This window comes from Spinacia oleracea, chromosome 4 (assembly GCF_020520425.1).
Source record: "Spinacia oleracea cultivar Varoflay chromosome 4, BTI_SOV_V1, whole genome shotgun sequence".
Lineage (NCBI taxonomy): Eukaryota > Viridiplantae > Streptophyta > Magnoliopsida > Caryophyllales > Amaranthaceae > Spinacia > Spinacia oleracea.
In genome coordinates, this window is record NC_079490.1 from 96,603,019 (window position 1) to 96,675,107 (window position 72,089).

A 72,089-nucleotide genomic window follows, 5' to 3' on the forward strand; every position below is an offset into this window, starting at 1 on the left:
GTGTTTTTGAGAAGGAACAATTGGAGTAATTTCACTTGAGTCTATGTTTGATCACAAGTCCTAAAGAAGTAAAATAATGAAGAGTCATTGTTGAATTGTTTGATTGTTCGATTGTTTGTATGTTGTGTCTTGAGTAGAGTCTTGAGTCGCCTTGAACATAATATACTAATTAACGTAAAGTGTAACCCAAAGAGCTTCAAAACTCTTGGAACGTATATACCTTGAGTATGAACAATGGGGGGAGTCTTGCCGGAACACTTGTACTCCTAGAATGATACAAGACATTGTTTCATTCTCTTTTATGCCGTTGTGCAATGGAATTCCTGTCGGTATGGCCCGACTGTCGGTAGTAGCCCGACTTATTTTGGTGTATGGTTGTCTCCCATCACCCTTTTCTTTCCTTTTGAGGATACTTTACTTTACCCGTTCGAAGCTACTTTTTTATTAATCTGTGAGTCAAGAGTCGTGTCAAGTGTCGAGTCTTGTCTCCATGTTTACCTGTTTATTATATGGCTTTTGCATGTGGATTATTCAATTCGTCGAGTGAAGCATGTTAGGATAGAATGTTATTCTAGCTTGTTCGTACTCAGCTTTTGCTGACTTCGTGCTTCATGTCTTCTGTTCATGGCCTTTGCCTTAATGACCTTATGATGATCCATCAATTGCATTTGCGTCGTTGGGGAGTAGATTTTTAATAAAGCAGGTTTGTAGAGATAACTTGCGGGAGAAGTTATCATGGGATTCGAGTGGAGAGTTTTATTCTTCCGTAATTTATAAACTCTATTTTTATTTAGTCATGACTATCGTTTTTACTAATGCTTATAGTTAATGGATTTTAAATGGTTTAATACTTTGGTTTGGGCCTCAACGGTTCCAACTTGTTTTAATAACCATTAACTACTTATTTAATATGTTTTGAAAGTTAGTTAATTCCGCTGCCTAATTCTGGTAAATAGCCTTAGCCGTTATCACGGTGGTGGTAATATCTTGGTAATTCCTGTGTTTTAAGTCGGAAAATGTTTTATAAAAAGCAAGGAATTATTAGGGTGTTACATAGTAGGATCCAATCCAAATTCTGTCAGTTGTCATCCCTATTGTACAAGTGAGTTGGTGAGAAAGTGAGCTAAAACTTTTAACTAAAAATAAGTTTTAGTGGGTCTTTTGTTAGTAAATAATACCAACGCTCCAAGTTTTATTAGGGATAGAACCAGTTCTGACGGGTATCCACTGTACCGAGCTAAGTCAAATATTTTAGAAATCGGAATTGGAACTTGTCACAACTGGTTCTTGATTTTTAGAGGTGGTACCTAGGGGTGTTAAATCGGATAAACTAATCGAGTTTGGGTCGAATTCATCGGATCGGATCAGATCAGATTTAAAACTTCATGAATCTGACCAGGTAGTATTTTTTATGCACGAGATCATGTCGGGTCGGGTTGTAAACGGGTCGGATTATAATCGGGTTGGGTTGGCTCAGATCAGATTGGAAGATGACGGATTGTTAACGGGTTTAGCTGGACTATTACGGGTTTGGCTCATATCGGGTCGGACTAATATCAGGTCGGATTCATATGAGATTGGATTAATCGGGTAGAGGACTAAAACAAGTCGAACGGAAACAGATTTCGAGTTACATCGTATTTAGGTTCATATCAATTTGGGTTATTATTGGATCGGGTTAATTAGTAGTGGGTTGGAATCCGGGTCGGTCCATTTGGTTCCAAATAATATATTAATTAGGAGACGATAACGATAACTAAGTTTTAAAAGTATTAAGAATTTTAAGATCAGTAATATAAGTTATTATGTATATTGTACGTATATAACTTAGTTTAATGCTACTAATCGATAACGATGAATTAATAACTAATAAAGTTTATTAAGTCATATTAAAGAAGCATTTATTAATGAACTTAAAGTAATAGGTAATGATTGTAATTTCTAACAAATTAAAAAGTATAACGTCCACATGTGATTACTTTAACAAACTAATAATAGCTTCTGGATAGAAGGTGAGTGACAAGTTATTTGACAATTTACTATCAGATAGTCATTTACAAATATTTACATAACAAAATACTTCAATTACAAACTTTATTTGAGCAGATTATATAAAAGGAGACATGAAGTACAAGCACAACTAGCAGTCATAAACTTAATTGGTAGTGCGACATAATTAATGTTCTCTTATGGGTCGTGAATGATTCGGGTTAAACAGATTTAGATTGAAATCGGTTCGGATTAAACGGATGACGGGTTGAAACGATTCGCATTAAACGGGTCACGGGTTGCAAACAAATTGGATCAAACGGATTTTCCTCGGGTTGGAACGGATTTGGGTTGAAACGGATCGGACCATAAAAGGGTTTCAGATCACTTAGGTTCAGATTAAACGAATTCAGATTGTCTCAGTCTGTTATCGGATTAGGATCTTAATCGGATCAATATTAACGGGTTGGATTAGATTCAGATTGTAATATAATCGGATCGTATCGGTTTTCAGATTTTAGCTCTCGAATTCTAAACGGTTCAAACTTTAAACGGTTAGGCAAACCCATCCGATTCACCGGGTCGAATGAGAATTGACACCCCCTACTCCCCTAGGCCCCGTGGTACCGGTTCCAGTTCTGAACCCGGCGAATCTTTACCAGTTCCGGGTCTGAGACCGGATAACTACTAATTTTTCTCACCCCTGGTCCAAACTACACACAAAGCACGGATCTTGTTTAGAACAGAGCTTAAACTGTGTAACCCAATTTCCATCGTCGGATCACCTTCCCCCATTCTCTAGAACAATTCCTTCAGAAGAGTAAGATCAATGTCTTTCTAAATCGAAGGCCGTGTTTGGAAGAAAGAGATCAAAGGTGTGTGAATTCGAGCGGAAATAATGATCGGAGTAGGGAAGATCAAACAATACTCTAACGTTCTCGACAAACCAGTCAGCAAAGGAAAACAAGAGGTTCGTCAATTCCCTTTCTCCAATTTGTCAATTCCTAAGTATTAATATGATCCCATTTTCTCTTAATTAAAATTAAATGCCAATCATTTTTCATTTTAATTTTGTTTGAGGGTTTTGTTGCATTAATTGAAGTTTAATTAATTGTATTCGATTGCAGGTTAGCTTAAGTGCTTTCGCCTTCTTGTTTTCGGAACTTGTACAATATAATCAGACTCAGGTGGATAATATTGCCGAACTCGAACGGAGGTGTTGTTTTTATTTGCATTTGCTTTAGCTATTCTTGTTCTATTTTAATCTTAGTTAGAAAATGCACTTTTTTGGTCGAACCCATTCTTTTGTTGTTGCTTTGACCAAGATATAAGCTACGTTACTTGGACTCTTCATTTTACTTCGAGTATTCATGTTGGATACTTGACATGGGGTATCTGGAATTGAGTACTTACACTTCAATTTAAACCTAAGATATGATTTAAAAAAATAAGTTAGTCTAGCCTGACACTTGAACACATTTTGATTGTCTAACACCAATTGTTGAGTCCGAGTAACATAACATATGAATACTGTCTTGTATTTTGTTTGGTTATATGTGTCTTTTTTGCCTAACAAAAGCTAGTATTCATCTTTGTGTAGGCTAGAGGATGCTGGCTATGCTGTAGGGGCACGAGTTCTGGAACTTCTCTGCCATAGGGATAAGGTAGAGCATGATTTCATCAGTATATTTATTGTATCCTTCAATTTTCAAGCATGTATTGTTCATACTCTACATTTTTTGTATGTTTGCAACTTTGCATTTGCAAGATCAACTATAAATCTTACTTTACTTTATTTTTTCCTTCTGTATCGTCAATTACTAATTGAGCAACAACTCCATTGGCAATTCAATGACTTTTCACCTACTTAATGTTTACGAGAAACCTTCCTGTTTTTGGATATAATTGAATTATATGGCATAATGGTTCGATAAGCTGTCTTGTCTGATCTACTTACACTTGCCTATTTGAACCACTAGTCACGGTTGGTACATTATAGATGCGACTATGTAATCATGTGCTTTGCTACAACGGAGTTGCATACTTTCCTGTACATAACTGAAAGTTTGCATTTTAAACTTGGGAAGTTCTTAAAACAGTGCACATAGTTTTGTGTTACAATTACAAATTGACACGTATCATTAACCCTTCATTTTCCTTGATATCTGGAAACTTGGCAGGGTAACAGAAGGGAGACACGCTTGCTTGGTATTCTATCTTTTGTACACAGCACTGTATGGAAAGTATTGTTTGGAAAGGTATGTCTCTCATTTTGCATTGATACTCCAAATCCTTGCAGATTCATATGCCATCGTGGTTTGCATTATTTTTTCCTTTGAGTGGCATTTTTTCCATGTTGGTTTGGTGGGGTGTGGGTGTGTGTGTGTGTGTGTGTGGGGGGGGGGGGGGGTTGCATAAAGATAACAATGGCGACTATAATATACTTCCGTTTTTATTTAGTTGCAACGTTTTTCTTTTCATGATTGCCAACGCATTATCTTTAATCACTATTATCTCTATTTATCAACAAGTAAAAATTTTAAAACTTTGACATTTTGAAAGTATACATTAAGACGAATCTAATCAGACCTTACATGACTATATATTTTTTCTTTAGAGCTTATTTGGTAGAAGGGAATTGGAAGGAAAACAAAAGAAATGAAAAGAAAAATATCATTTCCCATGTTTGGTTCTAAAATTACATGGGTTTTGTTAGGAAAGGTAGCGAAATGGAAGGATATCCTCTTTAATAATTTTTTACTTTCCTTTCCTCCCAAAAGTGGATAAATTTAGGACCAAAAAGAAAACTAAAAGCTGTCAACTAAATTTCCTTTCTTTTCCCCTCGCTTCCTTCCACCAAACCAAACAAATGAAAAATAAATTGTGTTTCCTTTCCCTTCCTTTCTTTTCTCTTCCCTTTTTTTCCCTTCCCTCCTCTTCCCTTCCGGATACTATTATTATACTCCCTCCGTCCCGAAATACTCGACCCGGTTTGACCGGCACAGAGTTTAAGGAACTTGAATTGACTTATTTAATTTAATATGTAGTAGTTGATAGTGGGGTATTATTTTAATGTAGTTAGTGGAAAATGTGTAAAGGGGTGGGGGTGGGGGTGGGGGAGAGTAGGGGTTGAATTTTTAATTATTTTTTGTATGGAGTAGGGGGTAGGTGGGTTAATAAGTGTGGAGTGAGAAATAATATAATATTGTTAGAATATTTCCATTTTTAGAAACAGGTCAAGTATTAAGGGACGGCCCGATAAGGAAAATAGGTCAAGTATTCCGGGACGGAGGGAGTACCAAACAAAGCATAAGTATAAATCACTAAAGATAGTCAAAGTAGGTTATGTCAATAGTGCAAAAGTCAAACCGTTGCAACTGAAGTATTACTCCCTCCGTCTCTTTTTGTTTTTTACGTTTTCCTTTTTGGGTATTTCAAAATGTTCTTTACATTTCCTTTTATATTATCACATAAATAACTTAGTATTCTATCAAAATTTGTGTCCAATCATTATTTCAACCAATCAAATTCATTGGATCATTTAATCTCTCACACTTTTCCATTGAGACATTAAAATTTTCTCATTTCCCAATATCAGAATTTTGATAAAAGTGAAAACATTATAAACAAACGTAATTTATCTCGTTTAAATAAAAAAATTGAGGGATTTCAATGCAAATTAATTATTCGTTAAAACGCGTGAAAAATACCAAACGTAAAAAACAAAAAGAGACGGAGGGAGTATTTTGGATAGATTGAGAAGCCTGTGAACTCATTATGCTTTTACTTTAGTAATATGACATTGTTGCTTTTCTTGAGGTGATTGGTATCATTTATCATTATTTTGGTTTCGAACCCAAAAAAACCCTTGATGATTATACTTTTGACTACCTCTTCCCTTAAATGTCCCTAGGGTTTAAAATGATTAATATGAAGTGTTAGAAATATTTTTTGATTTCGACTGACATTGGTTACAATCGCATACGTTTGGATTTACCCAAATGCAGGATCCACATTGAGTTGTGGTGGTTGTTTATGTTGTTTGTTTGGATACATTGTGTTAGTCTTCCCTGTGATACCTTTTCTGTTACAGCACACATTATATTAATTTGTTGATTTGGTGGTTATCTAACAAACCGCCTCCATTGCTGTATGGCCACCACTACCACCTGCCTCGTCGTTTCTGAGTCTAAGACTACTCTGGTGCCCTCTTTAATTGTTACTACAAGCATACAATGAAGGTGGGGATGCTTTTGTGATTTGACCAAGTGGTGGTTGACTTTGGTCACCAATATTATTTGAAGCATTAGTCGCTGACTATAACCACCAAGATTATTGGGCTGCCCTCGAGGACGTGTAAAAGAAGGTCTTTTCCCATGACCTCTCAGTAGAAGAAAAAGGCCGTGGAGACTTTGACTGAATGAATAGGCATGCTATCATGATAGAAATTTTGACTCAGGAAAATATATCGAATGTCGCTCCTTTACTTCTTATTTGAAATCTCTCTTTTTCGGTTGATTCAAATCAAATAATCCAAAAAGTAAGTTTCTTAAAAAAGGAGCTAATGGATATCTCAAATCTCCCATGCATTTGATCACCTTTTTGTTGGTAATGAACAGAAGAAAAACTTGTGAATGGGTTTCAAGTGAGTTGTGGGTTTTGGAGATTTATTGGGAGGTGGGGCGAGGGGTGGCAAATTGGGGAATGAAATGGAAATATAATCCTCTGCCTATTCTTGTACACCATTAAACACTAAAGATCAAACACTAAAGCCCATCAGGTTATGCTGGTCCTTTATGGTGGTTTAGGTGAGCGATGGGGATGGGAAGTTCCATGACTTTGAATGTGTAATACAATAATCCACCCATTTTCACTGATCCTTAGTTTCTACACCAACTTTATGTACTGTGTAACCTGTACCGCTATTGTTGTGATTGAGAGTTCTGACTGTTGAGAGGTTTCTTAACACTGTAGCACAGTGTTTATGGGAAAGGCAAAAACTTTAGTGATTTTATTTCAAAATTAATACTCCCTCCATTCCTAAATGTTCTTCCCGTTTCTATTTCGGGCGTTCCTATATGTTCTTCCCGTTTCTATTTTTGGACATGACTTTTTACCATAAATTTCCCCACCATCCCTTATTTAATTCATTCACATTTCCCCATTCACCCACCCAACCCCATTTTTATGATTTTTTATTACTTTATTAAAAATATCTTCTCTTTCCTTCATTTCTTTATTTCTTTCCTTCACTACTTTATTACTTTCTCTTATACTCAATCATTACTCTTACACCCAATCATTACAAGATTCCATTTTCTTAATTTTCACCTCAAACCTCAAATGAGAAGAACAAATAGGAACAGAGGAAGTAGTTCTTTAGATATGAATAAGACATTATGACATGTATTTTAACTAAGATATTGACAATAGAAGGTAGGTCATCTTTCCTGTATGTAGGGAAAAGTAGAAAACAATACAAGGGTTCCTTTCAATTCCATTGCAAACTAAAGGCTCGTTCGCTATCACTATAAGTTTTCATTTTTTGGTTATTTGATTAGTAAGTTATATGATTTAGATTGAATCATGAACTAAAAATAAGCATACTTATTTTGAAAACTGGCCACAAATAACTGGAAACACTTTTTGTGGTTTTTATATTTTGGTTTTTAGTTTTGTGAAAAACAGAAAAATGCAAACAAAAAAGGATACCGAACGACCCTTAGCTTCTGTAGAATACTTTGTTTTCAAGTTTCCATGGAAAAGGGTTGTCCTTATCATGAAAGGCTTTGGTGCTTTTACTAGGGAATAATTAATACTGTGTAGTTCCATATATTTTCAAATGTACCACATATTACACATTTCTAAAGGGACTTGGTAACCCTTTTTTTCCCCTCCGAAGGCGTAGCTTTGGTATTAAACATCAATGCAGCACACTATGTCTTTACCTGATGTTCCCAGAGAAAGGGCAGTCTAGATGTGTTTGCTTGTTCTCCAAAAACTGTGCACTAACATAAGCTAATGCTTGTGTCTTCTCCTTTTCTGCCATGGCTTATTTAGTTTTTCTTTAGTTCAGAAATCATGAAATAAAAAAAGATAGGGTATAGGGTTTTCTTTTCCTTTTCCCTATATATTTTTTCCTATTAAGATAAAAGGTCCATTGTTTTCAAGAAGATGCGGAAAAAATAATATGAGTAAAAGTTTATTACCACCTTGACTTCTCTAGACTCTTCGGTGAGCTTTATTAGAGTTTTGAAAAGATTAATGCTCACGACATGAATCATGCAACATAACAAGCTTTTTTCTTTCAATTCTATAATCAAAGTTCTTATCCCAAACCTGTGTTTGTGTTTGTGTTTGTGTTTGTGTTCTGCATTAATTTGCTTATTAATTGCAAATGTCATAACTGATAGGAGTGTGAAATAGAAGCTGATATATCCTTTCTGATGCTTTAGTTCGGTTCCTATCTACCATTGGTGTTAAAGGGAGAACTGCGAGGAGGGTAAAAGGGGAAAAGAGGTGTAATAATTTCTTGTAGTAGTTGATTTGTTGTTACCTCAACTTCGTGAAAAGAAAATGCTAAATTGGAGGAGATATTGTAGATAGGATTTATGTATTGTAGGTAGGATGTATGCATACGAAATCAAACTTTCTTCAATGTCTTCACAATTAGGATCATCTGGTTAGATGGGCATCAAATCTATACTATATATTAAAAAGGGTTTTTACAAACGTTTACATGCCATGTGGCGCTCTCCCTCAATCCACAAATCCATGCTATATATCCACTTTCATTTTCCACGTGGCGCTCTCTCTCATTCCACAAATTCATGCTATATATCTATTTCATTTAAAAGAGAGATGTATGGTTTGAATAAGATTCGAACCTGCAACCATTAACCAATTAAGTTACAATCTTTTATATGTTATCTACGCAAAACTAATATTAATATAATATAGAAATATTATCTTCTGGAAAAAAAAAAAAACTCAAACACAATTTCATTTAGAAAATATGAGAATATACGCCCGGGCCCAAATACTTGTTATGTTATAATAACTAGAATATCAGAATTACTTTTATACTCTGAGGGTAATGACGGTAAAAGGAGTGTGCTTGGTTGATAGTACTAGGAATTAGGAAGTAGGAACTAGAAACTAGGAAGTGAGGTGCATCATTGAATAACTTACCCTTGCCACTTCTTTTTTTACCTACTCTCCACCTCTATAAGAAACAGTTAGGTGTGGGGGTGATTGAGTGAGATGCATGTGATGCGAGCAAATTAAATTAATTTTTTCTTGGAATAAGGTGATAGTAATAAGAACGAAGTGGTTGTTTGGTTGAGCATAGGAAGCTACACTCGTCGTGGTATTGCAAATACGAAGAAGAGTCACTTTCTAGAAAGTGTGAATCCCTGTGTGATTGATGATAGGAAGTAAAGAAAGTTTTTCTTATCAAGAGGAACTCTTACTAACTTATTCTATTTCGAAGGGACTAGAATATCCTAGCAGGGTGCCTTCTGATTTTGTCGACCAAATAACTCTGGAACTTTCAATTTCTGGTTAACTTCTATTGCGTACGTGTTCCTATGTCATCCAATCATAGATTAGATATGAAATCTGGAACTCAATGAGCTCTAGATGAAGATATGAAGAAACATGTCAGTCCTTACATTGATGTTGAAAATGTTCAAATCCCCAACAACCGCCGTTTAATTTTCAATTGCAGGAAAGGTTTCTTGGGTTTTTGAAGTCTTACATTTAGTGGGTTTAAAGATCATTGGAAGTCAAGGTTTTATTGTTAAACGCAGAGGTTGATGTCTGGATATTGAAATGATATTCCGAGGTATTGAAATCCATTAAAAGGTTTTCATTCTCTTTGAAGTCAACAGTTAAATAAAATCCACATCATCATTCATCACCCAAACAAAGAAAAAAAGAAGTCATTTTAGATCAATATTAAATAAGAAGTGGAAAATCAATACAATTTATCATCACAAAATACATGCTCATGTTGGGAGTGGCGGGTATATCAGGAGTGGCCTCCCCAAGCCCAGGGAACCCAAAATAACAAACACAACATTGAATATCTTCGATCTATTTTCTATCCTGGCTAAGTTTTTTTAGGGAGAAGAGCCGAAATCCTCGTAGGCTAGTATAGACCTTTCAAGTTATCCCCGACACGACTTTATGGGGTCTCAGTATATTTTACACCATACAATATTGATACTTTGTTGTCATATCTCCATTATATAAGTGAAGAGTTGAGGTCATTTTAGTAAATCCACTTTTGGTGTCCCCCTTGGATTACTAAAATACTCTCTACACTTGTAGAATAGAGAATATAATGACAACCTACCCAATAGGAAAGCCCAAAGAAGCATTTTAATCAATCTAGCCCCTTAAATAAATTCTTACCATTTTAATCAATCTGTTTATATGTGTTCGGCTCTATCTAACTTATATGTTTCTTATACTCACACGCATCGCATTTGTATTATATTTTTTACATGTTATTTCAGGTTTAAATGTACTAACACAAATTTGTTTCTTATATTCGCACGCATCGCGTGCATATAAGACTAGTATGATCAATCAGAGCAGCCATCAGAGTCTGCACCACCTACTTCTTGAACCATCCCACTGAATATTCAGATTTTGGAAGTTAAACATAATCTTCAGTTGATCCTTCACTTCCTCACAGGATAAGCTACTGCAAGAGACACAAGCTCACTTCCACATAGCTTAGAAAGATCATCTTTGGGCATGTACACACAAAACTTCTTCGGTCTCTGCTTAGTATGCATTCTCCCTAACATTGCCATCTAGGCAAAGAAACCATGCTTTGGCACATCAAGTGTATTTCAGACCCACTTATACAACTGCCACTTTAGGAAACTCAAGAGATTACCATTTAAGACCCGACTTGCATTTCACCCTCTAGGTCTAGTATATGTAATGAACTGGTTTGCATTGTAATGAAGTGGTCTGCTAGAGATCATAATAGGCAGGGCAAGTAATAAATATGTTAGAATCCTTAAGAAGAAGACAAATTAGGTACTTAGGGTAGAGATACTTTAAATAAGGGAACCTATGTTACTCGTGTCCAACAAGGTGTCGGAGTATCTGATACTCCGATTCAAATATTTGCAGACACTCCGACACGGTCAAAGGAGTGTCTTAGACTTGTGTTTTAGACACGGCTCCCATACAAAGTGTCGGATAAAAGTTAGACACTTTTTTTTGTTTTTTTAAAGTAAACATAAAAATAAAATAAAAAAGTAATACAAGTAAGAATTAGAGTGTTTTTGTAAAAACGTATAAAAAGAAAAAAGAACATTGTGCGACAAACTCACCTAAGTATTGGCGAAAAGTAGAGTCAAAGATAGTAAATTAATACAGTAAGAATTAGAGTTTTTTTAAAAAAACATTTAAAAATAAGAGAAAAGGAAATGGTGGGACAACCAGACAAACCCATGTGAATATTGGTAAAGGGTAGGTCACGTGGCATTGTTTTCCTTTCTCAATTCCCACCCTACTTATTTAAAAAAAAAATCATAAAAAATCACACGCCCACCACCAGGACGCAGTAACAAACGCGTTAAATGGAAGGAGAAAGCAGGAGTGCAGGATTACGCAACATCCATGGCTTAGATGAAGCATTCATCAATGAAAACAAGAATTGATAAGTGTTTTCATCTCGTTTTTTCTTCTACAACAAAAGCCCCAACATATTTTTTCTTCTCTCTCTCCTCCCGGCACCTTCAATTGCTAGAACTAGGGTTTCGAATTTGCGACCTCGACACCTGATTTCGGATTCTTTTCCGACACCGGTGTCGACACCTCCCTCGATACGTGTTGACAGCGTTGTTGACCTTAAACTGAGTGCCTGGTTGATTAGTTTCACATAGTACATAAAATATCTACACGAAACTAACAACGATCATGAATTCAGGTATAATGCGCATTTAGTTTATGCTAGTCTCTAAGGTATAATAGGTGGGTGTCAAAGTGTACCAAAACTATCGCCAATCCCGTAACAGGCCCTTGTTAGAGTAGCCAGGTTCATGACGAATGTTATCAAGGCCTATCTGGTACGTGCTGGAGTGGCATATACCGTGAATGGACCTAGGAGATAAGCGGTTTGATTTTGGTGGATGTGCTACATTGCGAACGTGCCGAGTGGACAACATCCAAAGCACGTGCACCCCCGGGCTGATAGATGTCCTTATTCCAAGCTTCCGAGATGAAACATGCCAAGGAAGCCAAGATTAGTTACGCGGTTCTGTCGCGATCATTCGTCACATTGAATACTTCAGGTCGTCCCATAAAAAAATAATTGTGGCGTAGCGTTCGATTTCTGCTATACGACTTCCACACCGACGCACTACTTGCACAAATTACTTTAATATTGTCCCCAATTGAGTCGCCAGTGTGAGGGGGTCAAAAACACAACGGGGCGCCTCTAAAAGAGTATACGACCCACACGACTTCTCCCCTCTGGATGTGGCAAGCATATTAAGTAAATAAAAACTAACCGTGGGAGTTAGCCTCTTTTTTACTAATCTATACGAGTCGCCATTCAGTTTAACAAAACTGACAAAGCCCGGTTATCGTGATATGCCTGGAATGCAAATATATTTGACTCACAACGGCCTTAGGTTCCCCTGTGATCCCTGATGTGGAGATCGTTCTACATACATCCAACGGAGCAGAGATTGAGAGTTTGGGGGACGTTTACTAATACGGGGAGTGCCCAGTAAGTATGAGTTTGAGAAATATTATTATCCGAGCTATGTTATTCTAGAGCCTGAAGGCAAGCACTAGAACATTGTGGCGCATACAGGTGTGCCGGAATCATGGTGTAAAAACTCGCCCGAGTTAACTCGTATCGCCCAAGTTAACTAGGTTTTGGAGGCTGGCGATACGAGATATCCCGAGTTGTAAAGGTGTTTTTAAAAAGGGTGAGATCTCGGCCGGTTCAACCGATCTGAACGAATTTTGTCCGCATTAAACGTTATTAGCCTCACATCTCTTCGGTTTTCAGCCCAATTCCCATGTTTTCGACAAAAAGAAAGGGAAAAAGGAAAGAAATGGAGAAACTCCACTTAAATAGAGTAGAGAACTCCATTTTCATATCTAAACAAGAGAGGAGAGAGAAGGTAGACAAAGGAATTCATTTAATTATGTCACGTGTACGATTTAGGGGAGGGAGACTAGGGTAGGTAGTGACTGGGGCTGACATGGGACTTCTTTTTCAAATTCCTACGCAACAACCACGACATGGTTCGCGACTAACGCATCATTTCCGTTACTAAGACTCCGCGACCGATCCCGCGACCGTGATCGATACCGCAATTTTTATCTATGGCGGGAATACGGACAATTTTATTATATCTTTCTTTTGATGCAACTACAAATTAAGCCGTATCGGGATGTGAATGCGACTAAGTACGTGTCCAGTCTATTTTAGGAAGCTTTCTATTTATGGAAGTTACTATATTTAACAGGTTCTGCTTCGGATGGTCTCTTAAGTCAGTTGAGGGTCGTTCTTCAGCTAATCAGATTACATTGATGACAAGTGGCTTAGAGTTTCATCATCAAACTCACCACTTCGGGCCTAGAGACAAATGTAGGCGTCTACACTAGGCACTATTAATTAACTTAAATCATTATTTTGACGATCGTTAGTTAATACATGTGCATTAAAAACAACTCAGATTAGTAATGTAGTCTAACGCATGTCCCTTTCGTCGTCGCATTGAACTAGTAAGGACCACCGCGTGGGCTAATGCGGGCACTCCCTGTATTAGTAAACGTCCCCCGAACTCACAATCTCTACTCCGTTGGATGTACGTTGAGCGACCTCCATAACGGGGATCACAAGGGAAACTATGGCCGCTGTGATCAAATATGTTTTACTTTCGGGCATATCACGATAATCGGGTTTTGTCAGTTTTCTTCATTGTAGTTGTAAAACTGAATGGCGACTCCTAAACACTAGTAAAGAGAGGCTAACGCCCACAGTTAGTTCCGATTTTACTTAATATGATTGCCACATCCCGAGGGAAAAGTCGTTAGAGCCATTTTCCTAGGAAGAGTACGCTCGTCCTATTTTTCGACACCCTCACACTTACAATCTAGGAATACTAAATAGCACCTCACTTTGGCGGAAACTTACTGTCTTAAGTTTGGAGATTTCTGTAACCCAAGACAATTTTATCATTCAAAAGGAACATGTGGATGTCTTTCTGTTTATTGATTAAGGTCGTTCCAACAAAACATTATCCATGAGGATTTTCTTTATGAAAGGGCAAATCCAATTGAGAAGTTAGTGGGGAACCATAACTTGTCCAACATATAATTTAGCAGGGAACTCAAGTAATGCATCAAAAGCATTGAAAGTACTAAATAGGTACATTATTTACCCTTTCAGCTCTTATTCTTCTTATCGAATGAACAGGTTGTTGAACATCCTGATCGCTTGCGGCTACAGGACTAGTTCTTGGAGGAGTAGAATGTTGTTGCGGAATGTCTTGGTTATCTTTTGAACCCAAACTTTCCTTACCCTTTCTGCTTGTCTTGTTTCTTCTTTTACTTACATTCTAAGGTCTCCTGCTCCAACAACAATCATTCACCACGTTGACTTCTATTTATCATGCACGTCTTTAACCCAAATGTCCACATAGGTTTCCCAATCAACTCACTATCCTAGGGGAAAAAAATTCCCCAGTATCTCACAGGAATTCTTGGAAATTGAATTTCAATTAGAACAATTTCAAGCTTTACCACAGGTTATTTGCTGTTTTGTATTTGAAGAATAAAGGATTCTCATTTTCTCACATCTGACGCCATGGTAGAATGTATGAGAAAGAGGGATTACACCAAGTTTCTTGGGTCAATCACTCAAACTATAAATATGTCCGTAGAGTTTCTTGAACATCAACTTTTGGTATGTTGCTTTTTTAAACATGATGATTCATCGGTAGTTTTGTTAGCTAAGTGATACCTTTTTTTGTGCATGACATGGCATTTAACATCTACCATCAATTTAGTATTAGTGGTTAGGGTGTTTGGGACATCATCCATTTCTTATGTTCTTTGTTTGCTGATTTTATGCGTTCCATTCTATCAATGGCAGGTTGCTGACTCACTTGAGAAGGGCACTGAACATGAAGATGAATATATGATCAGCGAGAAAGAGCTCCTTGTGAACAGGTAAAATCAACTTTTGTTTTTGTGCTGGATGACGTTTTCTCCAACTTTCCTGCTAAGCCTAGATTTACCTTTTGAGCTGCGACCTCTCAGGTTTATATCAATACCAAAAGATATGGGAACTTTCAACTGTGGCGCATTTGTTGCTGGAATAGTGAGGGTATCTGTTCTATCTTTGTCTTATTTGATGACTGCTTCTTAGCAATTCGAAGGTCTTGCTGATATTTGGTACCCAATGAAGGGTGTCTTGGATGGTGCAGGTTTTCCAGCTGTTGTAACTGCTCATTTTGTTCCAGTGGAGGGGCTATTGCGGCCAAGAACAACTATATTGATAAAGTTTGCTGAAGAGGTACCTCTTATGCTTTCCACATACTTCCACTCATTTGAGTTTGACAGCCATATTTGTCAAATGTCACGTAGCTCGCATTACTATATTGGAGGATCTCTGTAGGATAGATCATTAATTGTTAATATCAAGGCTAAGTTTGAAGATGTATAATAAGTCTAACATGATATCATCTACCAATTCTATTATTCACTGGCCGATTTTCTTGCATAACTCTACAACTGATAAAAAAATTGGTCTTTCCATTCCATGGATCTTCACTTCTCTTGCTCAGCTAACTAGCTTCTTTAACTGACATGAAAAAAGCTTGCTTAGAATTTTGTATGGACAATTATACTTCCTTTGTTCTTTAATTATCGCAACAATTGGAGTTTCACGCTTCCCTATCCTCAAACATAACCATTAATATCTTCAATTATCTATAATTAAAAATTGTGAAAGTTGATATTTTGAAAGACCCCGCATGACTATATTTTCCTTTACGTAAAAATCACAATAGACCCACATGACTAGAAACAAGACCCACATGACTGTATTTTCCCTTACGTAAAAATCACAATAGATAATCAAAGTGAAGTGTGTAAATAGTACAAAAACCCAATTGTTGCAATAAATAAAGAATCGAGGGAATATATTTTATATGTCAAGTCTTGTAGAGAGGCTTCATAGAACTCCAAAGCTGTTCACTTACTTGGAACAAGTAAGGCCTTTTAGGGCCTCTAAACTGCAGTGAAATATCAATGTTTGTTGCCCTTTATCTGATATTCCCTTTCCACTTTCTAGCTCCTCTATAAAAAATTGTCACATTTATATCCTTCGGTTCTTGCATATATGTATCATATGAATGTAAAATTGAACATATGATTTAATTATGTGAAACTTTTACCGCAAGTCTAGTAGAACTTGAGCTTCCGTCAATCAATAATTATGCTTGAACACTAGGGCTAATAGAATGGTACTAAATGTGTAGCTTCCTGATTTAGTACTTCTTCTGTGAAGTAAAAATCTCGGGTTATCATTGATCTTGTTTGGTGTGTAGAGTTATTATGGGCATGATCTTTTTTATATTATACTTCTACTCTTCATTTTGTCTCACGAACTTGTGCCGGACACTCGACACTCCAACAAGGGTTTGGATTTTGGAATACTTACATGGCTTTTCAATTTTCTATTAATCTTCAATTATCTTGAACTTCGTACTTGTAGAGTAAATAGAGGGTAAGAGTATAAAACTACAAGGTCTAAGCTTACAAATGTGTCTGTCTGCCTGAGATCAGAAGTTCAACAAGAACTAGCAAACAAGTCAACTAATGTTTGCACTGTTTATGTTTGTTAAATGAATGCACTTGGTAAAAGCCTTCTTAAGTCAGGAATGTGTTCTATTACGTGTCCGAGTACCCATGTCCGATATTCGTACTGTGTCCTTGTGTCCAGAAACCCTAATGTGTCTTACACTTGGATATGTACTCGTATCTGACACTCGTAACTGTATCCGAGTCATAGAAGTTAATGTTAAGATCTCTCTTTCTCCCTCTTTCTTTCGTTTCTCTTTGAAGTGCTTCTATTCATGGCAATTATTTTGTGTATTACTCCATCCGTATTTTAATATGAGTTACAGTTTGACCGACACGAGGTTTTAGGATGGTTGGTTGATTTTATTAAAATAAGATGGAAGTGGGTATTGATTTATTATTTATCACAAGAAATTGATAGTGAGTGAATTATTTATTGTGGTAAAAAGAGGATGTGAGTAAGTGTGGGGAACCATAGGAGGGAGAGAAAGATTAATATCATTGGCAGTGGGGAACATGACTTACCAAAAATAGAAAGTGTAACCCATCTTAAAATACGACCGCTTTTAGAAAGTGTAACTTGTTGTAGGCAAAATTACCATGCCAACTTCTACCAATGGGAATGTGACATGTGATACCTTTTGTGGTCAGCAAGCTGTCCTACGTGGACTATTGACCATTACATGTCATTGCAATCAATCGTACCTAAAGAGATGCGACATGTCCAAATCACGGTCATATACGTGGTCCGGCTTCTGTCATAATATCAGCATGATTGAATGAAGCCTGTTAAACCTTTATTTTGTTAAACTTTTATATTGCACAGAGGCCCAGAAAGCCCATTTATGTCATCAAATTGTTAAACTTTTATTTTGCACAGAGGCCCAGAAAGCCCATTTATGTCATCAAATCATTATGGCTGCACAAGGCAAGGGACACATGTCCTCTCCTCCAAGCTCAACCATTCATATTGGAGGGATTCTAGGTCATTCCTTGGAAAACCTAGTACTATGTAAAGCTCCAATTCCCAAGGGACAGGGACATTGAATTCACATAACCCCCACCTAAAATATTATGCTCTACCTTCTCTCTACTCTCTCTCTCTAAAAACACCCTTACTTACTTAGGCATCGGAGGGAATATTGCGAAAGGAATATTCTTGTTTTGCAGGTCAGACCAGAGATCGTGTCGTGTCAGACCGGATACCTCCTTGTCATCAGCTCATCGGAAAAACCCCACAACTTTTGGCGCCGTTTGTGGGGAGGTACAGTAACATGGTAGATCAACGGCCTGAAAACGAAGTTCAACGACGCGAAAACAAAGTTCAACGTCCTGGACGTGAACAGATGATGGGCGAGGCCGCCCGAACTTTTGCAGCAGGACACACCCCTCGCCATCCCCCCGATGTGGAGGTGTCCAGTGAAGAGGATGATCAGGCGAACCAACCGCCCTCTGGTGGACAATTTGGATCCTCTGGTGGAAACTGTGCTAGATGAGAATCCGAACCTGCCCGTCTCTGTAGGTGATCCTGGTCGGCTTCCTGGCCGAGATAGGCAAGACTGTTAATGCGGAGGTTCGGAAGAATATGCTGATATATAATGCAAGTACAACCAACACTCGGATCGGGCGACAGACCTTCACTTACTCTGCGTCCACCGAACGTCTAGACCAGACACGCTGAGAAAGATGCAAGGCGGCGGTTACCAATCGAGTCGTCTAGGCTCAAACTCATTTGCCGCAGAGAATGCCCCAGCTGTAGATTGGCGAGACGTCATGGGCATGTGAGCCGAGCCATGTCGAGCCGGTACCTGACTCTAAATCTGAGCTCTCTGATACGGGATCTACCCAGTTATGCAGGTCTTGCAGACCATGACTCCTCTCGGCGTTTGTTACCGCCGCAGGGCCAAGACCTGTGTATCATATTTAAAGAGTTGCTCATATGGCCCTCGGCCACTCCGCTCCCTTCGCTGACAACATCATGAGGGCACCTAAGGAACCCAAAATCAAGCCGCCTAACATTGACGCCTATGATGGGACCACCGATCCGGGTGCTCTGCTAGCACACCTGCATCATATGTATGTTTAAGGAACAAACGAGTTTACTTGGTACAAGTATTTCCCAGGTACGTTGAAAGGAGTGACGTCTAAGTGGTTTGAGAGACTCCTTTGTTGAACTTGAGTTGTTGTTCTCTACCGATTTATGGCTTACAACCAGCCACATTCGAACGTCTAATTAACACTGTTTTTAGCAAACAGCTCTGACAGAGATATTGAGGCTTACATTGATGATATGATTGTAAAAAGCAAAGAAAGGGCGACACACATGGCCGATCTGAGGGAAACATTTGAGACAATCCTTGCTTACAATATAAGGCTAAATCCTAAAAAATGTGTTTTTGGGGTAACTTTCGGGAAATTTATGGGATTCTTGATTTCGTAAAAAATGTGTTCCTAAAAAATGAACGAGGAATAGAAGCAAACCTAGATAAGATACAGGCGGTGATAGGCATGAGCTCGCCAAAGACCGTCAAAGTGGTCTAGCGGCTAACCGGGTGTTTGGCGGCGTTAAGCAGATTCCTATACAGGGCCGGAGATAAATGCCATTACTTTTTCAGAACAATCAAGAAGAAATCCAAGTTAGAATGGTCGACTGAGGGTGAGACAGCCTTTTTGAGGTTAAAAGACCACTTGAATACTCTACCCCGTTTTGTCATCCCTCTGAACGGAAAAGTCCTATACATGTACTTGGCAGTGTCAGAACATTCACTGAGTGCAGTTCTCCTCACGGAAAAAGAAGGGGTTCAGATGCCCGTCTATTTTGTGAGTCATGTCTTACAGAATGCTGAGATAAGGTACCCCACGGTAGAAAAGTGTGGCCTAGCCTTGTTCCTGGCAAGCAAGAAGCTGCGTCCTTACTTTCTGGCCCACGGACTGGTAAACTGGCTTTCACAAAGCTAGAATTAGCCAGGTGCATGTTGAATTTGGCTATTGAACTTAAATGCATTCGATATCACTTATGAGCCAAGTAAAGCCATCAAAGGGCAGGCGTTCGCTGATTTTATTGTGGAAATGACAAGGCCCACTTTCTCTAAAAATACGAAGACCTTATGGACGGTTTATGTGGACGGATCATCTACACTTAACGGGTGTGGGGCCGGAATAATCTGCCAGTCACCTGAGGGAGATACGTACGAGTATGCTATGCGCTTTAACTTTCAAGCGCCCAACAATGAGGCCGAGTATGAGGCACTACTCTGTGGCATTAAAATGTGCAAAACGGCAGGAGCTGAGGAGATTTTGGCACTATCCGACTCACAACTCATTGTCAGCCAAGTCAATAGAGACTATGAGGCAAGAGACCCTACAATGATCAAGTATATGAAGACTGTTCACCAAGAAGTAGAGCCCTTGAAGAGTTTCGAAGTAAAACAGGTCCCTCGATCAGAAAACAATAAGACAGATGCCTTGTATAAATTAGCTAGCTCGGCCTCTTGTGACACCCCCCGTCAAGTATTCTGGGAAGTGAAGGAACAGAAGAGTATCGAGCAGATTGAGGCGGCGGTTCTGGACAGAACGTCCACATGGATGGATGATATCATTAATTTCAAAATGAATGGCGTCCTACCAGACGACCAGAAATAGGCGACAAAACTCAAGAAGAAATGTTCCTTGTTCGAAATATGGAATGGTACATTATACAAAAAGTCTTACTCACATCCTCTTCTGCGATGTGTGACTCCTGGAAAAGGACAAGAAGTCTTGGAAGATCTTCACCAAGTATTGTGCAGTTCACATATTGGGGAAGAGCTTTGGCTGAGAAAGCACTTCAGACCGACTATTATTGGCCCACCTTGAGAGAAGATGCACTTTCTTTGGTCAAAAGGTGTGACAAGTGCAGATTTTGACGCCCATAACTAGTCCAATACCTTTTGCTAAGTGGGGCATGGACCTGCTGGGCCCGTATACCGTGGCATCAGGAGGGCGGCGTTATGTTATCGTTGCTGTTGATTACTTCACCAAGTGGGTGGAAGCGGAAGCACTAAAAAACATCAAAACTTACGATGTGAAAGCCTTCATCTGAAGAAACATCATTACTCGTTTTGGCTTACCACAGTCCATTGTTTTTGACAATAGCCCTCGGTTTGAAACACCCAAACTCAAAGACTGGCTAGCAGAGCATGGTATTGCCGGTCACATCGCTTCAGTGGGACGTCCACAGGCAAATGGGCAAGTGGAAGCTTTTTACAAAATAATTTCTGAAGGAATGAAGAAGAAGCAGGATGAGGCTAAAGGTTTATGGGCAAATGAGTTGCCAAATGTCTTGTGGTCCATTCGCACAACAGCTAAAAACTCTACGGGAGAGACGCCGTTCTTACTAGCCTACGGGGTCGAAGCAGTCCTTCCCATAGAGATGTGTGAACCAACTCTCCGTGTCATGTTGTATGATGAGGACGCTAACCAGGAGATGATGAAAGTTGCCCTAGACTTTCTACCTGAAGTAAGAGGAAACGCCGCCTTGAGGCAACATTTATACAAGCTACGTATGGCGAGAGAGTATAACAAGAAGGTCTCGAAGTGAGTACTGAAGGTTGGTGATTTCGTCCTCATAAAATGGAGTCGGTAGGACGAGCCAATGAGCAGGGCAAGCTGACTCCTACTGGGAAGGTCAATATGAGATATATGATGAAGTTAGGGATGAAACCTATCGAATTCAGGACATGCATGAACGTCCTATCCTCCGCACCTGGAATGCAGACAACCTCAAGAAATACTTCTTTTGAGAATGTACGACCTCGTCCTATCCGCTTTTTAGTTTACTAACGGCCTAAATGGTCCTTCTAGAGAAGTAGACTCTTTGTACTTGGCTAAATTTTCCTTACAAACATTATAAATAATACTCCGTCCGTCCCGGAATACTTGCACCGCTTTCCTTATAAAGCCGTCCCGGATTACTTGTACCGTTTCTACAAATGGTAAACCTTTATAAATATTATATCAACTACCCCCCTTCACATGTCATTTTGTGGTCCCATGCACCCTCCCCCCTACTCCCTTTAAAAAGCTGACACATATCCCTATCTATATTAAAAAATACCCCACTATCAACTACCATCTAATTAAATAATAAGTCAATTACTTTGTATTAAACTCTGTGCCGGTCAAACCGGTTCAAGTATTCCGGGACGGAGGGAGTACTACTTTACTCACTATTTGTCTTTTTAATAAATACATGCTCATATGCACAAAAACCTAATTGATTAAAGGCCTAAGAAGTGACCCAGATTAGCAACTATACCACTTCGCAAACGAAGACAAAAGCCTAACTGATTAAAAGCCTAAGAAGTGGCCGAGGTTAGCACCCACATAGGGTGATCACCTATAGAAACTAAGAGCGGCTTAGAAATGCCAAATAAACCGACTAAATAAAACCAGCGGGAAAGCCCGCGCACCTAAATGGGCCTGGCGGCAAAGTTATTCCTTGAAAACAAGGGTTGCTTGCTATAAGGCGCCACGACATTGTTGCATGCCGCCCGTAAGCCGTTTTATTGAAATTGAAAGCCAGCGGCATCTGGATTTGCCAGCGGCATAAACTCTTGAAAACAAGGGTTGCTTGCTATAAGGCGCCACGACATTGTTGCATGCCGCTCGTGCTCCCGACGTTCATCATTTCCTGACGAGCATGTCTAGCGGCAATTATACCTATTGATTGACTTGCGTCAATCAATTCTAACATAGACACGCCCGTCAGAAAATGTGACGAACCAACTTAAGAAAAGCTCAGGCATCTAGATTTGCCAGAGGCATAAACTCTTGAAAACAAGGGTTGCTTGCTATAGGGCGCCACGACACTGCTGCATGTCGCCCGTGCTCCCGACGTTTATCATTTCCTGATGAGCATGTCTAGCGGCAATCATACCTATTGATTGACTTGCGTCAATCAATTCTAATATAGACACGCCGTCAGAAAATGTGACGAGCTAACTTAAGAAAAGCCCGCGACATCTAGATTTGCCAGTTGCATAAACTCTTAAAAATAAGGGTTGCTTGCTATAGGGCGCCACGGCATTGTTGCATGCCGCGTGGCTCCCGACGTTCATCATTTCTTGACGAGCTTGTCTAGCGGCAATCATACCTATTGATTTGCGTCAATCAATTCTAATATGGACACGCCCGTCAGAGAATGTGACGAGCCAACTTGAGAAATCATGTCGAGTCAATAGGAAATTCAATAACTGTTTTCTTTCAAACATTTCGTTGGTCAGAAGTACCGCTTGTAACCTTACCGACCACTAACCGTTCGTTGCAAAGCCGTGATTTTGGGACATACAGTACATATAAACGCAACAAAGAGTATTAAACAACAGTACATATAAATGCAACAAGGAGTATTAAATAAAAGGGCACGGTGGCACCAAATTTTCCAAAACGCCCAGCGGCGTAAAAGTAAAAAAAAAAATTGATTGTTAAGTGCTCAGCTGGCATAAAGATACATACGCCGACGACACATAATATTTAAAAAGTTCTTGAAATACGCGAACAGGCGTAAAAACAACACAAATCTAAAGATCAAGGGGCAGGGGAGTCGTCTTCATCATCGGAAGGCACAAACTCTGGAGCAGGAAGACCAAGTCGCTCCGCGGCAAGAACGGCAGCACTATATCCAAGCGGCGTTCGAACCAAGGCTAGTCTGACCCCTCCATGTGTGCCTCCCAAGCAAGACGAGTAGCGTCTCGAACAACCTGCTCTCCCTGGCCATACGACTCCTGAAGCCGCTCGCCGAAAGCATGGATTTGCGACAACGCCGCTTCCAACTCCCTTTGGAGCAGTTCTGTCTGCTCCGGATCGCTCCTTAATTTGAGGAAGCTCCTCAAGTTGGGCCCGCAGTTCCGCCTCTTCCTCGGCTTTCTTACCCTCCGCGGTCAGCTTGGATAAGGACGCGTTCTGCACAAGGATCTTTTTGAGCAGATCAACCTTGTTCGACTTAAGAGCAGCTAGCTATCTCCTTTGCCTGGAGGTCGATGGTAGTGTGCATCTCTGTCCGAATAGTCTCCGTTTCGGCGAAGGTGTAGTCTCCATGGTTGACGACATTGGAGACGACGGTCTCAAGCTCCTTAGCAACCCTTCTCTTCCAATTCTTGCAGAACTCAACGCGGAGAAAGAGCTACCAAAACCGAAAGAGAAGATTTGAATTGGTTAGCATGAATTCCTATGTTAAAAAAAAGAAATAAAAAAGAATAAAAATTGAGGCGTAGGGTATAGCACGAATTCCTATGTTAAAAGTAGTGACTCGTCATCGGAATAAGCCGCCCGTACAAAGACGAGGCGCACTTTAGTGATCACAAGTCACTCTTTAAGTAGTGTTCGTCATCAGAATAAGCCGCCCGTACAAAAACGAGGTGCACTTTAGTGATCAAAATTCACTTTCTAAGTAGTGATTCGTCATCAGAATATGCCGCCCGTACAAAAACGAGGTGCACTTTAGTGATCAAACGTCACTCTCTAAGTAGTGACTCGTCATCAGAATATGCCGCCCATACAAAAACGAGGCGCACTTTAGTGATCACAAGTCATTCTCTAAGGAATGACTTGTTATCGGAATAAGCCGCCCGTACAAAGACGAGGCGCACTTTAGTGATCACAAGTCACTCTCTAAGTAGTGACTCGTCATCTGAATTACCCGCCCGTACAAAGACGAGGCGTACTTTAGTGATCACAAGTCACTCTCTAAGTAGTGACTCAGCATCATCAGCATAAGCTGCCCGTACAAAAGACGAGGCACACTTTAGTGATCACAAGTCACTCGCTAAGTAGTGACTCGTCATATTGACTCGTTCCTTAGTCAAACGCCCGTCTAAGTTTTGAACAATAGAAGGGGCATCGTACTTGAAAAAATCACTCACCTTCTCCTCTAGCTCAGCGGCGGCTTTCTTCATCTTGGCGTCATAAATCGCCGCCATCCAATCCGACATGTCTCCCGCACCCACATCGGTGTCCTTCAGCTGGCTCATACCTTCTTCTGAAAAACTTAGAAATAAATGTTGGTTAAAATGCATAACTACTAGGTGCAAGTTGAAGTTTCATAAAAGCACGATCACAAAAATCACTCACTACCTCTAGACATCGAATATCCTAAATTGGCGGCCGCTAAAAATGCCTCATTTTCAAACTGATTCACGTGTGACAACCACTGTGCCAGCACATAAAAAGACTTGTCCGCCGAGAGACGGTGGGAGGTGGACTTAAAAATAACATTTATTTGGTCCCATTATGCCGTCGTCAATGGAGGAAGCACCTCCTCATGATCCATATAGTTTAGCCACTGTACTTCAGCGGCTCATCCTATAATACATCTCTTCGTCCTCGGCGTGAAAAATGACCCACCTCTTTCTCCATTTGAGCCACTTAGAGGGCTTGCCCATGACAGTTTGATAAGCACCTCGGCTGCTCAAGGTGAACTACCCCTCGGCTACGTTCGGAAATTTAGAGATGGACACCAAGTGAAGAAAAGCCGCGAAGGATGGTTGAACTCCCTTCAACGCACATTTGGCAATGTAGCCAAAGACGTTGGCCAGGAATTAGGAATTTGAAGTTAACTTGGCTACTCCAATGTTAAAACTATCCAGGACATCCACAACGAAAGGGTGTGGAGGGAACCTCATGCCGAGTTTAATGGCGGCGGCGTACACCGGAAATTCGCCGTCCGCCATCAAACTCATGGTAGACTCTATGTCTGCTGGTACCATATCCCTCTCCTACGCATAGGCCGTCTCGATAGTCAGCATCATACGTATCCAACCACTTCATCCACCCGTGCTGTGGATGAATTTCCGAAGGAAGGAGGTTAGCTTCTTCTTGACCACCTCGCCTAACTTGGGCCGGCTGAGGATTCCCTCCCTGATTAGTGCGAATTCCTTGGCGTGCCTCCTCCACCAGGGTCCGCTCAGAAGAGCTAGCCGCCTCTTCTTCCCCATGGTCGACATAATCATCGATCTCTTGAAAGAGTGCGACAAAGCTACCATCTGGTTCCGGCTCAGTGGACGAATTACCTTTGGGAGGGGGCATTATCGCCCCGTCCGCAGACGTAAGCGAGTAGGGTCAGCCGTCTGCTTTATCCTCGCCATAACCGTCTTCATAGTATAACAGAATACGGCTTAAGGAAGGCTCGGAAAGACTAAACAAGGAGGGCGGGTGTATAAACAAAATAAACCTATGCGGCACTCCAATACCTAGCCACTACCACACCTACCGCTCCCTTCTCACCGACTAGTTCTTAAAAGTCATTGCATGCCAGAATTGCTGAAAGCAAAAACACGAAATAGAGAGAAAACATTAAAAGAGCGTAAAGTAGCCTACCTAAAAGATCTGAAGTAAAAAATGAGATGAGTTTTGCGAAGAACAGGTTGAGTATCACGGTGGCCGAAAATCGCCTGCGGGTGTTTTTCTCTCGCCGGAAATCGCCTATTTCAGAGCTCAGTAAAAACGAGAAAAGTAAAAGCCAAAAAATGAAGGAATTACCCCCATATTTATAGAGGGGCAGAAATGAGATTTGTGACACTTGTCACCATCTCCCTAAATGGCCCAAAGTACCTCAAGAATATCAAGAGTCAAGAAGGGATATCTGAAGAATCGTTTCCAGAAATACCCTCCTTGAGGGGCAAATGTTGTATGCAAAATTCCCATGCCAACTTGTACCAATGGGAATGTGACACGTGTCACCTTTTTATGGTCAGCAATCTGTCCTACGTGGACTATTGGCCATTACATGTCATTTTAATCAATTGTACCTAAAGAGATGCAACATGCCAAGTCACGGTCATACACGTGTACCGGGGTTCCGTCATAATATCAGTATGATTGAATGAAGCCTGTTAAACCTTCTATTTTGCACAGAGACCCAAAAAGCCCATTTATGTCATCAAATCATTATGGCTGCACAAGGCAAGGGACACATGTCCTCTCCTCCAAGCTCAACCATTCATATTGGAGGGATTCTAGGTCATTCCTTGGAAAACCTAGTACTATGTAAAGCTCCAATTCCCAAGGGACAGGGACATTGAATTCACATAACCCCCACCTAAAATATTATGCTCTACCTTCTCTCTACTCTCTCTCTCTAAAAACACCCTTACTTACTTAGGCATCGGAGGAAATATTGCGAAAGGAATATTCTTGTTTTGCAGGTCAGACCAGAGATCGTGTCGTGTCAGACCGGATACCTCCTTGTCATCAACTCATCGGAAAAACCCTACAACATAACTCATATTAGAATTTAGAAGATGGGGTTGGGGGTAGTATTATTCTCTTCAGAGAGCATATAAATCATTCTTTTTACTCTACAACCTCAATTAATTAAATTTGCGAATTGTGATGTCAAATACTTCTCATATCAGAAAGAAATCCAATGTACTGCTTACATATAATGTTGGCGAATACAGGGATAAGCTAATTTGTGAAAAAGCGTAGAAGTAATATAAATAAGTTCATGCCCCCATCAAATTTCCATTTTTTGGGTTTAAAACAAGTAGTTCTCTACATGCTTTAGTTGGGATGGCATGAGCTATAGCTGATATACTTTCTTCTTAAGAGTAACAACGTAAACGTGCATAATCTTATTTAGCAATGACAACTAATTCCGGACGCAGGTAATTTTTGTATTCTAGGTCACCCTAGTCCCTTACATAGCTGCTGTGGTCTTTAGGTTTTTCTGCAAAATCCTTAGGACCATGGCAACCCTCCTCATAACACGGTAACACCTATAGCCTGTGTTTGCATGCCTATACTTCGCATCATGTAATAAGAATTTTACTGATGCTTTGCATTAATTAATTTTTCCTAAATCCTGCATTTTGGAACGTTGGCATCTGCATCAATGATTGTGTTACATTCATTTGCCAAACTATGGATCAGCAAGTGTTGTTTTTTCTTTTATTCATATTATTTTTTCCTTTTCTTTTTTTGTGGCTTGGTTGATATAATTTACACGCGTTCATGTTTGACTGTCATATTTTCTTGAGATCAAGGCTAAATGGCTAATATGCTAGCCATTGAACACAATAAGTAATAAAAACGTGTGTTTCCTCTCCAACCCTACTTCAACCTTTTGCTTACTTTCCCAAGCACTTATTTTCAACATGTTTGGTGTTGGTTATCTAACATGTTGGATGAATGGATTATGTCTTTTTCCAATTGTCAAACCCTAACAAATTTATGAAATCTGTGTAATGAGATATGATGCAAATAGTTGAAGTGTTTAGACCAATAATCTGTCCTAATTGTCATAGTTCATTTTCCCAATGCAGGTACTGAAAAGGGAAGCAAGATTAGGTTGATCTTTCTCAGGACTACAGGTTGAGGTCTTTTCATGTTAAATCATCTTCTGTAAAAGTTGTACGTTTAGTTGCTTCCTGGTATTTCAAGGTGGGTAGCATTCTTTTCATTGCAATTCCGAAGTTAGAATTCAAGCAAAATCACTTACTATGTCTAAGTAATTTTTTTCTGGTCATTGTCCCATGGAGGACCTCGTATGTAGGCAGAGGAATGGATTGTTACGTGCCAAGTGTTAAATATTGGAGTAGCTGCTGTTTTTGAGAAGCTATTTAGTAGGATAATACATTTGGTATAGATTTTCTGTATGTTTGTCTACGAGTATAGCAGTAGATTTTATCTTTAAAAGGATCATTATGTCAAGTAGCATGTTGCAAAAGGCTAGGTGAAGGAGATAGGGAGAACTGAAAAGGTGGTGTGCATCTTTTAGAACAAACTCTCGACATGATTTTGGGCGATTTGGTCATCACATGTAGGCTATGAGTCTCTTGGTAAGAGGAAGATCATTTAAAGTTTGATTATCTTTTTCATTAAGAAAAAGAAAATAAAGCCTTTGACTAAAGCTAATGGATGAATTACAAATCCATTAAACTCTTTAGCAATTATTATGTTTTATTATTATTATTTTTTTATTTTTTTTATTTTTAACATAGGCTAAACATACATTGAAAATTAAAGGTTCAGAAAGTACAACAAAACATTACAAAAGCTTCGGTGCCTTACAAAACCCTTACACATTCGAAGCTACTACAGTGAGCTTTACTAGCTCTTACAAAGCCTTGCACAATACCCTTAATCGGATATGTAGCCAACAGTTTAATTATTGGCCTTTGATTGCTTGAGCCACCTTGCACTCCCACATTTTCCATTCCACTTGTGCTGAACCTTGGGCATAACCCGTTGAGGTGAATCCTTATAAACCTATGGCACTTAAAAGACAAAGGAAGAAACAAAGGAATGTAAAATCTCGAAAAGGTTGAAATGACCTTGTGAGCAGGGTGAAATACCCACAACCAAATAGAACCACGAAAAATGACTCGGGTACTCCAAATTTCCCCCAGTTAGACAAGGGGAGACTCAAGTTAGTGAACATGCTATGAACACCCAAATACTCCATTTGGGGAGCAGTCTTCGTATATGAGATTTTGAATGCAACAAGAATACAACTCATTGCAAACCTAAACTTAACAACCATGTCTCGAGAAAACCAAGAACTCCTTCCACATTCACCCTCACAACCTTCTTCCTCCATCTTAGACTATACCACCTTCAACGGCAGTATAAATAACACCAGGGCATAAATGAGCCCCTAGGTCGGCTAACCCGAATTTAACATGACTCGGGATAACATATAAACCCAAACCTACAGCGTATGCCTTCCACATCAAGGACCAAACACACAATGGGCATATAACCCACCTCACTTGAGTAACCCACAAGGACATACTTGACTCAACAAACACAACCTGAAAACTTCCAAGTACGAGGCAAAGTAACATACTTACGACAAACATGAAAATAAAATAACAAAGCTTTTCCACTAATCACCTAAACCACAAATGCTACACCAAAACAGGGAGAGACAAAAAAAACAAGCCACAACCACCGGAATTAATCTAAATTAATACCAAACCAGAAACCTTAACCTAATCTTTACCTTTACCGTTAAGATTGGGGTTTTTCCGACACTACGAAACGGCGGCGACGAGGTTAGCTGTGGTATTAACAGACTCTAAAATTCCTGGAGAAACAGAGGAAACAACAAAAAAAAAAAAACCAACTTCCTATCCTAACCAAGAACTCTTTACCCCAAACTTTACCTTTTACCGATGAGATTATCAACGGCGGCGCTCGGGTAAGCCTTAGAGCAGGACACAAAGGTTGAGACCTCACACCGAAAGAACTCCTCCCCACTTCGAGCAAAGGCAAAGGTGAAATTGCGAGGGCGAACTTGAAACAGAAATTACTCTTATCCAGCGACAGAAAAGCGAACTAAGAGGGTGTGGAAGCTCCGATGAAAGAACTTGCTACCTCTTCTTCTTCGTCGCCAGAGAAGGACCCCAATAGCTACGAGCCTACGAATACACCTAAATTATACTACTACACCGTTGAGACGCAAGCTCGCCGGCGGCCGTTAAGGCTGCGACCACCAGCGAGCAAGCGGTGGGCGGTTAGGGTTTTTGGATTTCCTTTGAGAAGAGGAAAGTTAGAGAGAGAAAATTAGGTAACGTTAAAGGTTCTCCTTAAGTATTCAAATATCAGTGCTTAATAATTAATATAGTTGTATACTGGCTAGATCTTTAGCAATTATTATGTCAGACTTCTTGACACACTAAAAAGTAAAAGAAGCATAATTAATTTAAAACAAAATAGTTATAGTATAATAAAAATTATTTAGTTGAAGGCTTTTTAGCCGCATTATTCATGGTGCGGCAACATTGGGGGGCGACAATTGAGAAATACCATTTACCACGCCAAAAACATACGGCAAAAAAAAGTCATTTTCTACAAAATTGTCCAAAAATGTTGCAAATGAAATTATCAATTGCTACACTCTTTTACTTAAAAGTGTGAAGCGTGGCAAATGTATTGTAATTAGTTTTTGAAAAAAAATGCAGCTTCAAATTAATATTGCAGCATAAAACCAACCACGATAGAACTTACAAAATACTATGGGAAATAATGTTCTCAAAGAATAGTCATTTCATAATACAAAAAACCCACAAATTTTTTGATAAAATGTAAAAATATAGAATGGGAATCAAGTGAAACCAAAATGTAGATTATGTTGACAATCAACATTTATTAAATATTCTGTAGAAGTTTTAGTCATTCACTGTATTTTCAGCTGCATTATGAAGGTCTTCTATAGTTATGATCCCGCAAATTAACTTATCCAATAATTTCTCGACAAGAATTTGAGATGCCTGGCGTTTCAAAATAAATATAATTAATGAAAGAAAATAGAAATACAAGATTAATTGATAACTGTTGTCCTCATCTACGATGAACAATGACAACACGGAAGAGTAATATATACACCCTAGATATCATCTAGAGAGTTGACTACTTTCAGTCTTCAGGCTATGAGGGGAACAACAAAGTATTTAAACTTATTGGAAATCATGTTGACCCCATTTCATGATGTATATGAAACAAGTTAAGCAACATAGGTTTTTGAGTTCTGCCTGTTAGAGCAAAAGACGGAAACTTGATTCTTGCCTGTTATATACAACAACAACAAAGCCTTAGTCCCAAAATGATTTGGGGTCGGCTAACATGAATCGTCGTAGGGGATCGTCATTGTAACAATCAACCAGAAAGGAGCAGGAATTAAAAAGAAAAAAGCAAGGAAGAGAAGGTGGAATTAATGAAAGTAAGATAAGAGAAAAATAAATAAATATATTATAGAAGAAATATTGTAGGAGATAATAAAAAATAAGTAAAGTTTAAAATAAATGAATAAGTAAAATAAGTACATTTCAAAATAGCATGTAAAAATAAAAAATTCAAAAGAATTTTAAAAATAACATAAAAAATAAAAATAAGAATAAAAAATAAATTAAAAAATAAAAAGAAACAGAAACATGAAAGTTGTATAAGTAAAATGAAGTCATCAATATATATTCTCTCCCTCCACGTTGTCTTATCGAACGCCATATTTTCCTTAATCCCAAGAAAGCTCATATCGTGCTCAATCACCTTCCTCCAAGTTTTCTTAGGTCTTCCCCTACCCCTTACAATCCTATCATTTTGCCACCCTTCTATCCTCCTAACCGGGGCATCACTTGATCTTCTGCTTACATGTCCAAACCATCTTAAACGATTTTCCATCATCTTAAACTCAATCGGTGCAACCCTACTTTCTTCCTAATAATCTCATTCCTCAAACGATCCTTTCTTGTATGCCCACACATCCAACGTAACAATCTCATTCCTCAAACGATCCTTTCTTGTATGCCCACACATCCAACGTAACATGCGCATCTCCGCCACATTCATCTTGTGCGCGTGACAATGTTTCACTGCCCAACATTCCGTGCCGTATAACAAATCCGGTCGAATTGCCGTGCGGTAAAATTTTCCCTTCAATCTTTGGGGCATGTCTGAATCACATAGGAACCCTGTGACACCTTTCCACTTCAACCAACCTGAGTTGTTAACCATACAACCCCTCTCTCTCCCAAACATCTCCAGACTTCGATAGGTATACCATCGGGCCCCACTGCCCTCTTGCACCCCATCTTTTTCAGTGCAATTTGGACTTCTCTCTTTTGAATTCTTCGCATAAACTCTAGGTTAACCATATCCCGAGGGATATTTGTATCCCCAATATCTCGCCCTTGATCCCCGTTGAACAAGTTATCAAAGTAGAACCTCCATCTATCCTTGATTTCCTTATCTCCCACCAAAACTTTTTGATCAACATCTTTCACACATTTAATCCTCCCGATGTCTCGCGTCTTTCTATCTCTCATTCGAGCAAGTCTATAGATGTCTTTTTCCCCTTCTTTTGTAACCAATCTTGCGTAAAGATCCTGATTCACCTTTGCTCTAGCCTCTCTTACGGCCTTCTTTGCTTCCCTTTTAGCCTCCTTGTACTTCTCGTAGTTCTCATCACCTTCTACATTTTCCCAACTCTTTATAGCATTCTCATTTGCTCTTTATATCTTGTTGCACAACTTCGTTCCACCAAGATGTGTCCTTACTTGGTGGCATGATTCCTTTAGATTCCCCTAGGACCTCTTTCGCCACCCCTTTATGGTGTGCTCCATTCTTGTCCACAATGAGTCTATATCCAAATCCATATCCCCGGCCCAAATACCTTCACTTGCCACCTTTTCCTCAAATTTTAGTTGTTGCTCCCCTTGAAGTTTCCACCACTTGATCCTAGGCTCTACTAGTGGTCTTCTCCTCCTTATATAACTTCTACCTCGAAAATCAAGTACCACGAGTCTATGTTGGGTTGCTGTACTCTCACCTTACAATTGGTGTAGCACTGTCTCAAAGCATTCCTTACTAAAAAGAAGTCAATTTTGCTCGTATTATCTCCACTCCTATAGGTTACTAGGTGAGAGTCTATTTTCTCAAACCAAGTGTTCATTATACCCAAGTCATATGCCAATGCAAAATCCAAAATAGCATTTCCCGCTTCACTCCACAACCCATACCCAAAACCACCATGAATGCTTTCAAATCCATCGCGAGTCGAGCCTACATGCCCGTTGAGATCCCCACCAATGATCAGTTCTCACTTCTAGGGACACGTTGCACCACTTCTTCTAAATCCTCCCAAAATTCTTGTCTAGTTGAAGCATCTAGTCCTGCTTAGGGTGCATAGACACTCAAAATAGTTACAACTTCATCCCCTATCACAAGCTTAATACTCATAATTCGATCACTCTTTCGGGACATGTCCACTACATCATCAATATATTCTCGGTCAATAAGGATACCTACCCCATTCCTACCCCTAGTTTTTCCCGAATACCAAAGCTTATAACCCATGGAGCTATTTCTCTTGCCTTGTTTCCAACCCACTTAGTCTCCTGCAAAAATAATATGTTAATTCTCCTCCTTCTCATAACCTCTACTACTTCAACTAATCTCCCTGTCAAAGAGTCAATATTCCAAGTCCCAAAACGCATACTACTACCCTTACTCTTACCCTTGCCCTTACCATGAAACCTTAGATAGTTAACACCACCCTCGGATAGTGCGCCGCTTCCGGGCGACGGCCTGTTATATCTAAGAACAAAATATTTGAGTTCCCCAGGGAAATATTATTTTGAGGGATATACATATAAGAGACGGGCTCCTCGTGGATTTAACCTGCGATTAACCTCTTTATTATCTGTTTGTTACAATCACACTCACAATCTCAAAGAGCTCACGCATAGAGGACAATATTTGAAGCCCCAGAACCCTGTTTTTACTAAACTTACAACACGTGCATAAAAGAATTTCAGAATCTAAAATCAACAACTTGATAGTCGACAATCACACTTGATATATATGTAACTAAGATGGAACTAATTTCTTTATTGAAGTATAATAATTAAGATGGTTCACTACGTTTATACAACTTATAATAATCAGGATTTTTATAAAACAAACCACATAAATATTCATACATCACGACAACCACCTCAGTTAGTAAGTAATTTTCACCTAAATATTTTTAGTTTTACTGTCAGCTCTATTTTCATGATTACTGTTTTTTTCCTGCTTCTTGCTCAAGTACATTTGAATCAAATCATTTTGTTGATTTACATGTTTTTCACCTTTGAAGTAACACTAGCTTAAGACAATAATGGGAAGTACTTATCTTATATAAAATATATATTTTGTCTTTTTAAACTTCTCTCTTGACTGGTAGGTTTCTTTCTAGTCTACCAATCCACATGAAGGAAATCATTTATCCTATTTTTTTTTAGAGTTGGTTAATAGGTTAGTAACTTTTCATGAATATTAGACTTGTATGAAATATGTTCAAGAGTTAAGTGTGAGGATTGATATTGGTGATTTTCACACAGATAAAAATCATAGGCAATGATTGTTGTGGGAGTTTTTCAATAGTCGATGACGAGGAGGTATTCAGTTCAACGTAGCGCTTGATCCAAGTCACGGCTGGTTACGTCACATGCAAAACAAGAATATTCCCGTAGGAGTATTTCCTCCGATGCTTAAGTAAGATTAAGGGTTTTAAGAGAGAGAAAGAATTTTAAATGTAGAGAGAAGAGAGAGCAATCAATGTCATGAATAGTACGTGTGGTATTCAGTGTATTGAAACTTGTGTCCCTTGTCTTTAGGAAATGGAGTATTTATACTTGATTTGGCCAAAATTGGTAGTCCACCTTGGACTAATCATGGAGCAGCACGTGGCATCTTCCACGCCTACTAGGCTGCTGATCAAAATATGAAAGATCTATACTTAAGCGGAAAGTCCCAAAAGACTATAGGCCCACATCCCTCATAAACGCACTAAGCCCACTTCTAAACTGCATAATAAAGGACACATGTCTTCATATATGAGGATAGCCAATCAGGTGACTGGGGTTTGGGAACAAATCCCAAAACCCTAGCCTTATAAATAGCTCAGATCCCAAGGTGAAAGACAATCAATTTATTCTCACCTACCTTAATTATTATGCTCTGCCTTCTCTCTTGAAGTATCATTTTCTCTCTCTAACAACTACCTACCTTAATTATTTTGTAGGTTGTAAGAAGACAGTGCCATCGCATACCTGATACCTCAGTGGAAAAGGTGACACATCAACACCAACAAAAGTTCCCACAACATTTGGCGACGTCTGTGGGGAGGTACAGTATCATAGAAGACTTACAATCTGGAGGTAAAGGATATGAGGACGACTCAAGAGAAAGGAGTCCATGCGAAAGGGGTTCCTCGCTAACTCGCTCTCACAACGACCTTCAGCCTACTGCTAAGGGCGCAACATTAACCACAAGACGGGTAAACGCGACGCCTCCTAACGCAGTAGCTAGCCGACCGGCTTCAGCCAGATAACTACAACAAATGTTACATGGCCTCCACTTGGACATCACGGCGAAGTGGCAGACGCAACCACATCACACCCTCCAAGAAGACATTACAAGGTCTTTAAATGGAGCAGGCCTAAAAATGGGACAAGGTATGACGAGCTCGCTAGAGAGAAGAAACGATGAAGATAACTTACTTCTCAACCCTCACAAGGGAAATTCAACTGCAGACGAAGTGTCGGATACCGGCTCTATGCCCAAGATGACCCGCTCAACTGATACCCTCAGCTATCATGTGAGGGAGGAGTGCCCAAGACGACGGATGGAGTCAATACATCATATCCAACAAGGGGTCATGCCTACAAGGCCGGAGTATATATCCCCCTCTGCATCAACATCATGTCTGCACCCAAAGAGCCCAAGGTAAAATCTCCATTCATGGACACATACGATGGTACATCTGATCCAGACATGCACCTAGTAGCATATCGACATCATATGTATGTGCAAGGGACTAATGAAGCCACCTGGTGCAAGTATTTTCCTGCTACACTGAAAGGAGTTGTGTCCAAATGGTTTGAAAGATTGCTAAGTGGATCTATAACCTCCTTTGGGGAATTAGAAGCTCTCTTTTCCTCCCGATTTTATGGCTCACAAAGAAGAGAAGAAGACGAGTATGCACTTAGGACGTCTACAACAGGGTTCCAATGAGACACTTAGAAGCTATGTAAAGCGATTCAACATGGAAGAATCTCAGACTTACCAAATGGAACGACCCTCCATAACGTTGTACGCGGACTAACGAAAGCGTCCTTCAAATTCGACCTAATAAAGAAGAATGTGAAGACGATGGAGGATGCCCTGGACGAAGCAGAGGCCTTCATACACTCCACCGAAATTTGTAGCCACTCAAATGAGCCAAAGTCTACAGTACCCTGCTAACCCTCCAAGCTTAACATCTGGGCCCTGAATGAGAAAATGCCATTACCACACGAGATGAAGAGAGAGCGTCCTGCAGACAGAAACATATTTAAATATAATACAGGACTGTGCACTATCCTTATGAATGAGGGATCCAGACTGCGGCTAGAGCGTTTGTTCCCGATGAAGACGCCGATGGAAAGCCGACACCCTGGGTTATTTTGTAAATTTCACGAAGAAATAGGGCATGACACCCAAGACTGCCGAAACCTGAGAAAAGAATTGGACGGTTTTGTAACTAGAGGCTATCTTAAACAATATCTTTGCCAAGCAGACAAGGGTCGGGTTAAGTCGCCAGCACCTTTATCTGACGATGAGGATATATATACCTTCAGACGGGGAGTTTGTAGCCGCCATTTCAGGGGGATTAGCGTCTGAAGGGCCTATGAATCCAAGGCGTCAAAACTATGCGCCGAGCTCTGAGTGGAAAAATGTCCTTCGAATAGAGATATAAGAAGACGATTACCGACGGTCTGCAACTCCGTATGATGTCGACCCATTGGTGGTGGAAATCAAGGTGGCAAACCTGAAAGTGAAGAGAGTTTTGGTTGATACAGGGAAATCATCAGACAGAATTAGCCTTCAATGTCTACAAAAGTTACGGCATAATCCGGGCATAATAGAAGACGTCCATGGTCCACTGGTATGCTTCGGACGAAGCATTTTTTGCCCTACAGGGGCTATCTCACTTCCTGTCCAAATTGGGGAACCTCCGCTGGTAAGTCAAGGCTTGGTCCGCTTTGTAATTATACAGGATCTCACTACATTTAACATAATACTTGGCCGGCCAACCCTGAATAGCATCAGAGCTGTAATCGTGCCCCATCTTTTACTAATGAAATTTGTGGGAAGCAAAGGGGGATTCGGCACTATTTATGGGAATCATCAGTTGGCCAGAGATTGCTATCTCACGACGTTAGACTCGGTAGCTTGGGGTGAAACTACCAAAAAGAATAACCGTAGAGAACCTCTGAAAGTCAAGAAAGAGCGGATACCTCCCACTGCCCACAGTGCAGATAGGCGACCTGAGCCTATAGGTGAACACTATGACGTGGTCCTAAATCTCGAGAGGCCATCTAAAACTGTTCCGATAGGAATTTCCCCGGAGGATCCAATGCCAGCGGACCTTGTCCGTTAATTACAAGAATTCAAAGACATCTTTGCCTTCACTGTGGAGGAAATGCCCGACATTCACCCGGCTGTGGAAGTACACAAGCTGAATGTGGACTCAAAGATGAAGCCAGTCTCGGCAGAAGAAAAGAAACCACGGTGAAACCAGAAACCAAGCAGCCACAACCGAAGTACGCAAACTTATGGATGCCGGCTTCATCCGTCCAAGTCAGTACCTCGACTGGGTGGCCAATGTGGTCCTCCTCCCTACTCCAAATGGAACCTGGAGGATGTGTGTCGATTACACATACCTAAACAAGGCCTGCCCCAAAGATAGTTTTCCTCTGCCCAAAAATAGATCGACTGGTAGATTCCACTGCCGGTCATGCTATGATGAGTTTTATGGACGCTTATTCTGGCTTTGATCAAATTCCTATGTGGCCTGAAGACTAAGAGAAGACTTCCTTCGTCACAGAGCTAGGGTTGTATTGTTACAAGGTTATGCCTTTTGTCCTGAAAAACACGCCGGCCACATTTCAATGTCTGGTAAACACAGTCTTCGCAAAGCAACTTGGCAGAAACATAGAGGCCAACATTGATGACATGATAGTAAAGAGTAAGCAGCGGCCGCTACATATTGCCGATTAGAAAGAAACCTTCAAGAAACTTCGAGCCTATCAAATGAAGCTAAACCCCAACAAGTGCATTTTCGGGGTAACCTTAGGCAAATTTCTGGGTTTCCTGATAGACGAGAGGGGGATAAAGGCGAATCCTGATAAAGTGCAAGCCGTCATCAATATGACTTCTCCTAAGACGGTTAGAGATGTACAACGACTAACGGGCTGTTTGGCGGCCTTAGGACGCTTTCTCTCTAGGGTAGGGGACAAGTGTCATTACTTTTTTAACACCATTAAAAAAGAGCCCAGTTTCAATGGACGTCCGAGGCGGAAGCTGCTTTCTTACGACTAAAAGGGCACCTACAACTCTACCTCGTCTCGTCAGCCCCCTACAAGGAGATATCATTTGCATTTATCTAGCCATTTTAGACCACACTCCCCTCAGTGCCGTCCTGCTAACAGAGAGGGAATGAATACAACTGCCTATTTACTTTGTAAGTCATGTATTACAGAATGTCGAGCTGAAACATCCATCGATTGAGAAATTTGGTCTAGCGTTATTCCTGGCAAGCAAGAAGCTACGACCTTACTTTCTGGCTCATCAACTGATAGTTTACACTGATCAGCCTCAAAAGCGACAGTTCACTAAGTTGAAAGCGTCTAGAAGGATGGTAACTGGGCTATTGAACTTAATGCGTTTGACATTTCGTATGAACGTAGGAAAACGATAAAGGGGCAGCAATTTGCTGACTTTATTGTAGAAATGACCCGTCCCTCTTTCGTAAAAAACTACAAAACTTTAAGGACAATTTACGTGGACGGATCTGCTACTCAAAATTGGTGCGGAGCAGGCATCATCTGTGAATCTCCAGAAGGCGATATATACGAATATGTCATGCGTTTTAACTTCCAGACGTCCAATAATGAAGCCGAGTATGAGGCACTGTTTTGTGGGATCCAAATGAGCAAAGAGGCCGGGGCTAAGGAAATTCTGGCCTTATCAGACTCCCAACTAATTGTCAGCCAAGTAAATGGGGAATATGAGGCTAGAGACGCTACAATGATCAAGTACTGGGAAGCCGTCCATCAAGAGGTACGATCCCTTAAAAGGTTTGAGGTACGACAAATACCACAGTCTGATAATAACAAAGCTGATGCCCTGTCAAAACTCGTTAGTTCGGCATCTTGCGATACCCCATGTCATGTATTTTGGGAAGTGAAACATAGTAAAATCATTGGCGTTGTTGAAACGACCGTTTTGGATAGGACGTCCACTTGTATGGATGATATAATCAATTTCAAGATGAATGGCGTAATCCCGGACGATCAGAAACAAGCAGAAAAACTCCAAAAGAGGAGTTCCTGGTTTGAAATGTGGAATGGAACCTTATATAAAAGTCCTTCTCACATCCCCTCCTTCGATGTGTGACACCAGAAAAAGGACAAGAAGTCTTGGAAGATCCGCACCAAGGGCTGTGTAGCTCCCACATAGGCGGCAGAGCCTTGGCCGAAAAAGCCCTCAGAACTGGGTATTACTGGCCCACCTTAAAGGAAGACGCACTCAACTTGGTAAAAAGGTGCGACAAGTGTCAGCGGTTTGATCACCTAATTCGCCGACCTGCTCAGCTTTTGACGCCCATCACCATCCCAATACCATTCTCCAAGTGGGGGATGGACCTGTTAGGGCCCTACACAACAGCGCCTGGTGGGGTGCGGTATGTAATAGAAGCTGTAGACTACTTTACCAAGTGGGTAGAAGCAGAAGCATTGAAGAACACCAAGACGCAGGATGTTAGAACTTTCATTTGGAAGAATATTATTACTCGATTTGGTGTTCCGCAGTCTATTGTCTTTGGCAACGAACCCCAATTTAAGACGCCTAGAATGGTTGGCCGACAATGGCATCAAGGCTTGTTTTGCATCTGTCGGCCGCCCACAGGCCAATGGGCAGGTAGAAGCATTAAAAAAATTGTTTCCGAAGGGATGAAGAAAAAGTTGGATGAAGCCAAAGGCCTATAGGTAGACGAGTTACCTAACGTTCTTTGGTCGATCTGAACCACAACAAAAAATTCAACAGGAGAAACTCCATTCTTATTAGCATATGGAGCCGAAGCTGTTTTGCCCATTAAAATGTGCGAACCTACTATGCGTGTCATGTTATTTCATAAATGAAGAAAAGACTAATCGTTTGAAGGCATGAGAAGTGGCCCAGATTACCACCCTCACTGGGTTGATCAGCCAGAACACAAGGTACCCATCAAAAAGCCACATGCTACAGATAGTATAAACGCTTTTAATGTAAAAACTACATAAAGCAGACTCTTTCCGTCCCTGTCTAGGGGTAAACATACTAATTAAATAGCAACAGTCAGGGACGAATAGACATACACGACAAATTCTCCAGACGAGGATAACAAAGTTGTTCTAAATTGGAATGAAATCAACACTTGGATAAAAATGTCCATAAGGAAGTTAAAATTATATTAGTGATCAAACAACAATACACAAAAAACATGGCCTTAGGAAGGTCTAATCTAATACCTCTTACAAAGGGACATCTTACAAAAACCCAAAAAGTGGTTACCACTAAGCAAGACGTTTTATAACTTAGGGCCAACAAAAAATGGCTATATACAAAGTTAGGCGTCTCTCGGACGACTCATTCGTCATCATTGTCAGGAATAAACTCAGGGGAGGGACACCCTTCCTTCAGAGCTTTCTCCACCTCCATGTGGTAGTCAATCCTCCGCTCAAACCAGTGGAAAGGGTGTTGGTCCGCGAACTCCCTGTTCCATGCCAACTCTATTCCGCCCCTGATCGGCTGCTCCCCCAAAGTAAAGGACTGGGCGCGCACTTCCCTTGAGTTAGCCGCTTCCCGCCAAGCCTCATCTAGATGAGAATTCAGCAAACTAAATCTGGAATTTATTTGCTGCAACTCCTCCTCCTTCTCTTTGTTCTTTCTAGCAAGACCCTCCATCTCTTCAAAGTTCTGGTCAATTTGCCGAAGACGTCTCGTGTTATCAACACGAAGAGTAGTCAGGGAGCCGGCTAGGGAGTCTAACGTCTCTTGTATAGTAAGAATAAGTTTCTCCAAGTCACCATAATGATGCTCCCCACATTGAAGATCAATCCTACGAGGCTTGACTTCTTCCCTAACCAAGGAGGCACACCATTCCTTCAGCGAGTCCAACCGAATAAACATCTGCAGACCAGGAAAGAAGTTAGCCGTGAATACTGAAAAAGTAGAACGTTACAGATATCAAGAGAAAATAACTAACGTCCAGCGCACGAGACTGCATGGACGTAAGTTGAGTCTTAGTTTCCTCGGGATGAGTCTGGGCATACTCTACTGGGATGACATTGCGCATAAGGCCCATAATTTTGTCCTTGTCCCGAGAAGAAAAGCGGCTGGAGGAGGGGATCTGCTCAAGTTTAGTGTCTAACACTTTATGGGGGTCAGGTTTCTCTACTAGAAAAACAATAGCCTTAGAATTCCTTGGAGACTATAGAACTACTAGAGGAAGAACGCCAAGTGCTTACGACGTTGGAATCTAACTTACCCCACGAACTCCTAGCCCTCGCAACCGCCGTGGGAGGAATATTATGGCTGACGGCTTCCGGTATCCCTCCCAACGGATCTTGGGAGATGGGACCCTGGGCTCCCTCAGAAGGAGAAGCTCCCTTCGGATTTTCTCTCGTTCGTTTGGAAGGCGTCCCTGCCTCTGAGGACGTCTCCACCTCCGAATTCTGAGGGACCTTGAATCGCGGGTTGCCCGTCCTTCCCGCCCTGCGCTTTGTAGATTGCGCCACCGTGGTGGAAACATCCTCTACCATGTGATCAACAAAAATAACCACGGTAAATAACAATGCCAAACATTATGGGCGACTACGAAAGGGACACCCACCTTTTGAGTGCTCATCTGCAGGGTGGCTGCGCCATCCTCTTGCTTATCCCCTTGCTTCTTCATGACCTTAAGAGTGCCTTCGCTGAGCACCTCGGCCAGCCACGCCGGCATATCCACCTTGCCCTTGAAGGCGTCGTCCAATTTCTCCATAGCTTCGTCTAAAAAAGAAACATTAGTTAGAACCGTGTACATTGAAACAATGAAGATTCTGAAGGAAATAATGCCCTTGGTCCAAGTATGCATTCTATGTTAAGTCTAATAAATGCGGTTCAGTATTAATTAACAAGTTAATAATTCAGTGAGATCAAGTGAGCTGAATGCCTAGCTAGAGGCCGCTTCAGTTCAAGTGGAATTAATGATATTAATCCACAGCTTACTCTTGACTGAACCCGTAGGGTCACACAAATAGTACGTAAACGGATCAAGTATTTAATGGCATTAAATACTCCATCTATGAATATTCGGAACCGACGGATCTTGGTTTCAGTGGGAGCTAAGATCGTCACAGGCAAGAAATGAATACTCCGGAAACGATGATATTGCCGGAAACGGAAATATGGATCGTATCGGAAATATGAATATTATCCAAGTCGTAGATGTTGCCGGAAACGGAAACATGGTACGTATCGGAAAATATTATTGGAAATGGAAATATTACCAGAATCGGAAATATTGCCGGAAACGGAAATATTGTCAGAATCGGAAATATTACCGGAATCGGAAAATAATTCCGGAAACGGAAATATTAAATATTTGTTCGAAACGGAAATTAATTCCGGAATCGGAAATATTAAATATTGTTCGTATCGGAAATAAATTCCGGAACTGGAAATTTAATCGGAAGCGTATCGTACGAATTAGCATCGGACGAGGCTTGCCGGACGAAGGCCCAGCACGAAGCCGGGGCCATCGCCCAGCAAGCATGCGCGCCACAAGCCCAGCCAAGGCAGCGCCCAGGCCTACCGCAAGGCAGGCCCAGCGCGCGCCAAGGGCCACGGATGCGTGGGCCGCGCTGCGTGGGCTGCTGCTCGCACGCGCATGGGCAGCCCTTGTGGCTGCCGTGTGTGTGTGAGTTTGTGCTCATGCGTGATTCCTAAATCTACAAGAGTCAGTGTATGATTAAATTTCTATTCCTAATTGGATAAATTAATTAAATAGAATTCATGTAGGATTCTAATTTCAATTAATTCGTATCCTACTAGGATTACGATTCCTTTTCCATAACTCTATAAATAAAGGCCTAGGGGTCATTATTTATACAACAAGTTTTTAAGTATTCAAAACTAAGATTTTTAAGCAGAAAAATCAGCCAATATTCTTGCCTACCCAACCGAAAATATTAGAACCTTAAGGGCGATTCTAGTTGGTCAATCTTAAGGCGGATCCGGACGTGCTGTGGACTATCTACGGAGGGACGACACTTGGAGTCCTAAAGACTTGTTCTTGTTCGGTTCGGGCGCAGCTAGGGAAGGCACGCAACAAAGAGTATGCATCTAAATTATGCTATATGATTATGTGTAAATAATATGTTGTCCTGGGTTAATGGTTGTTTCCGCATGATCTATGTAATGTCATATGTATCATAACCTAACAGTGGTATCACGAGCCCCTTATTATTTTCATAATCTAAATTGCATGAACATGGTTAAATATTACAAATTTGCAAGAATTAAAAGGGGTGATTAATTTTCGTAATTGTTAATTAATTGCAAATTGCGTTTATTTAATTATACGTACGCAGTTTTTCGGCAGTTTCTTCATTACTCATCCGAATTGAGTGATTTTTGTGTCAATTCCGCATGTAAAAGGCATTCTAAAATTTTGACAAAAATAGTATTTTTCTGCCGAACCCAGAATTCTCAAATTCGAAGCCTAACTATGACTTTTCGAAGGTTTTAGTTTTTCGAATGCAAAATTTCGTAAATTTAAGATGTTAAATTAAATATTTGCGATTCTTGTTGACAAATCTTGAATTTTTGATTGACCTACTGCATATGTTTAACAAGTTTGAATGCCTAGTCTTGTTAATTATGCAATCTAATTTGTAATTATGATTAATTTGTTGAAAATTAGAATAATTTAGAATTAATTTGATTTTCATAATTAATTGTAATTTAATTAGAAACCTATGATTAAAAACCACCATAAAAATTGTAAATTTACGATAAATTTTAAATTTTTATGACCTAGACTTGAATCCATAACAATCGGAAATCAATTGGATAATAAATTTTCGATTTTTCGCCCTAAAATTATGAAATTAATAATATTTATTAATTTGTCATTAATTTTAAATATAAATTTTAAATTTATATGCGATTCTTCATATAACTTGCACGCACGAAGCAATGGACGCTTCGTGTTACCCTTAAGGGGTGTTGTATAATGCGGGCATGCGACGACGAGCAAGGGAGCTCGTCGCCCGTGCGGCACGAATGCAATGAGCAAGGGCGTAGTGCACGAGCACAAGGCAGCAGCCCTGCCTTGTGTCGTGTGCCACGAGCAATGAACGAATGGGCATGGGCGAGGGGCGAGCCAAGGCAGTCGCGTGTGGGCAGCAAGCGAGCTGCGCCACAACGCGCGCTGCCTCGCACAAGAGCGCGCAGCCTCGCGCGCAGCGAGCGCAAGCTCGCGTGCCACGAGCGCTGCGCCCAGCATCACTCGCGCGCGCCAGCGAGCGATGGCTCGCGCCAGCGAGCGATGGCTCGCCCCAGCGAGCGATGGCTCGCGCGCACAGCGCGCGATGTCGCCCGCCCAGCGAGCGATGTCGCGCCCCAGCGAGCGATGTCTCACGCGCACAGCGAGCGAGCCAGCGCGCCCAGCGAGCGATGTCGCGCGCCCAGCGAGCGATCTCGCGCGCGCGCACTGCGAGCGATAGCTCGCGTGCGATGGGGCGCTGTGCGGAGGCTTGCGATAGGACAGCAGCAGCTATGCGACGAGCGCATGGGCTGCGCGCACATGGCCAGCAATGGCTGTGTGCGTACGGCCCATGGGCGTGCAACGCGTAGGGTGTTTGCGTTACGATTAGATCGTTTTGAATGTTTAATTTGAAAATTTCAGTTCACGTAATTTTAATTAATTTTAAAATTAATAATTTGAATTAATTTTTGGATTTTAATTTTGAATATTATAATTATAATAAATGGAATTTATTCTAATTATTTTACTAAAATTAAAATCATGAATTAATTTAAATACGACTGAAATTAAATTAAATTTTGGATTCAATTATAAATTGATATGAGCTTTAAATTTTAATTAAATTTGTATGTTTCCGGTTGGACTAGAAATACATTTTTATGTTTAAAATTGGTAAAGCATATGAATTTATTGGTTTAAGTGGGAGCGCTTTTTAGTCATAAACTCTTGATTAGGTCTACAAATCCTTAAGGTTAAAACAACTTGATTAGAATTAATAAGGACTGAATAATTGGTAGATTATTGGTGCCCTTGATTAATTGCTGCAAATGTTTACGTGATGCATAATGTGTTTTACTAACCAGCTATGTGGGCCATTCATGATAATGAATGGGTGAATGGTATATATTGTATATGTACTGTTTTGCAGGTTATGAAGTGACTAGTATGGCCCAAATAGGATAGAAAATATGGTCTGCGTACCATTAATTTGAATGTAATTGGTCTAAAGTACCAAAGTTATTTTTCAATTCAAATATGGTCTGCGAACCATCAAATAGTTGTAATTAGTTATAGCTTATCCTATTTGAAGAAAATGGTGCCTCCCACGGAGATTTTCAAGACGGACTTTGAAGTCAAAGCTTCAAGATGAAGTCGGGCCATACTAGATCACAAATATCTTATGCATGTTTTAAGTTATTTATTGTTTTAAATATGTCTTAAAATGCATGAGATCAAAAGCTTGATTATGTTGCATGATTAAGGATTTTAGTTCACTTAAAATCTAACCAACATAGTAAGAGCCTTAAGTTCCAAACTTAAAAATTGAGTTATAAGGTGCCATGCCAAAATATACACTTGCTTGGATATCCTTTACATCAATCTAGTAATAGTTTTCGCTCAGCGAGGTGTTACTTATTGGTCCTAAAGGGGCAAGGTACACAAATAATTGTGAGTACATGTTAGTTTTGGTGAAACTCAACGATATAAGTAAGGAGTCCTTTTATGTCGTGGCAAAATCGATAGGTTTTCCTAATAAGTTCTTAGACGTACCTATCAACCAAGAGTAGTTTCTAGACTATTAGCAAAAGGCTTTTGCTTACCTAAAATGTTTTAGAATTGAGTCGACAAACTGTGCTTAATTCTTCAATGGTTTTAGGATCTTGGAATCATTTTATTCACACCTGCCGGAACAATAAAATCGAATAAAATGCTAATAACTTGTTTGAATTGCATGGTTGCTTTAATTTCAAGTTATTATTCATGATAAATGTTTAGACTTTGCATGCTTCAATGTATGTTTTAATTATTGTTTATAATTAAATATCTTGCACTGCAATAAATCCTTTTAGAAAGGTAACAGTAAATTTCCTCGATTGGTAGTGAATCCAAGAACGATTCACGGAAAAGAGAGAAAGTGAGCAATTTAAAATGTACGTTTCTTATATCGACTTTTATGGTTGTTTTCGAATATCAAAATCGAATGGCAAACCAATTGGTGCTTGTGAATTCAAAATACACTGTAGTTTTGAGATCATAAAGCATTGAGTCTAATACGCTCAGCTTTACCAATGGTTAACAACCTAATATCTTTGTCCATTTAATTCTCGAATGAGTCTAGTCCCTAGACATTCGAATAGATCGATACTTAGAGAACTTTAGAAGCTTCTGGTAAGATCATCTAGTTGAAACTTAATATTCAACATAAATTAAATGTAAAGAACCTTGTTGGAGACATTGGACATGTCTAACAAAGTATAAAAGTCAACACTAAAGAATTCAATTCTTAAGACTATAAGAAAGGGTACAAGAAATAGGAAAACGAGGAACAAATGAAAGGAATTTACGATTCCGTTTCTACCTAAAAGTTAATGTTTAAAGAGAAGTGACCTAGCAATCAAACTTCCTTGGTATCATATACCGCTTGAGGTTCTTACTTCGGTAATAACTCAAACAATGGAAGCTAGGATACACTAATGACCTACAAGTGGGAAATGAAGCATGGCAATGCTACATTAGTTGTAGGGTCATCTAGTTTGTTTTAAGTCCTTTCAAAGGCTGGAACTTAATGGCTATTTTGTTCCATAATCAGCATACCTAAATTTCTGCTTCAAACACAGAAAGACTCACATTCAGAAGAACAAAAACAATGCTTGTTTGTTTGTTTATTTGAATGAAATGGTCAATTACTGGTTGAGTCAATATGCTTGATTAAAACAAACAACTCTTTAAAGAACTTTACTAGGTTCAAATCAAACCCTTGATTTGAGTTCCATTAAATCTTTGGCATTGTTGCTTAGACCATATCAACAAGTTAACATTCATAAGCTCTATTTTGATGGACTTTTGAAAGTTGGTTGATTTCTAGATCAACTTAAGACAAGCTAGTCTTACTTGTTGAAAGTAACAAAGAATATGAACTATTGTTAGAACGCCTAGACGATAGAGTTCAAAGCTAAAGAAAGGTTTTATGACTTTATTATTTCACATGGATTTGAGTGAATATAGGTTTATTTACTCAAATGTGATATAAGTTGAATCTGTTTGGCTAGTTCAAAGATTCAGAAGTATAAAATCCACTTGGCAAGAAATCATAAAGATCTAGGTTAGATCATGTTGATGATTACTTGAGACCAAATATGATCATCAATGATTGTGTGTTGTAATTTCACAATCTAGGTCCATAAGATATGGCATATCGTAGTTGGAATAATCGAAGTCAATTAGTACTTGATTCGATCAATGATGAATCATAAAGACTTTTCCTATAATTTCTAAAACAAAATGCTCAACTACCACCAAACTAAACCAAATTCGTCAAAGCTATTGAAAAGTAATTTCAGGATATCTTTTCAATTATATATATCTAAAGAGTTGCTAAACTCAGTGGGAGCTTAGCGTTTGTTATTCAACAAACTAAGGCCCAAGTCTAGATATATGTTTCATTGTGATTTATTCAAATGAGACACAAGGGTATTGTTTCTACCACGAATTTTTGAGAACATAATGTTTGTTTGCTCGAAATAATGTCCTTTTGGAGATTCGTTTCCAAAATGACAAGTGGGAGAAAATAGACCTCGAAAGTCTTCGAGGCGAACAACAAACATAAACGAACATTCCGGAGGCTTTTCGAAGTGCTTCAGAAAAACCGAACTTATTCTTTAAGGACTTTAGAAGTGGCTTTAAAGAATAGACATCTCTTAGAAGACTTTACAAGTGCTTCAAGGAGAACAGAATATTCAAAGGACTTTCAAGTGGCTATTGATATTCTATTGTTTGATGTTCTATACCCAAGTAGGCATAGAATTCAAGTCACTGAAACTATGAGATTCTTCTATTAGATAGTGAAGAAACATAGAGATCAGGTCAATGAAACTATGAGATTCTTCTATTAAATAGTGAAGAAACCTACAACTTGCAGTCAAACTATTATCATATAGATTAATGAGTTTGTGACTTGTAAGAAAGCTATGACGAAATATAGATTCCCTAAAATGGTTAGAGGCCATATATAGACTATATGTTTAAATGGTTAGAGGCCATAAAACATACTCAATGTTTTGATGACAAAATTAAAATTTTGTTGATTTGCAAGAATAGTTTCACATCTATTGGTTGCAAGTTTGTTTTAAGGATAAAAACCATCAAACATGAATTGTGTTCACACACAAAGCTAGATTAGTTGCTAAAAGTTACAAGCAAATTCACGATGTGGATTGTGTTGAAACCTCATGCAAAATCGTAATGCTTCAAGTCTATAATTCAAGCAATGATTGCATATTGGTAAATATGGCAATTGGATGACAAAAGTATTCCTCAATCAAATGTTGGAATAAACTATGTACATGGCATGTCATAGGATTTGTGGATCCAAATAAATGCTTGAAAAGGAAAGCTAGCTTATAAAATCTAAGTACAGATTTAAGCAAGCAATTGGGAATTGGAACTGTATTTTAAGTGAAGCTAATAAGCATTTTAGTTTCATAAAATATACATGATTCTTATAGATGTATAAGAAGTTTAGTGGGAGTACATAAAAACTTATTTGGTCCTATGTGTATCACACACATATCTCTCTATTGTGAAATAACATTCAAATGCTAATGACTTAGATTTGAAATTATTCATCAATGATGGACCATGGCGAAACTTAGTACATATTGGGTATTAAGATCTATTTACAAAGATCTTATAATATTGTTTTAGATTAAGTAATGGCATTTACTAAATCAAACACGAAAGTCTCCATTGGAGATATTCGACCCATGTAAATAAATCTAAGTAAAGAATGTTTGAACTATGTATAAGCATTTACTAAGTTAAACATCAAAGAATCTAAATGAGATTCTTAACCTATATTATATGTCAAAGAATTTAGCTGGATCCAGTATCTACTAAAATTGAATGAGCTAAAGTTACATGAATAGAATTCAATTGGGAATTATTCTGCAAAAGAATTTATCATGTATGATATAATATGAGGATCGCCAAAAACGTATCGTATGACTTTAGGCATGAAGAACATATACCAATCTCTATTGATCTAAGTGAAGATCAACTAGATTGAGATCAAGAATACTTATGGTACTTGAAAAGGTACACAGGAATAGTTCTTGATTCAAGGAAATAAAGATACGCTAAATATTGATGCTACACGCATAAACACTGGCAAAGGATCAAGCAAGACCCTTTGGAGTTAACCATTGATAAGGACGAGCTATAGAGCATCGTGTTTTGAAATGGCAACATGGATTGGAGACCATGAGTTGTTGCGTGGGAAATTAAAATAATAATTTCTATGTTCTAAGATATAGTTGGAGAGTCTTCCACATATCTATGAACTGCTTGGATAGGTAAATCCAAACAAAGCATCACTAGCAACCTATACAGTTGAAGTAAAAGTAATTATTGCCTAAGAAGCAATAAAACAGGGTTGTTTAAAGTTCTTCACTGAACTTGGGTAGATCACCTATCTGCTGGCTTGATGGTTCTTCATTGAAAAATGCGTAGAACCACTCTTGAAGCAAGAAAAACGTCTGCTAACTTGATGGTTCTTCATTGCAAAGTGAGTAAAACCACCATCAAAGTAAGAAAGACTAGATCACATAATAAACAAACTCGAAAAGATCTTATCATCATATCTCGAAGAACATTCGATGAAAAGGATATTAAGATTGGCAAAGCATGATAACTAAACCTATGCAACAAGTGAGAAGCAACACTCACATTGTAGCACTGGAAATCAAGCATAGCTTTGAATTCCATGAATTGTTTTAGAAGATGGGTTTGAGGCCCATGGTTATAAAACATTGGGGTTGAACGTTTATCATATATGAAATGTATTTTCATATTCCATTTAATCTTGGTTTAGTATTAAATGATGAGTCCCTTCAAATTTGACGATATATTCAAGATAGACTGTCAGGACCAGTCCTGTGACTAAGAAATGTCTATCAAGTGAACTTGAATGTCAAAGGTTGAAAATGGTCCCTAATCGGAGTTTTCTATAAAATTGGACGCATAGAAAACGTTAGACGATTAGAATGCAAGATGACTAGTAGTTCTGTTTCTTGAACTATGTGGACATGGCAATGTCATAATCATTTGCATAGATACTTACTTTGGGAAGACTAGTATCGGACGAGACCTATGAAACTTTACTGTAAGAGATGAAAATCTGTCATAAGTAAATTTCATTAAATTATTAGACACTAAATCCTCAATACCTGAGTGATTTGAGATTACTTGTTTGAAAACTGGTTGCTTTGACGTTGACCAACCGTCGCACCGTAAAAGGAGGCTATAAAGGCAACGCTCAGGTAATCACCTATCAAACGAAGTCTAATCTCAAGATCGCAAGATTGGGATTGTCCTCCCATAAATCGGGATGAGATGCTTAAAAGTTGTACAAGGCCACTCAGAGAGCTAGAAACTGTGAAATGCATGGCCGTGCTCGGATGAATCATAGGCTATGATTATCTGTTTATTTGATCAGTTGAACTCTGAAACCGAGGAACACCTCTGGACATAATAAGGATGACAACTCTTACCTTATGTTCAAGAGCAAGCATCGAGCGACAAAGGAATTAGGAAATGCACACTTGTCCCTAAGGACAAGTGGGAGACTGAAGGAAATAATGCCCTTGGTCCAAGTATGCATTCTATGTTAAGTCTAATAAATGCGGTTCAGTATTAATTAACAAGTTAATAATTCAGTGAGATCAAGTGAGCTGAATGCCTAGCTAGAGGCCGCTTCAGTTCAAGTGGAATTAATGATATTAATCCACAGCTTACTCTTGACTGAACCCGTAGGGTCACACAAATAGTACGTAAACGGATCAAGTATTTAATGGCATTAAATACTCCATCTATGAATATTCGGAACCGACGGATCTTGGTTTCAGTGGGAGCTAAGATCGTCACAGGCAAGAAATGAATACTCCGGAAACGATGATATTGCCGGAAACGGAAATATGGATCGTATCGGAAATATGAATATTATCCAAGTCGTAGATGTTGCCGGAAACGGAAACATGGTACGTATCGGAAAATATTATTGGAAATGGAAATATTACCAGAATCGGAAATATTGCCGGAAACGGAAATATTGTCAGAATCGGAAATATTACCGGAATCGGAAAATAATTCCGGAAACGGAAATATTAAATATTTGTTCGAAACGGAAATTAATTCCGGAATCGGAAATATTAAATATTGTTCGTATCGGAAATAAATTCCGGAACTGGAAATTTAATCGGAAGCGTATCGTACGAATTAGCATCGGACGAGGCTTGCCGGACGAAGGCCCAGCACGAAGCCGGGGCCATCGCCCAGCAAGCATGCGCGCCACAAGCCCAGCCAAGGCAGCGCCCAGGCCTACCGCAAGGCAGGCCCAGCGCGCGCCAAGGGCCACGGATGCGTGGGCCGCGCTGCGTGGGCTGCTGCTCGCACGCGCATGGGCAGCCCTTGTGGCTGCCGTGTGTGTGTGAGTTTGTGCTCATGCGTGATTCCTAAATCTACAAGAGTCAGTGTATGATTAAATTTCTATTCCTAATTGGATAAATTAATTAAATAGAATTCATGTAGGATTCTAATTTCAATTAATTCGTATCCTACTAGGATTACGATTCCTTTTCCATAACTCTATAAATAAAGGCCTAGGGGTCATTATTTATACAACAAGTTTTTAAGTATTCAAAACTAAGATTTTTAAGCAGAAAAATCAGCCAATATTCTTGCCTACCCAACCGAAAATATTAGAACCTTAAGGGCGATTCTAGTTGGTCAATCTTAAGGCGGATCCGGACGTGCTGTGGACTATCTACGGAGGGACGACACTTGGAGTCCTAAAGACTTGTTCTTGTTCGGTTCGGGCGCAGCTAGGGAAGGCACGCAACAAAGAGTATGCATCTAAATTATGCTATATGATTATGTGTAAATAATATGTTGTCCTGGGTTAATGGTTGTTTCCGCATGATCTATGTAATGTCATATGTATCATAACCTAACAGATTCGCTACGCTGAAACCATCACCTCTCGGCATATACGGATACAGGCCCACAGCAGAGAGGAAAACAACATCCTCAAACTAATCTAAGTGGGGCAGCCAACCATCGGGCACTCACACCGTCTTTGACCCAACAATGTATGTCTTGGCTCTGAAGAGAGGAACGATCTTCTTCCAAACGTTTGCAGAAACAAGAGGAAGACGATATCTCTTCCCTGCAAAGCTAGGTTGGGTTGTCCAGCGATTCATGCGTCGGTACATCCCCTCGTCAAACGTATGAATAACGACCCACTTCTTTCGCCAATGGTGCCACTTGGACGCCTTCCCAACCACCGTCCTATAAGAGCCCTTGTAACTGAGGGAAAGCCTGCCGTCCGCCGCTTGAGGGACCGTGGACAAAGTCACCAACCTCAGAAAGGCTAGGAAAGAAGGAGCAATGCCTTTGAGTTCGCACAGGGCAATATACCCAAAGACACTAGCCCAGGATTTAGGCGTTATTTGATTGACGCCTATATTATAGCCGTCAAGCATCTTTAAAACAAATGGATGAGGGGGAAATCTCATCCCTAACTTAGGGTAGATGCGTAGAAAAAAAACTCCCCCTATATCAAGCTAGTAGCGGTGCAGTCCATACCTCCCGGCATTCTCATCTCGTACCCCTCACCCAAGTTTAGAGAGTCACTATATACTCCTCCCTTCTCCCTGAGATAATCCAGCCACATTTGAAGGGGAACGATTTGAGATGGAGAAAGATGTCCCTCCTCAGACTTCGAAGATGAAGGCGTCACTTTCCCCGAACGTCTTGATTCCAGGACTTCAACTTCCCCGAGATGGGACGAAGACTCACATTCAGCGTCAAGGTCCTTGCTTAGCTTTTCCATGATACCATGCACAAGAAGAAGGTCTGGCTTAAGACGAGGGGCATCAGCCTTGCGGAGATGAAGTAGTTGCTACAAGGCCGCCGTCCTCGAAACAACCAGAACAACCCACCAGACTGATAGGAAAGGAAATAAGGCGGTAAACCATTTCCCAAAAAGAAAAGATTACCTTTTGGATCAAGTGAACAAATTCTCAACGATTCTTTGAAGATGCGAATGAAAGATCGAAGTAACCCCAGAACAAAGTATGAACTCACGGTGGCCGCAAATCATCTGCTGGTGGTCTATTAATGCCGGAAATCACCTTCTCTCAATGGCTCTCAATGCACTTGGAAAAATGAAGGGGGGTAAAACCCCAACTGACATGGTATATATAGAGGATTGAGAGTAAAAGACTCCGGTCACGTGTCACTACGTAAGAGGAAGTATTAATAAGAGTAAAAAACAAGGGGTTTTCACCCTTCTTGAGGGGAAAATGATGTGGCCAAACTTGGTAGTCCACCTTGGACTAATCACGGAGCAGCACGTGGCATCTTCCACGCCTACTAGGCAGCTGATTAGAATATGAAAGATCTATACTTAAGCGGAAAGGCCCAAAAGACTAGAGGCCCACATCCCTCATAAACGCACTATGCCCACTATCCAAACTGCATAATAAAGGACACATGTCTTCATCTCTGAGGATAGCCAATCAGGTGACTAGGGTTTGGGAACAAATCCTAAAACCCTAGCTTTATAAAAAGCTCAGATCCAAGGTGAAAGACAATCAATTCATTCTCACGTACCCTAATTATTCTGCTATACCTTCTCTCTAGAAGTATCCTTTTTTCTCTCTAACAACTACTTACTCAGGCATCGGATGGAATATTCCTACGGGAATATTATTGTTTTGCAAGTTGTAAGAAAACAGTGCTAGCGCATACCTGATACCTCCGTGGAAAAGGTGACACATCAGCACCAACAAAAGTCCTCACAACAATACTGTTTGTCCCTTTAGGGGAAACCCTAAAGGGGAAGGTATATGATTGGCCCATTAATGTTGAGAGGACATGTGTCCTTAATCATAATATTCCTTCCTTGGGCCTTGGGCCATAAACTCTAAGGAGGATATTACTTAGTACTTAACCCAATATAAAAAAAATAGGGTGAAGCAATATAATGTCCTCGGTGCCATATGGCTGGTTACATGTCTATGAAGTGACTCGTGGCGTGTCTTGATTTGACCACGTAGTCTTGGTATTTTTACCCACATGATTTGCCCCTCAAGAAGCGTAATAGTGTAAAATCGCATCATTAATACTCTTTCTTGACCGTTTGATTTCTAGTGCCTGGTCTTCTATGTCATGGTTAGTGGGCCACGTGGGGGGGGGGGGGGTAAAATGTTTGTTTTTCGTTTGGCAAGTTTTTACTCCCCCGTTTAGAGAGAGAAGGTTCTAGAGAGAAGTCCGTACTTTCCCAAATTTGCAGTAAAAAAGAAGGACGAAGGCCCTTCTCGCCGCCGCTCGGTTCTTTTTTACGCCATCCGACTTTGTAGCCATCTGCTCCAGTATTTTTCAAGGTAAACATTTATGTGTTATGTTTGAATTTATTTTCTATACTTCGTACTTTTCTCGTCAGCCCTTGGTCGGCGTTTTTGCTTTTTCAATTTAGTACCGTCATTTATTATGACGATACCATGGTTCTAGGGCCGTAAGGTTGGAACTTCTGGATATGGTGGTCTGATCTGCGCCACACCAATATCTCTCATTTTTAGCCCTTCGTTAAGTTTGGGCTCTCATGATGCCTCTTATGCAGGATACGATGACAAGGACGAAAAAGACGGCAAACATAACTGATTTACGGCTAAGGGGACAACAAATAGACCCTTTTTTCTCAGGAGGGAGATCCATCAGAGTGCCGGCTGGAGAGTTAAGCCATACTCCTCCAGGAAAAGCTCAAAGTTCTCATAATGAAACTACTTATTTTGACGAGTTTTGGATGGAGGAGACGGAGGATGCCGGTCCGCCTAATCATCCAACCGACTCGCTGTAGGAGTCAGAGCAAGAGGAGAGCGATGGTGGGGCTGAGTTTGAGGCTCCCGAGGGACCTCAAGTTGGTGCAGATGAAGTAGTGCGAGGGAATTGTGAACTCCCGGCGGGTCAGATCCGTGTAGATCCTAAATGGATGAAGTGGCTGGAGAAGCACAGAGAAAAATATGCCGACGACATGGATACTAGACCTGGGTATGAGATGAGGTTACCGGCTAGTGAAGCCTTGAAAATCCATGATGTTGGTCCCGACGAGTTCCTAATATATATTGGAGTGTTTAGGAGCGGCTTGCGCTTTCCCGTCCAACCTTTTGTGGAGGAAGTTCTGGATGGGTTTGGCCTCGGCCTATGCCAATTAACTCCCAAATCTTGGTCAAGCTTGTTGGGGGTACGTGGCTAAATGTGAGTTGAAGGGTCTGAAACCTTTTTTCTACGTTTTCCTTAGGCTGGTCCGTCTTCAAAAGGCAAAAGGAGCCGAAGGGTGGTTCCAATTGGCAAATAGGGGCGAATATGTGACTACTTTTGACAAGACATCCAAACACCAATTCTGGAGGTTAAGGTAGGTGGTAATGTGGACGGGTGACCAGGAGATTGAGTTGAAATTTGGCCGGTGGCAACTGGAGCCTCGCTTCACACGGGTAAGTGAGGAGTTGTCGGCTCTTACTAGGCAGGAGTGGGATCAGATTGCGGTTAATTTTCAAGTTCAAACGCTGAATGTGAGGGGAAAAACCCTGCATATTCTAAAGTCTTGGCTGCCGTCATGTTCCCTATTTAAGGATTCGGTATTTCTAGCGGCCGTTGGTCTAGACCATGGGTTAGACCAAGGTATTTGGGACAGTTTTTGTTTTGACAATATGGTTTATTTGTTTAACTAATCACGTATTTTTGTGCAGCCGTTGCCATGTCAAAGCTTCCGGCTCACGAGAGAGGTGAGATCGGCACCAAGGAATGGCTGACTCAGACAGTGGACCAGAAGCTGAAGGGGATCGTCAGGGGTCCGCCGAGAAAAGTGAGTCTTTTACCTTAGGAATGATTTTGAGTATTTGGTTTGTTTTATGTGTTCTCATTCTTTCTTTTTGTTTGTAGTAGGGTGGGAAAGGTCAGGCCGGTCCCAAGCGCAAGGCCGAAGGTAGGTCAGCTTTTGTGGCAGGGAAGCGACCCAGAGTCAAGGCGGGGATTAAATGGCCCAAGAAGGAGGACGTTGCTGAAGGGTCAGCTGAGTCTCCAGTTGAGGTGATCGCGATGGCGGTGACGCCTTTGAGGGAACATCCTCCGCCGGAAGGTTCGACAAGGAGGGAGGATGCCAGACAGGAGACTGCCCCTAAAAAGGGAGTCCCCTCGCCTTCTTCCATTGATATTCTCGATGGAGAGGAAAACCGCCTAAGGCTCATGCTCTGGAGGCGTCTTATTAGACGGCCAAAGAGGACATCGGTAAATTTGAGATCCGTTTTATGCCATTATTTTGCCGTTACAGCCAATTATTTGACATAGTTCTTTCTTTTTGTTCAGTCCCTGATCGACAAGCAATGGCTGATGAGGAGATTTGCAATATACCCCCTTCGAAGAATTTTTCTTCGAGGGATAAGACCAAGATTATTTCGTCTGTGATCAAGGTCGTTCCCGAGGAGTATATGGAGCAATTTCCTCCAGCTGCGGAAGCTCAGTTTAGGGATATTCAGGCGACCCTCTTGGATGTAAGTCTTCGCGTTGCCTTTGTTTCTTGTGAGTTTTTATCAGTAATAATTGTACTGTATATTTGTTTGCAGTTGCTGATCAAGGCCGAAGGCTGCAAGCATTGGTATGCCCACGTGATGCCGGGGTCCTCTCAACCCAATCCTACAATAAGGAGGACGATGCCAAGATCTAAGAGGCGGCATCCCTGAGGCAGCGGGCGTCACAATCTGGAAGAGCTTGTTTCCGCCGCATAGTGCGAGCTAGCCAAGGTCAAGGGTGAGGCTAAGGAGGCCGAAGCTGAGACAAGGGAGAAGACTCGTCGTGCCTGGGATGCATTCATGGACGAGTTTTCGTTTTCTTAGTTTGAGTGGCGAATGGAGAAACAGGGCGCTATCATCGTGGTTGAGAAATTGGGCCTTCCTCCTCCCGTCTTCGAGGACTCCGATGCTGAAAGCGAGGAAGTAAACTAGCCAGTTCAAATTGGGGAGACGTCCGTTCAGCCTTTGCCTCCGCCTGCCGATAGTCCTGGTCCAGATAGTGTTGACGTATCGGCCTCTGCCAACTCTCCTTCTGTCCGGCCTTGACTCCTTCCTCCCCTCTTAAAAATGTATTTTCAACGCCGTGGGCGCTTGTAATGAACTATTTTTTATTTTGCGCTGTTGTGCGCTGGTTGTTTTAACGCCGAGGACATTTGTAAAATATAATTTTTTATTTTGTTGCTGAATTCTGCGTTGGTTTAGCGTAAACAAATGGTGCTTTAGGGCCTTTTATTTTCAACTGCGGCGCGTTTTTGGCGCTTTGTTTACTTCATCACTTTTCGGGACTTTAAATTCCTTTTACGTATCTGTAAGCTTCTGTTGTCAGTAGCTGCCAGACTCTTTGCCCAGAGGAGGCATTTCAAGTCTTTAGGGATGACTCGTATGTCCAAGTTTAATTTTGGCGATTGATTGACGCAAGTCAATCAATCAGTATGATTGCCGCTGAACTTGGGCATGGGGGCGGACTAAGGAATATACTGGGGTAAAGGTGATGGATAATGTCGCCTTGATGAGTTACAGGCTTCAGAATTTCAAGTGAACTTATATTTCATTGACGATCATCTGGTAATTCATTAGTATAATTGCCCCTCACTTAAAATTCTCAATCGCACCGTTGTTTTAGTGTAGAGAATTTGGACGTGAAGTCTCCGTCAAAAGGTGGAAGCGGCATATTCATGCCGTAACACATAGGAATATTTCCTAAGTGCTAAGAGAGGAGACGTTCGATTAGAAGAACAATTTCGGGGGTTTACCCCCGTCAACATGTGGAAACGATAAAATTGTGCCGCGGAACATAGGATTATTATCCTAAAGGCTAGAATGATGACGTTCAATTAGAAGAACGATTCTAAGGGTTTGCCCTCGTATAAATGTGGAAGCGAAATATTTATGCCGCAACATATAAAAATATTTCCTAAGTGCTAGGCAAAAAGACGTTCGATTAGAAGAACGATTTTGGGGTTTGCCCCCGTCAAAAAGTGGAAACGTCAAAATGGTGCTGCGACACATAGAATTATTATCCTAAATGCTGGAATGATGACGTTCGATTAGAAGAACGATTCTGGGGGTTTTCCCCCGTATAAATGTGGAGGCGGCATATTCATACCGCAACACATAGAAATATTTCCTAAGTGCTAAGTGAAAAGACATTCAATTAGAAGAACGATTTTGGGGATTGACCCCCGCCGAAATGTGAAGGCGGCATATTAATGCCGCAACACATAGGAATATTTCCAAAGTGCTAAGCAAAAATACGTTCAGTTGGAAGAACGGTTTTGGGGTTTCACCCCCGTCGAAATGTGGAGGCGGCATATTCATGCTGCATCACATAGGAATATTTCCTAAGTGCTAAGCGAAAAGACGTTTGATTAGAAAAACGATTTTGGGGGTTTAATAGGTGATCAACCTATATTTATGCTAATATGGGCCACTTCTCAAGCTTCAAACAATTAGGCTTAGGTTTCGGTTGTGAAGTTTGCTAATCTAGGCCACTTCTTAGGCCTTTATTCAATTAGACTTAGTGTGTTTGGGTTAGTCTTGTTAGATATATAGCTTAAAAAAGCAAATAACGTTCGAGATAAGTAGAGTAGTATTATTTATAACTTTCTAAGGAAAATTTAGACAAGTACAAGGGAGAGTACTACTCTACAGTGACTGTCAGATGTCTTTTGGTAGTGGAACTTCAAGAAAGACTAGAATTTGGGTGCTATCTAGAAGAAGTATTTCTTTAGATTTTCTGCATTCCAAGTTTGTAGAATAGGCCGACCCTGCATGTCCTGGATACGATAGGTCCCGTCTCTAACTTCATCATATATTTCGTAAGGCCCTTCTCAGGTAGGAGTCAGCTTACCCTGCTCATTGGCCCGTCCTACGGATTCTATCTTGCGGAGGACGAAGTCCCCAACTTTAAGCACCAGCTTAGAGACCTTCTTGTTGTATTCCCTCGCCATCATTAACTTATACAACTACTGTCTTAATGCAGCATTTCCCCTGACCTCTAGTAAGAAATCTAGGGCAGTTTTCGTCATTTCCCAGTTGGCATTTTCGTCTTAAAGCATTACTCGGAGAGTCAGCTCACAGATTTCTATGGGGAGGACATCCACTGCGCCGTAAGCTAGCAGGAACAGAGTTTTTCAAGTGGAGTTCTTTGTCGTGGTATGAATTGACCATAAGACGTTTGGTAACTCATCAGCCAATAGACCCTTAGCCTCATCTGGCTTCTTCTTCATGTCCTCAGAGATAATCTTGTTGAAGGCTTCAACCTCACCATTGGCTTCTGGTCGTCCTACGAAAGCAAAACAACTTTGGATTCCATGCTCTGTCAACCACTCTTTCAGCTTAGGCATCTCAAACTAAGGTCCATTATCAAAGACAATAGACCGCGACACTCCGAACCTGGTAATAACATTTCTCTAGATGAATGATTTTACATCATAAGTTTTGATGTTTTTGAGGGCTTCGGCCTCGACCTATTTGGTAAAATAGTCAACTGCCGCAATTACATAATGCCTGCCGCCAGGAGCTGCCGTGTATGGTCCTAGCAAATCCATGCCCCATTTACCAAATGGAATGGGACTGGTAATGGGTGTGAATGGATGAGCCGGCCTGTGAATGAGATGAGAAAACCGCAGGCATTTGTCACATTTCAGAACCATAGTCAGTGCGTCTTCCATCAGAGTAGGCCAATAGTAGCCGGTTCTTAACGCCTTTTCAGCTAGAGCCCGTCCCCTAATGTGAGAACTGCATAACCCTGATGCAAGTAAGTTAGTATCTCGTGCCCCTTTTCAGGCGTCACCCACCGCAAGAGAGAGCGGGAGAAATATATCTTATATAGGGCACCATTCCACAACTCAAACCAAGAACTTCTCTTCTGTAGTTTAGCAGCCATATGTCGGTCATCGGGAAGTATTCCGTCAGTTTTGTAAGCAACAATGGTATCCATCCATGTTGAAGTTCGATCAAGAAAGGCTACTTCGGGAGCAGGAGTGCAGGGCTCTTGTTTGATTCTCCGCCTTTGTTTGACTTCCCAGAATACATGACGAGGGGTGTCGCAGGAGGCCGAACTGGCTAGTTTAGACAAGGCGTCGGCCTGGTTGTTCTCTGTTCGAGGAATCTGCTTTACCTCGAAGCTCTTCAAGTTCTTGATTTCTTGGTGGACGTTCTGCATGTATCTAATCATGTTGGGATTCCTGGCATCATAATCTCCATTTACTTGGCTCCCAATAAGATGTGAATCTGACAGAGCTAATATTTCTTGTGCTCCAGCAACCTTACACATTTTATTGCCGCCTAGCAATGCCTCATATTCTCATTATTGGATGTTTGGAAATTGAACCGCATGGCGTATTCATATTTGTCACCTTCAGGGGACTGACATATTATGCCGGCTCCGAAGCCATTCTGAGTTGATGAACCGTCAACATAAACCGTCCATCGGGTCTGCTCATTTTTCTCAAAAATCGGTCTCGTCATTTCTGCAATGAAATTGGCAAATGCTTGCCCTTTGATAACCTTTCGGGGTTCATATGAGATGTCGAAAGCGTTCAATTCAATTGCCCATTTGAGCATACCACTGATAAGTGTATTTTCCGTCGTTGATAGAAAACAACCTATGCAAACAATATTTATAAAACCACTCAACTAACCGGCTAGCGGTAAGCAAAGGGATCGTCCCAAAGAAACGGTGGTTATCGAGTTTGAAAGTCAATCTAGTTCGAACAAGAATTTGGTTTTGAATTGTCACTTTTAAGAATCTAAAAACTACGAATTATGCTAAATTGAATCAAGAAAGGGAGATGTTAGGGAGTCGGGGATAGACTAGGGAAATCGGGGGAAATGAATTCAACTATCTAGCAATGATGATCATGCAACGAAGTGAGGATTAGGCAAATAGCATCTAAAGACGAACCCGCCACCTCTCGGATAGGGAACGCTAAGCGTCTAATCCACGGAAGAGCTTTCGCCTAATCCTAGATTATACTAACTAGCATATAATAGGCACCGCCATTTGATCACACAAGATAGGCCCACAATCTCTTGCCAAACCTAACCTATGGTTCCACGTGATTCTAATCGAATAGCATTTGCAACTACCAATCAATTAGCATGGATGTCCTATCATCAAATCATATTTAATCACATGAATCAATCAACAATCAATCATCAATTTCCCCTAATTAAGCCCCTAGAATCTCCCCTTTCCCTATCCTAATTCTACTCACTAATCATTCTAGAAATTAAGCAATCCATTAATCCTAAGCTAGCAAGCATGAAATTGAAGGAGTAAGAGAAGAGAATTTAAGAATTCAATTGCACAATCAACTAGGAATTAAGAATCAAAGTAACTTCGATATATGAAATCAAGAATTCAAGAAATTAAGGAATTGAAGAACAATCAACAACAAGGCAAGAGAAAGAATTAAGAAACTAAGAATTAAATTGCAAAATTGAAGAAGAGTTAAGACGGATTACAAATTGAAGCTTGAATGGAGGAGAGTTTCTCTCTCTAGAATTGCTGAAAATCTACTTTTAGAATCTCCAATTATCAACTAAAATTCTCCTCTCTACAAAATAAATCGAAAAATCTATTTATAAGTTTCCACAAATAAAAGCCAGAATTCGAATAAGAGCAGCCCGCGCAACCATTCGGTCGCACAGACCTTTTGTGCGACCGAACGTAAAAGAATCATTCGAGCAAATACTGGGTCTTGTGCGAGCGAAGGCAGCGAAGAACACTTCCTTCGTCATGTGCGACCGAACGAAGAACCATGTTCGGTCGAATGAGATTTCTTTCGCTCATAATTCCTTCGCAGCTTCATTTGGTCGAACAAGGAAAGCCGTTTGGGCGCACAAATTTTGTGCGGTCGAGTAGAGAACATTGTGCGATCGCATCCCAAGTTAGGGACATTCTGCCTCCAAAAACCAAATCTGTGCGACCGAACAACAGAGCACGTTCGATCGCACAAAACATGTGCTGTCGAATTACCAGGGTTGTGCGGTCGTTTTACAATCTTGGGACATTCTGCCTCAAAAATCCGTTTTGTGCGACCGAATGACAGAGGGCATTTGACCGCACAAAACTGGAATCTCCTTGAACTCCATTTGCACTACCTGTTCGGGCGCACAAAACGCCACTCGACCGCACAAGCCCTGTTTTGGCTCAAATTCACTTGTTTTCCATCATTTTTCATCAAGATCACCTATAAAGCACAAGATGGAACAAAACTTATAAATCTCACACAAAAAGCTATAAAAACTATAAAAAAGCATAAAAACTAACATAAAATCCTAGGCTAAGAGCGACATAAATGTCGCTCATCAAACTCCCCCAAGCTAAGCGTTTGCTAGTCTCTAGCAAACTAAACTTAACTAGGGAAGATTGAGCAACAATCCTAATCCTAAAAACCGAAAAAAACAGAAATTCTAACAAATCTAATCAAGGCAAGACCTAAAAATTGAAAAGCAAACCAAGAAAAAGAAAGAAAGAAAAGAAAAAAAGAAAGAAAGGAAAAGAGAAGAAAGCAAAAACAAACTACAAAATCCAAGATAGGGCCTTTATTATGGAACGAGTATAAAAGAACACTAATATTACCAATCAAATAAATGAGTACACACTAACTAATGTCCTAAATCGAGTGAAAGATTCAAGTGCCAAGCAAAGCGAACTGAGGGTGAATACTAGTCAATTCCCCTTCAACCGAGCATACCACGTCAAATCTCTAAATCTTTTCCACCCTTGAGAGTAGCGTCTCGAGACACCGCGAAGGCGCCGGAGAAAACAAGATAGGCTACCCGACATCTTAGCATGACAATCCCGTTCCATAAACTTGACCAAATCCTCCCTCCACCGACAATGACTCAACTCAAAAGGGTCAAGAGTACTTTTAGGGTGTAACGTAGGCTAGGGGTAGGGTGTGGAACAAATTTGGTAATTTGGTGCTCATACCTAAAGTGAAGCGCAATCAATGAACTCAACTCAAGCATATCGAACCAAAAACAAACTCAAACCACTTATTTGGGGCACCCCCAAGCTTATTCAACAACTATTCTAAACTACAACTCTTTTTGCACTTTTCCTGATTTGATTTTCTTTTTTTTTTTTTTGTGTTTCAATTGAAACTTTTCTCATTGCCTTGATTTTCTCTATTTTTGGCTTTTTCAAAACTTTTATTTCTCAATTTTTCTTTTTTCATCATTTATTCACTATATACAATACAATTCCCAAACTTTGCCATTCATACCAATAACAATCATTCCTCAACTTTGCATATTCATTCAAAACCAACAAGCATCATAACACAAAGTTTCACAATCACTTCTAAGGGTGAAAACAAAACAAAGGCTATTGGGCTTGTAATGTGCTTATAAGAAATGAAGGGTCAAGGCTCAAATGGCTAGCAAAGGGGCAAATGCAAACATAAACATATGATAAAAATAAGAAAATAGAGTCCTAAACTAAAAAGAAAAATAGTCACCGAAAGAAATGCCTCTATCGTCCCCTAAAGTAGTTCGGTCGCGGTCTCGGGAAGGAAATGGTCAAACTCGGGAGACAAGAAAGTCAATGCTAAGGATCAATGCCACTCAATATATGAAAATGTGTTTGGGCTTATTTTTGAGCATGAACCTCACAAGGGAGCAACTACCATTCTCTCCGGCTTCAAATCACTAGAGAAATCGACACCATCTTACCACAAGCCAAGGGTTCAAGACGCATGCTACCCAAAGTTCTAACCAACTTCCTTGACACCAAATCCTAGATTCGACCCAAGACATTAAAAACCGTGTAAACATCTACCAATTGGGAATAAAAGCATTCTAGTCTACAAGTTCCAATTTTATTTGCCCAAATCAAGAATATTGCCTAAGAAAACCTAGAAAAACTTGCCTTGACAAAAAGGAAATCAAAACAAAAGAAAAAGGAAGAAAATAAGAAAACACACCAAAAAGGGAAACAAAAAGAAACAAACAAAACAAACAAAAAGAAAAGAAACTAAAATCAAACTAAATCAATCTAAAAACAAAGAAACAAGCACATAATGGTATGATTCATAGCAATGAGCATCAACAAGTAGCCAACCACACAACAAAACCCCCCCCCCCCCCCCCCAAGCTAGAATTAGGCCATGTCCTCACGGCCTAAAACCAAGCAAGGAGAGGCACAGCTACCCATCCAACCAAATGCCCCAACATGATGTATGCCCGTCCCCCAAAGTATGCAATAGAGTTAGAAGGATGTTACCGGAATTGTCGTGGGAGCAAGTCCCGCAAAGAGCCGTTAAAACCCGAACAAACTCACCAAAATAAAGACGGGTAAGGCAAAAGGTGGAAAGTGTGAACCCACCGCGATGAAACATACCAAAACAATGCTCAAAAGCAAGGTAGAAAAAAAATGTTAGTAGACAAGGGCCAAATGGCCAAAACACACCAAAAGTACCATCATAGACTCATCATTATCATACGTACAACCACACGAAGTGGCAAGAAGACCAACAACACCAACAAGCATCAAAAGATCCCTAAGTAAACCCCCACCCCGCATTTCTCCCCCAAGCTAATCGCAAGCATACCATCACATCAAGATGGGGGAGAAATGGAGTGTATTTTCCATTTTGATAAGTGTATTTTTCGTCGTTGATAGAAAACAACCTATGAAAACAATATTTATAAAACCACTCAACTAACCGGCTAGCGGTAAGCAAAGGGATCGTCCCAAAGAAACGGTGGTTATCGAGTTTGAAAGTCAATCTAGTTCGAACAAGAACTTGGTTTTGAATTTTCACTTTTAAGAATCTAAAAACTACGAATTATGCTAAATTGAATCAAGAAAGGGAGATGTTAGGGAGTCGGGGATAGACTAGGGAAATCGGGGGAAATGAATTCAACTATCTAGCAATGATGATCATGCAACAAAGTGACGATTAGGCAAATAACATCTAAAGACGAACCCGCCACCTCTCGGATAGGGAACGCTAAGCGTCTAATCCACGGAAGAGCTTTCGCCTAATCCTAGATTAAACTAACTAGCATATAATAGGCACCGCCATTTGATCACACAAGATAGGCCCACAATCTCTTGCCAAACCTAACCTATGGTTCCACGTGATTCTAATCGAATAGCATTTGCAACTACCAATCCATTAGCATGGATGTCCTATTATCAAATCATATTTAATCACATGAATCAATCAACAATCAATCATCAATTTCCCCTAATTAAGCCCCTAGATTCTCCCCTTTCCCTAACCTAATTCTACTCACTAATCATTTTAGAAATTAAGCAATCCATTAATTCTAAGCTAGCAAGCATGAAATTGAAGGAGTAAGAGAAAAGAATTTAAGAATTCAATAGCATAATCAACTAGGAATTAAGAATCAAAGTAACTTCAATCAATGAAATCAAGAATTCAAGAAATTAAGGAATTCATGAACAATCAACAACAAGGCCTGAGCAAGAATTAAGAAACTAAGAATTAAATTGCAAAATTGAAGAAGAGTTAAGAAGGATTACAAATTGAAGCTTGAATGGAGGAGAGTTTCTCTCTCTAGAATTGCTGAAAATCTACTTTTAGAATCTCCAATTATCAACTAAAATTCTCCTCTCTAAAAAATAAATCGAAAAATCTATTTATAAGTTTCCCCAAATAGAAGCCAGAATTCGAATAAGAGCAGCCCGCACAACCATTCGGTCGCACAGACCTTTTGTGCGACCGAACGTAAAAGAATCATTCGAGCAAATACTGGGTCTTGTGCGAGCGAAGGCAGCGAAGAACACTTCCTTCGTCATGTGCGACCGAACGAAGAACCATGTTCGGTCGAATGGGATTTCTTTGGCTCATAATTCCTTCGCAGCTTCATTTGGTCGAACAAGGAAAGCCGTTTGGGCGCACAACTTTTGTGCGGTCGAGTAGAGAACAATGTGTGATCGCATCTCAAGTTAGGGACATTCTGCCTCCAAAAACTAAATCTGTGCGACCGAACAACAGATCACGTTCGATCGCACAAAACCTGTGCTGTCGAATTACCAGGGTTGTGCGGTCGTTTTACAATCTTGGGACATTCTGCCTCAAAAATCCGTTTTGTGCGACCGAATGACAGAGGGCATTCGACCGCACAAAACTGGAATCTCCTTGAACTCGATTTGCACTACCTGTTCGGGCGCACAAAACGCCACTCGACCGCACAAGCCCTGTTTTGGCTCAAATTCACTTGTTTTCCATCATTTTTCATCAAGATCACCTATAAAGCACAAGATGGAACAAAACTTTTAAATCTCACACAAAAAGCTATAAAAACTATAAAAAATCATAAAGACTAACATAAAAAATCCTAGGCTAAGAGCGACATAAATGTCGCTCATCAACCACCAACGACCTCTAGCTTTGTAAGCGGCTTCTCCAAAGCTAATATGTATAAACAACAAGTTTATGTGCCAAAAAATAAGGACACAACTTCTTGCTGGATATGAAGAGTGCAAGTGCAAACTTCTCAATTGTGGGATATTTCAATTCGGCATTTTGCAGAACATGACTCACAAAATGGACAGGGAGTTGAACTCCTTCCCTTTCCATCAACAACACAACACTTAAAGACCATTTATAGATAGCCAGATACACATACAAGATTTCACCTTGAAGGGGACTGACAAGCCGTGGCAGTGTATGTATATGTTCTTTTAGCCTAATAAGGGAAGCTTCGGCCGACTCAGTCCACTCAAATTTTGACCTTTTTTAAATGGTGTTGAAGAAGTAGTGGCATTTATCACTTGCTCTTGATAGGAAGCGTCCTAACGCGACCAAGCATCCGGTAAGCCGTTGGACCTCCTTCATGGTTTTTGGTGACGTCATATCTATTACCGCTTGTACTTTATCAGGGTTTCCCTCTATGCCCCTTTCATCAATGAGGAACCTTAGGAACTTGCTGGTCGTTACTCCAAAAACACACTTCTTCGGATTTAACTTAATATTTTACTTTCGGAGCGTTTCCAAAATTTCTCTCAGATCAGCGAGGTGGTTTTTGCGCTGCTTGCTTTTCACAAAAATGTCATCAATATATTCTTCAATGTTACGACACAACTGATTGGTGAAAACTGTGTTCACAAGTCGTTGGAAAGTGGCTGGTGCATTTTTAAGGCCGAACGACATTACTTTGTAGCAGTATACTTGCTCGGTGACGAATGATGTTTTCTCCTGATCATCCGGCCAGAGAGGAATTTGGTGAAAACCAGAGTAAGTGTCCATATAAGACATCATGGCATGGCCGGCCGTTGAGTCTTCTAGACGGTCGATCTTTGGTAAAGGAAAACTGTCTTTTGGGCACGCCTTATTCATATCTGTATAGTCTACACACATTCTCCTGGAACCATTCGGCTTTGGTACTAATACCACATTTGCTACCCAGTCTGGATATTAACTTAGGCGAATGAAGTCAACATCTAACAACTTCTAGACTTCCTCAACCGTAGCCTTGTTTCTTGCTTCTCCATGATTTTGTTTCTTCCGACGAACAGGTTTCAAGGTGTCATCTAGATTTAGCTTATGGACGGCTACAATTGGGTGAATGCTTGGCATTTCTTCCACAGTGAAGGCAAAGATGTCATGAAATTCTCACAAGAGGATGACCAATTATGCCCCAAGCTGATCGTCAGGAGAAACTCCAACTAGCACCGTCCTATCCGGACGTGTCTCATCGAGCACAATTTTATAGTGCCCTCCAACAGGCTCAGGTCGCCTAGCTTCCATATGTGCCGTTGAGATGGTAAAATTTTATTTTTTGATTTTGACTTTTGTTTGTCCAATTTCCTTTTTCAACCGGTTTTTCTTTCATTGACCTTGCCCGATCCCCAAGCCTCAGGATTCAGGGTGTTTAAATAACAATCTCGAGCCTACTGTTGATCACCATGAATGGTGCCAACTGTTCCCTTATCACAAACATATTTCATTAGCATGAGATGAGTGACGACCACTGCCTTCGTCTGATTCAGCGCAGCGTCCCAAAATGATGTCGTATGCTGTAACACTAGTAGAAAAATCTTCAAAAGTGGCCCCTTAAAGGTTGCTCTTGTTTGACAAGCGCATCCTTTGACAAAAAAAAAAAAATTAAAAAAATTAAAAATTAAAACATTTCCCTCCTTCTTCGTGGGAAGTGCAGCTCTTAGAAGTTAGACCTAAGTTGCACTCTTTGCTCCCTCCTTTCTCGCTACTCCCCTAAACCCAAACAACTTCTCGCTGCGACGCCTCTGGTCAACTTCCCCGGCGACGCCTCTGGTCAACTTCAACGGCGACGCCTCTGCTCATCTTCACCGGCGACGTCGACGCCTCATCTCATCTTCATAATATCAAGACTGGATCGCTTTCATCACTCCAAGTCTCCAAGTACGGAGTACATTTGAACACTACCTGTTCTCAGTTCCCAATTCCCAATTCCCAGGTCTTCGCAAGTCCTCGCACCCTGATAAGGTGTTTTTCCGTCGTTGAAAAGAAAATCACCCAACCAAACAAAATTTTTAAACCACTAACTAACCGGCTACATTGCTATAGCGGCAAGTATAGGGGTCGTCCCATAGAAACGGTGTGCATTGAGTCAAGGTGTTAAGCTAGTTTTGACAAAAGTTGGTTTGAATTATATTCTATGAAAACTAAGCTAATCAATCAAGGAATTAAACAATATAGGGAAATGCTAGGGAGTCGGGGATAGCCTAGGGAACTGGGGGAAACGATCTACAATCAAAAAATCATCATGATGCAACGACTTAGTGCATAGGGGAATGAAATCGAATGACGTGCTCGCCACCTCTCGGATGGAGCACGCGAAGCATATAATCCATGGAAGAGCTTTCGCCTAATCCTAGACTAGATAAACTTGCATATAATAGGAACCACCATTCACTTGCACAAAATAGGCTCACAATGTCTTGCCAAACCTAAGCTATGCAATCCAATCAATTGCAATCAAATAGTATTTGCAACTACCACTCAATTAGGCATGGAGATCCTATCACTAAATCAAATTTAATTACACCAATCAATCAACATTCGACCATCAATTTCCCCTAATTAAGCCCCTAGATTCTCCCCTTTCCCTAACCTAAATCTACTCACTACACATACTTGAAACTAGGAAATTCATGAGTTCTAGACAAGTAATTATGTAATTGAAGGAGTAGAAGGAAAGAATCAAGAAGTTGAACATTCAATTGCAAAATCATTTAAAGAATTGAGAATCAATGAAACTAAAATCAAAGCAAAGAGGAATTCAAGAAGTTGAAGAACAATCAAAGAACAATAACAAAATAACATGAACAAGGAACTAAGAACTTGAATTAAAATTGCAAGGAATTGAGAAGAGTTGAAGAAATTACAACTTGAAGCTTCAAAGCAATGGAGTTTCTCTCTCTAGAAAACTAAGCTTGAAGAGCAAACTTTCTAAAACTTCTTAAAATTCTATTTCTGAAATGAATTGTTAATAATAGAAAATGAAAATTCTATTTATAGAAACCCCTAAAAAAATAGAAATTAAAACTCGAAAAGGTCAGCCCGCTGTCACGTGTTGACATTTTCCCGATGCTAAGGCCCAGCGTGTCCCATATGAGGCAACTCCCATGAGCCTCGGGGATTCAGGCTCCGCGCGGGCGGTCAAAATGCCCGTCCGTGACATGTGGTATCAGAGCAGCGACGATCGTAGGGGCGGTCTTGCTGAAGTTGCGTTGTGCTAGTTGCTGTGTGTACGAAGGTTAGGTGCGGAGCAATCTGATCATGTCGGGAAACAAGGAGAGTGCTGTTGGTATTGGGTCCGTGGTCCAGGAGACTGGGCGGAAGGGTAGTCGGACCAACATGCTTGAGGAAAGGATGGCCAAGACGGAGGTGGCCGTGGGCGATCTACAAGACAGCGTCACCATGGCGGAACAAAAGGTCGACGAATTCAATGGGACGTTGGAGGACCTAGACGGCCGGGTCAACACCCTTGAGTTGGGTGCTGTAGAAGTAAAGGAGGCAACCCAGTTGCTTGTCAATGAGGCTGCCGACGTTATGCGAAAGAGATGAGCCAACTCAAGGAGTTGTTGATGGGGCAACTCCAGGCTATCCAGGAGCGGGTTGAGTCCATGCAATCGGACGTCAACCTATGCAAGGCGGCTGTGGCGGGGGCTGCCACCGTACGGGAGGGACCAAGGCTAAAGGTGCCCGAGCCGCCCAAGTACCATGTGAAGCGCGATGCTAGGGAGCTCGATAACTTCCTATGGAGCGTTGAGAAATACTTCAACGCAATGCACTTGGACGATGACGAGTCCAAGATCTCTACCGTCACCATGTACTTGGGTGATGATGCCATCCTTTGGTGGAGGAGGCGTGAGTTGGATATCCAAAAGGGCCTTTGCTCGCTCAAGACTTGGGACGAGTTCAAGGCGGATTTCAAGAGGCAGTTCTATCCGGAGAATGCTCAAGAGTTGGCGCAAAAGAGGTTGCGTGGGTTGAAACAGACCGGGACGATCAAGGAGTACATCAAGCAATTCAGCTCACTTATGTTGGAGATCTCAGAGCTGCCGGAAACAACTCAACTCATCTACTTCATGGATGGGCTGCAACGATGGGCCGAGCAAGAGTTGAAGAGATGGAATGTGCAGACACTTGCGGAGGCCATAGCGGTTGCCGAGTCCTTGTTCGAGTACAAGGCTGATCCGAAGAAGGACCACAAGGGAGGCAACAAGAGTGGCGGCGGTAGCAAGGGGAAAGGTGGGGGAGCCAAACCCACCGGAAGCAGCAGTAGCGGTGGTGGCAAGCCGTTCGAGAAGAGGGACAAAGGCAAACAATCTTTCTCGGATAGCAAGGTGAAGAACCGCGACTGTTTCTTGTGCGGAGGGCCGCACTGGGCTAGGGAATGCCCACAGCGACAGAAGCTCAATGCAATGTTCGCTGGCCAGAGTGGATCGACCGGGGAATCGTCGGGGGACGAGGAACAAATGGGGACTTTGCGTTTGCTAAGCAGCGTCAAGGCTATGGTGGAGCAAGGCAACGTGGCTAAGGTGAGTACGCTGCCCCGCTCGAAGAAATCCT

General features: G+C 40.6%; 2 protein-coding genes and 1 long non-coding RNA gene across 3 annotated transcripts; 2 read left to right on the forward strand and 1 right to left on the reverse strand.

Annotated features, from left to right (window-relative positions):
- Positions 1-2,576: 2,576 nt before the first annotated feature.
- Positions 2,577-28,530, forward strand: LOC110789997 (uncharacterized). Its single transcript, XM_021994727.2, has 8 exons — positions 2,577-2,959; positions 3,117-3,205; positions 3,590-3,653; positions 4,170-4,247; positions 15,131-15,207; positions 15,298-15,364; positions 15,446-15,553; positions 28,143-28,530. Exons 1-8 carry the CDS (start codon positions 2,888-2,890, stop codon positions 28,170-28,172), a joined length of 585 nt encoding a protein of 194 aa, XP_021850419.1. The 5' UTR covers positions 2,577-2,887; the 3' UTR covers positions 28,173-28,530.
- A 223-nt stretch (positions 28,531-28,753) lies between these two features.
- LOC110789998 (uncharacterized) lies at positions 28,754-30,512 on the reverse strand. The gene is made up of 2 exons (XR_002533689.2): positions 29,988-30,512; positions 28,754-29,096 (listed from the first exon to the last, which is right to left on the reverse strand). It is a non-coding gene; the product is annotated as an uncharacterized lncRNA (long non-coding RNA).
- Positions 30,513-57,259: 26,747 nt separating this feature from the next.
- LOC130459627 (uncharacterized) lies at positions 57,260-58,185 on the forward strand. The gene is made up of 2 exons (XM_056827092.1): positions 57,260-57,525; positions 57,598-58,185. Exons 1-2 carry the CDS (start codon positions 57,283-57,285, stop codon positions 57,712-57,714), a joined length of 360 nt encoding a protein of 119 aa, XP_056683070.1. The 5' UTR covers positions 57,260-57,282; the 3' UTR covers positions 57,715-58,185.
- Positions 58,186-72,089: the final 13,904 nt, after the last annotated feature.

What these genes read in the sequence shown, in the direction of transcription:
- LOC110789997 (XM_021994727.2), top strand. Translation starts at nt 2,888, where the DNA reads ATGATCGGAGTAGGGAAGATCAAACAATACTCTAACGTTCTCGACAAA. An exon ending in TCAGCAAAGGAAAACAAGAG is followed by an intron (nt 2,960 to 3,116) that starts GTTCGTCAATTC and finishes ATTCGATTGCAG; the next exon opens with GTTAGCTTAAGTGCTTTCGC. An exon ending in AAAGAGCTCCTTGTGAACAG is followed by an intron (nt 15,208 to 15,297) that starts GTAAAATCAACT and finishes GCGACCTCTCAG; the next exon opens with GTTTATATCAATACCAAAAG.
- LOC130459627 (XM_056827092.1), top strand. Translation starts at nt 57,283, where the DNA reads ATGCCATTATTTTGCCGTTACAGCCAATTATTTGACATAGTTCTTTCT. An exon ending in TTCAGGCGACCCTCTTGGAT is followed by an intron (nt 57,526 to 57,597) that starts GTAAGTCTTCGC and finishes ATTTGTTTGCAG; the next exon opens with TTGCTGATCAAGGCCGAAGG.